The 70,829-nt window shown below is 42.1% G+C and overlaps 6 protein-coding genes across 11 annotated transcripts in view; 3 read left to right on the top strand and 3 right to left on the bottom strand.

Moving 5' to 3' along the window:
- Positions 1-3,148: 3,148 nt before the first annotated feature.
- On the top strand, positions 3,149-8,261 carry LOC118358534 (prostaglandin E2 receptor EP4 subtype-like). Its single transcript, XM_035736474.2, has 2 exons — positions 3,149-4,233; positions 5,371-8,261. Exons 1-2 carry the CDS (start codon positions 3,454-3,456, stop codon positions 5,944-5,946), a joined length of 1,356 nt encoding a protein of 451 aa, XP_035592367.1. The 5' UTR covers positions 3,149-3,453; the 3' UTR covers positions 5,947-8,261.
- Positions 8,262-18,168: 9,907 nt separating this feature from the next.
- On the bottom strand, positions 18,169-23,638 carry LOC118358533 (60S ribosomal protein L37-like). The gene is made up of 4 exons (XM_035736473.2): positions 23,525-23,638; positions 22,879-23,014; positions 22,443-22,527; positions 18,169-18,272 (listed from the first exon to the last, which is right to left on the bottom strand). Exons 1-4 carry the CDS (start codon positions 23,525-23,527, stop codon positions 18,206-18,208), a joined length of 291 nt encoding a protein of 96 aa, XP_035592366.1. The 5' UTR covers positions 23,528-23,638; the 3' UTR covers positions 18,169-18,205.
- A 361-nt stretch (positions 23,639-23,999) lies between these two features.
- LOC118358532 (lipoxygenase homology domain-containing protein 1-like) lies at positions 24,000-28,111 on the top strand. 4 transcript variants are annotated; one of them, XR_008079112.1, is made up of 4 exons: positions 24,000-26,197; positions 26,478-26,540; positions 26,757-26,918; positions 27,873-28,111. XR_008079112.1 is itself a non-coding variant. In XM_052479123.1 (4 exons), the coding sequence occupies exons 2-4, from the start codon at positions 26,068-26,070 to the stop codon at positions 28,076-28,078; spliced, it is 498 nt and encodes a 165-aa protein (XP_052335083.1). In that variant the 5' UTR covers positions 24,000-24,818; positions 25,503-26,067; the 3' UTR covers positions 28,079-28,111. The 4 variants fall into 4 exon arrangements, 2 of the variants coding, with proteins under 2 accessions (XP_052335083.1, XP_035592364.1); XM_052479123.1 differs by lacking the exon at positions 26,478-26,540 and having other exon boundaries at positions 24,000-24,818; positions 25,503-26,197; XR_004820476.2 differs by lacking the exon at positions 26,478-26,540 and having other exon boundaries at positions 24,000-26,207.
- Positions 28,112-28,658: 547 nt separating this feature from the next.
- LOC118358531 (E3 ubiquitin-protein ligase RNF165-like) lies at positions 28,659-42,494 on the bottom strand. Its single transcript, XM_035736466.2, is given in 9 exon segments — positions 28,659-33,379; positions 33,514-33,617; positions 34,202-34,297; positions 34,637-34,741; positions 35,012-35,141; positions 36,706-36,816; positions 37,062-37,149; positions 37,152-37,382; positions 42,227-42,494. Coding segments are annotated over 9 exon segments (1,044 nt in total). The 5' UTR covers positions 42,288-42,494; the 3' UTR covers positions 28,659-33,261.
- Positions 42,495-42,630: 136 nt separating this feature from the next.
- Positions 42,631-53,793, top strand: LOC118358530 (ATP synthase subunit alpha, mitochondrial-like). Its single transcript, XM_035736465.2, has 11 exons — positions 42,631-42,799; positions 43,483-43,561; positions 43,933-44,102; positions 44,221-44,394; positions 44,664-44,830; positions 52,057-52,357; positions 52,495-52,719; positions 52,808-52,915; positions 53,060-53,204; positions 53,299-53,449; positions 53,571-53,793. Exons 1-11 carry the CDS (start codon positions 42,740-42,742, stop codon positions 53,647-53,649), a joined length of 1,659 nt encoding a protein of 552 aa, XP_035592358.1. The 5' UTR covers positions 42,631-42,739; the 3' UTR covers positions 53,650-53,793.
- Positions 53,794-65,008: 11,215 nt separating this feature from the next.
- The window catches only part of LOC118358529 (phospholipid phosphatase 1-like), a 6,617-nt gene continuing 796 nt past the window's right edge, over positions 65,009-70,829 (bottom strand). For all 3 annotated transcript variants that reach the window (XM_035736462.2, XM_035736464.2, XM_035736461.2), the window contains 5 exons: positions 67,182-67,333; positions 66,734-67,017; positions 66,508-66,565; positions 66,212-66,388; positions 65,009-65,987 (listed from right to left, as the gene is read on the bottom strand). In XM_035736462.2, coding sequence (XP_035592355.1) covers positions 65,865-65,987; positions 66,212-66,388; positions 66,508-66,565; positions 66,734-67,017; positions 67,182-67,333 — 794 coding nt within the window. In that variant the 3' untranslated portion in view covers positions 65,009-65,864. The remainder of the gene's footprint in view (positions 65,988-66,211; positions 66,389-66,507; positions 66,566-66,733; positions 67,018-67,181; positions 67,334-70,829) is intronic.

Raw genomic sequence — 70,829 nt, 5'->3', positions numbered from 1 at the left:
AAAAGTCAACTAGCAAGTCAGTGTCCACCAGTCAATTAGATGTCATTCTGACACCAAACTGATACCAATTGACACCAAACCCACTTTTTCCAACTCATTTAGAAGCCAACTATCACATATGTCAGAGCAGGCCCATAATTCACAGCGCCATTAGTTTAAAACATAATAAAAACGTAAAACACATAGTTACGTTCTAGCTGCGGGTCCAGGTCAGACATTATGTGAAGGCCTATGTGAGGCGACCCCGAATCCCGAGTTTCGGCTCGATAGGTCCTTCGGTGCCCGAGTAAAACCCTAATTGGTGCTGAAAATCCACTTTTTTCCATGCCTTGCTATGGGGTCCTTGAATGAGCTATCGGACCGAAACGTTGGGGTCCGTCTCTATGGCCCGAGCCGGTTTCAATGCACCTAGTCTTGTGTCTCTGAGACTTTTCTAAATGTCGCCATTTTCGTAATGGTCAAAATGAATTGAAGTCATTGCAAATGTACGAGGCTATTTCTCGGTCCGAGAACCTTCTAGAGCCACCTAACTCACCACGCACTATCGACCCGAGGTCTAGAACAGGTTTCTAAAGTTTCGGAACTCTAGGTCTGACGGTTCTTTTTAGCTCGAACAAAGCTAACTATTGGAGGCACTGTCTGTCTCTACAACCCCCAATACGTCCCTCCTTCCAAGTTGTGTGTCTGTGTGATTTAGTTTTCCTTTGAAATTTTATGGGAAAAATGACTGATTTACAGTTCATGGGGGTTGCCTAATCACACATATGAAGTTTTGGACAGATCTGACTTTTTAACCCCTCGAAACAGCCCCTGAGACACCAATTAAGGCACTTCCGGTTGTCACAGGAAGCTATAAGTCAACACATATCCTCACTGGGCTATGCTTTTACAGAATCCTGAGTTTTAAGTCCTTACGTTAAGAATTGACTGATTTACACAGGGTTGAATGCACTATGTCTATCAAACTGCAGGCAGGTAATGGAAAAACACTTTTAGGGTGATTTTAACCACTTCCGGTTGGTCCAGGAAGCCTAGAATCAACACAGGTAGACCTCATACTGGCCTGATGGACTGTTATCAAAGACAGGTTCATACGGCATTCATAACCCATATAGACTTCAGGTTGAATTTAGGGGTGCAGGCAATGTATTCCTATGGGGAGAGAAGTCAATGCAAACTATTTGAAGTAAACACCTTCTTTTAACTATTAAGGGTTAATGCCACACGGTCAACGTTAGGCTTGCACGGATCGGAAGGACCTTAGGAACGTACCTGAGGTCGAATTGTGCTTCTCACCCTAACGGTTCTCTCACTGTCACCCAAAAGCAAATGACGTTGTGGGGCAGGCTTCATTTTGGGCCTAATTTTCTAATGGTCGCTGCGCTTAGACCGAGCGAGCTACGGTCAAGCGGGATATCTCGTTGAACTCGGCACGGCCTAGAGATTATTATGTTTATGCCATTGCCTGCTCTCTGTGTCTTTGAGAACCGCACTTTTCACTCCATCCTTGCTGTGTGTGCGTGTGAGAGATTTTCTTTGACATCTGTTGGGAGAAATGACTGATTTACAGTTCACGAGGGTTACCTAGTCACACATATGAAGTTTTGAAAAGATCTGACCTTTTTAACCCATGGAAACTGCCACTGTGACACCATTAAAGGCACTTCCGGTTGGCACAGGAAGCTATAAATAAACTCATATCATGATTGGGGTATGCCTTTACAGAATCCCGAGTTTTAAGTCTTTACGTTAAGAACTGAGTTATTTACGGAGGGTTTAGTGAGTGTGTGTTATTTCAGAAAATCATAGAAAATCACAGAAATCTCGCAGAGCTCCGCAGCACACTTTAAAAAGATTCGTAAGAACAACCTGCAACTGGATCTGTAACCGTTGAAAAAAAAAACACCTATCCGTGAACATCACCAAGGTGTCGTTGTACGATTTCTCTTAAATGACGATAGATAAATGGCTGGTTCTTTTTTATTGACACCGGAGGCTCCTTGACTTTGACGTGAAGTGGAAAAATAATTTCTCTATTTTCATTTTGGACCTTTAATCCCAGATAAATGGCCATAACTCAAAAACCGTTGAGGCCTAGACGCCATCTTGTTCGGGGCCAACTGCCCATTATGCCGCCCCTACGCTCACCGAGTTTCGGCTTCTAAATATTTTCAGTTTTCGAGATAAGGCCCCGTCGTGAATCGTGATGTTTTGTAGCAATAGCCATATGATTGCTTATGCCCTCTTGTGGGAATTTCCGGGACATGGGAAAAATGACATAAATCTTATTATTTTTGTAAAACGGAAACCGAATGTCCGACAACGTTCATTTGATGACTTCCTGGTAGGTCCGGCCCTGCCGCTCGGCCCGACGCCGTCCGCGAATTTTACAAACGATTTCGGACGTCTAGTAAGGGACCGTACATTTGCAATATGGACTTTCTCACTAACCATACAGGTACTGCCGAATTCTTCCCTTAAGGTATGGAAGGATTCTCACCTTGAGTCTGGCGCCTTAGAAAACTCAGCAGGGTCAGTCCATCCTGCTGAGCCTCTGACCGATTCTGTTTTCGGAAGCCGTTGGTAGGCCTATTATGTTGAAACCACACAATAATATAAATTATACCTAGATACCTACTGTAATGTTTTTTTCCCCCTACTGTGTTATTGAATTGTTAATTGTTTACTCCATGTTTAACTCTGTGTTGTCTGCTCACACTGCTGTGCTTTATCTTGGCCAGGTCGCAGTTGCAAATGAGAACTTGTTCTCAACTAGCCTACCTGGTTAAATAAAGGTGAAATAAATAAAATAAATAAAAAACGGGCCTTCCCTCCACTGACTTTAGCTTACATAGCGTGTTATTTCTGTTTCTGCTGCAATAATGTTACTGATGTGCTGTACTGAAATATTATATTTTTAAAATGATATAAATCTCAGATATGCAGAGAGCATCCAGGAAGTTCTGTGGGCATAGCCTAATCATGGAAAGTGAGGAACTATAAACCTTTGTGCGTTTCAGCAACAAACTACATCTAAGAGGTATTGACAGCTGGAGACTTGGAGCAGGGGGCGGGGCAGTGCTCATGCAGAGGGCAATTTAAAAAGCACACAGACTCAATCATATCACTGAACTGTAGATTACACAGGCAGACGAGTGAGCATGAATTTTAAACATGGATCAGTCATTTGTAAACGTCAATGGACAGGGGATAAGACAATGACGTCGACGGCTAACAGATACTTGGACAAAATCAACTGAACTCCGAAACAACAATTTTAAAGGCGTTCTAACTTATGTTGTGAATATGTTGATTCAGCTCACATTCAGGATGAAGATTTCAATCATGTTTGATACGCTTCATTTTTGTAGATACCATGCCTAATGCATCTACTGTATTTCTTATTGGGAAATATTAACGACAGCCTATAATGTAACTAAATATTTGTTTAAAATGAGTAACAACACTGTGACCGGGAGGATCATGATCCCGACTATACCGTCCATCATGTTTATTTTCGGTGTGGTGGGAAATGTCATTGCCATCGTGGTACTCTGCAAATCCAGGAAAGAACAGAAGGAGACCACGTTCTACACGCTGGTATGCGGTCTGGCGGTTACAGACCTTTTGGGGACACTCCTAGCCAGTCCCGTCACCATCGCAACCTATGTGAAAGGCTCGTGGCCAGGCGGGGAACCACTGTGCCAGTATTTTGGATTCATCATGCTTTTCTTCTCTCTAGCGGGGCTCAGCATTATATGCGCTATGTCCGTGGAGAGATACTTGGCGATAAACCACGCGTATTTCTACAACGACTATGTGGATCAGAGACTGGCGGGCATGACGCTTCTGGCTATTTACATCTCCAACGTGCTTTTCTGCGCTCTACCTAGCATGGGTCTGGGACAAGTCAAAAAGCAGTACCCACAAACCTGGTGCTTCATAGAGTGGCGGAGCAACGTGAGGACCGATGCCGCCTTTTCATATATGTATGCGGGGTTCAGTTCGATTCTAATTCTAGCCACAGTTATCTGTAACGTTCTGGTATGCGGTGCTCTGATTCGAATGCACCGGCGGTTTGTCCGGAAGATGTCATTGTGGACAGACCCCGGACGAAACACAGACCCGAGAAGGAGACGCAGCTTCGGGCATCTGGCCGGCGCAGAGATCCAGATGGTGATTGTACTCATTTGTACCTCAGCGGTGGTGCTTATATGCTCAATTCCACTTGTTGTAAGTTTCTCTTCTCACTTTGTGAACCATTGTATTTATTTTTCCTATTCGCAGAAAGGCCATTTTAAAACTTTGTGCGCACGATTTAAATGTACGAACGAGTTGATATTTTACGCACATTGTGAATGTAAGTTAGAGTCCGTTGTTTTCTCATAGTTTATGTACATAGTAGTGTAATACGTGTTCTGAGTGTACAAAACAATAGGAACACCTGATCTTTCCATGACATAGACTGGGCCAGTATCCCTATTGACTTCAATGCTTCCCACAGTTGTGTCAAGTTGGCTGAATGTCCTTTGGTTTGTGGACCATTCTTGATACACGGGAAACTGTTGAGCATGAAAAAACCAGCAGCAGTGCAGTTCTTTACACAGACCAGTGCACCTGGCACCTACTACCATACCCGTTCAAAGGCATTTAAATCTTGTGTCTTGCCCCTTCACCCTCTGAATGACACACATACACAATCCATGTCTCAATTAGGAAAAATCCTTGAAGTCAACATCTCCTCCTCTTCATCTACAAATTGTATAACTGCCTTAATTTAGCTGAGCCCCAAGAAGGCAGCAGCTACTGGGGATCCATAATACATACAAATACAAATCTACACTGATTGAAGTGACATTAATAAGGCATCATGAATCCTTTCACCTGGATTCATCTGGTCAGTCTGTCATGGAAAGATCTGGTGTTCCTAATGTTTTGTACACTCATTTTATTCTGCTTTGTGTACTAGCACTGACTTAGCTGATAAATTATTTGTTGAGGGAAAATGTACTTTATATGTGATGTGTTGTTGTCTCACCTAGCTATCTGACGATGAATGCACTAATTGTACGTCACTTTGGTTGAGTGTCTTCTAAATTACTAAAAAGTAAAATATCACACACGGTCACACACACACACATGCACGCCACACAAATAAGCATCATTAGTTATGTGTGGTGTGTGTGTTAGTTGTTTATGTTTTTACTGAGTGCCACACCTGGTGTTCCCCTTGGGCAGAATTCAATCAGATTAAATTACATTTCTCTTGCAGATGTAGGTGTCAAAAAGCTGTATAAAAAACACAAGCATCCATGTCAATTAAATTCAGCAGGGCAAAACAAAATCCCATTTATTCCCTCTCCTTTGCAGGTGCAAGTGTTTCTGAACCAGATTTATAAGACTCCGGTGGAGCTGAGACTGGAGAAGAACCCAGATCTACGGGCGATCCGCTTCGCCTCATTCAACCCCATCCTGGACCCCTGGATCTACATCCTCCTCCGCAAGGCCGTGCTCCTCAAGCTCATTGAGCAGATCAAGTGTCTGTTCTGTAAGATAGGAGCACAGAGACAGCAGAGACAGGGAGCACAGAACTGCCACTGCATTGATGAACACCAGCTCCACTCCATCATCTCTTCACAAGAGTTCCCGTCATTGGTGTCCCGTGAGCTGAAAGAGGTGTCCAGCACCTCTCAGGTCGTCCTCTACCTTCCTGATGGAAGCTGTCATCACACAGGAGAGCAGGTTGGGCTCCGCAATTCCTCTGTCCAAGACCCCCAAAGTTCTTATTTGTCAGAACAGAGAAGTACAGAGGATGGGAGGAGAGAGGTGACAAACCTAACCAGGGACCCCTCTGGTGTGGGAGGACAGACCACTCAGTCATGTGTGAAAGAACAGGCTCTTCATGTGTTGCTAAGTAATGAGACGGTACAGGAGAAATGCATATAGATCTTGTGTATTTGGAATCCCATGAACGGTTACTTCAACAGCTTCTCTAAGACTCCTCATATTATTGTGAAGTTTCTGTGAGTCAGAGGGATGTCCACACATACATTGACGACACTGCCTTCAGACTGCCCCAGATGGCTTTTCAGACAGCTTCTGCTCTCCTAAGGGACTTATTCGGTTAGCGGAAGTGTTAGTGCCAACAGAAATAGATTGGCTCCCAGGATGACTCATTTGACATCCTCTAAAGACGAGGAATGGCACATTTAAACAATGTTGAAAAGCTTTTGGTAAGCCTGACAGGAGGAAGGACAAACAAGAGAGAGACAACTGTGAGAGAGAGAGGATGTCTGCTCCACTTTGATGTCAAGCTACCTCGACCAGAAACATCAATGTTTGTTTGTTTTTCCTGTCTTCTCGCACAGGTCAGAGAGCAAGGCAGTAAGAGCAGAGCAGCTTCTCCATGGCCTAAAGGGGCATTGGCTGTACACTGTAGCTAAACAGTTTAACACTAGCTTCTTTCAATCATTGTACAAACTGAGGGTTAGTATTTAGAGTATTTAAGCTACAATGATTGAGATGTACAGAATAGTTATTATGATTCTTTGGAAAGGAATGTAGTATAGGGCCTGTCATTACGTGCCAAACTGCCATGATAACACCAAGGAAAAGTCAGTTCTCACAAAACGATATGTCTGTAGAAGGTTTGCTGTTCAGAGATGCACTTCACTTGACTGTTTTGCATCACATAATATCTTTAGAGAGTTAATGTATAGTGCAGTATTCTGTGTAATAACATTATCCATGAGTTGTCCTTCAGGTGAGTGAAATGAGTTGTGCCAACATGCAGGGTAGTTTGCCAAACTCTGTATATGAATTTCTATACTCTGGTACCAGTTTTTGAACGTTTATCAGATTATCAGTAATTCACCTAAGTATTGTCATTGTCATTATTTAGTGACTTACGCAATCAGCCTGGTCTCATATACTAGTATACATAAACCAGGGACACCAGATTAGTATGACATGTTATGTTTGGTATGATTACATAAGACAGAAGGGTACTTAAGGAAAAATGAAAGGAGGGCGGTTAGTCGGCGTATAAAGCAAACGTCTAGCGCGAACGTCTAGCGCGAAAACGTCTAGCGCGAACATCTAGCGCGAACGTCTAGCGCGAACGTCTAGCGCGAACGTCTAGCGCGAACGTCTAGCGCGAACGTCTAGCGTGAACATCTAGCGCGAAAACGTCTAGCGCGAACATCTAGCGCGAACGTCTAGCGCGAACGTCTAGCGTGAACATCTAGCGCGAAAACGTCTAGCGCGAACATCTAGCGCGAACGTCTAGCGCGAACATCTAGCGCGAACATCTAGCGCGAACGTCTAGCAACCCAAAGGTTGCGCGTGCGAATCTCATCACGGACAACTTTAGCATTTTAGATAATTAGCAACTTTGCACCTACTTAGTATGTTAGCTAACCTTTCCCCTAACCCTAACTTTAACCTAACTCATAAGCTTAACCCCTAGCCGAGCTAACATTAGCCAGCTACCTGAGATCAGGTTGATGTAATTTCTTCTCTATGAGAAGTTTCAAGTAATTCAATCCCGCCATGAAATGTTACAATATGAAAGGTCCTTGTCAATTTTTTTATATTATGTTCTGCCATATCTGTAAACCCCCTAAAATGACAGATGTTTTTCATTTTAAATCCAATATGCTTTTATTTTATCCACCCTCTAAAATATTAATTTAAGCAATACATTCTAAAAATGAATTTAATTGATTAACAGTAATTGAGACCCATCTATTGTCTTCAAGGATTTGTGCATGACTCCATTTCCCTTGGACCACCTATGAGACTGAACGTGTGGATGTGCAAAACATCACGCACAAGAGTCAGTGTCATGCAGTGTGTGTGTGTGTGTATCATTAAACTACATGTCATCTAAGAACAAGCGGAAATCATTTATGTAAGCAGGAAGGTTCTCAGACTCAGATTCCTGACAGAGTTTAGAGGTCATATTGTGACCCTGTTAGCACACAGATGCTACTGAAAGGTACAGGCCACTGCTTTCCCAGTTTACGCAAGTATAATTGGCTAAACAAACTCTAACGAACTTGGGTCCAAGGCTGTTAACGATGAATTCAAGTTCAAACACGCAAAAAGAATCCCAGATCTACTAGTTAGTAACTGCACACACACACACACACACACACACACACACACACACACACACACACACACACACACACACACACACACACACACACACACACACACACACACACACACACACACACACACACACACACAAAATATTGTGACGAGCAGAAGGCAGACTTCCCATAACTTGAATGAGGCAGCATCTTTCATAAAACAACAAGCGTCTATGGCTCCTATTCAACATGATTCAAGGTCCAGTGTAATCAACATTGAGTTTTTCCTTATATCATTTATCACCTGATAAAATTAACACTGTAAAAAGCTGTGATTTTTAAAATCAGTGTTATTTACTGATAGTGTCACTTTCATCGTAAGGATGAGACCAAGGTGCAGCGTGGTAGACCTACATTATTACTTTTAATGAATGAACACCGAACAAAAACAACAAAACGAACAAACGAAACATGAAGCTACACAACTCGTTCTGACAGGCAACTTAACATAGACAAGATCCCACACCAGAAAGTGAGAAAAAGGTCTGCCTAAATATGATCCCCAATCAGAGATAACGATAAACAGCTGTCTCTGATTGGGAACCATATCAGGCCAACATAGACATACAAAACCCCTAGACATACAAAAAACCTAGAGTACCCATCCTAGTAACACCCTGACCTAACCAAAATATATAGAAAACAGAGATATCTAAGGTCAGCGCGTGACAGATAGTTGCTGGTTGAAAATGCAATCTACACAGGACCTTCTAATCAGCAGGTTTGCATGGGCGGGAGTTTCGAATTTCCATGGTGACATTACTATGCGGCAAATTCGTTAATTGACCAATAAGAAAGATAGTTCCAAACCTCTCTGCCAATAATAGCTAGTCTTCAGTTTTCCTCTCCCTACTCTGCATTGCTGGTTAAGGGCTTGTAAGTACGGTAAGCATTTCACGGTAAGGGTACCTGTTGTATTCAGGTTTATGTGACAAATAACATTTGATTTGACTCAGACCACTTCCAGACGGTCCCAGCAAAATTCTTGCTTGAGAAATATTTTTTTGCTAAAAATATATTTTTGTCCCTAATGGAAATCTATTACAATAAGGTACTTAATTACTACCCATGAAGGATTTGATATTGTTATAGAAATGACTGCATTGGGCCTTTAAGCTGGAACTAGCAATGCTTTGACAAATATGCTGAGAATGGAATATCAACACAGAGTGTGTGAGAGCAACCAACCTCAACATGAGTAACCACAACAGCCACATGATGTGTGGTGGAGAGAGCAGATAAACTGTGAAAGGCTGTCATTTATCAAAACACGCTGTTGCATGGAGTACTTCCAAAGAGACAATAGGGCTTGTTCACTGCAGTAATTGTCTTGTATATTGACCCAGGTCTGATTGCAATCTTACGTGACACATACTTTTACCAAATGTGTTTATGCCTCTTCCACAAACTACACTTTCATAAGATAGAGCCAGTGGATGCTCATGGACACTCTTAATGAACAAAAATGGGCATAGAGTTCGCGAGCAAGTTCATAAGCAATCAGGTTTCAGGGTCTGGGTTGAGCTAGTGGCCACACTTCCGTCCAGTCTAAATTTACGTCCATTCTCCTGTAACATGGCCATATAATGTCAGTAACTACACATACGTTGCCGTTCTGTGCTGTGCATCACATTACAGTAACAAGGAAACATAAAGCTGCTTTAAGTCAACAGGACGCACGCCAACATCAATTCTCTGTCCTGTGTCTCCTGGGGGCTATGACACTGACTGCTCAGCATCAGGGCACATCTGCTGTCAGCTACAGATGAACAGGACAGTAGACCACTACGTCATGCTTATTATAGCATTATACATGACAGAGACCAGAAACTATGGAATGGTAGAGATGATAAACCTGCAGTAATGTGCATAAGCTGTCTTTCTCAGGTAGTGGGAGAAAAGACACATCTAATGTAAAGAGGAAGACCAGGCAATGGTTGAAACCCTGTAAAAACAACACTTTTTTCTCAGGGTACAGGTGGTAATGGTTTATAACAGTGTCATTCATTTTAGGCATGTAAAATCTGTAATTAATTAGTATTTCACCAATTGAGGCACTCATTCAGTGCTGTAGCCGAAGCCATACAGTGTTAGCAGACCAGGGAGGGAGAAGATGATCTAAAAAGCTTCAGGAATTAGTCAACCGTCTGACTCTGTTAAGCCCTACACAAACATAGTTTGGACTCAGAATACAGGCTTAATTCATGGGGTTCAGAACAGTATTAAACACAGTTCGTTCCCATGAAACCAGTTATTAATTACATGTTACATGTTGATCCTCATTGTTGTGTAACATTAACCAAAGCAAATAGGAAAGTCTTAGGCGCTCAAGATGACCTGCATAGAATCAGAAAGTAAAGCCCATCAGATATGATTCAAACAAAACCATGTGCTAAAGATCTCGCTTCAGCAAAGATGTGAACGCATTTACCTCCATACAAGAAAAACATATTCAGCAATAGAGATGCACCCAAGGGAACAGAGGGCACGTGCAGAAGTGCCCATCGAGTCGAATACACACATTGAGGCCAACAGTAAGAATAAACTAATTTGACTTGGCACTTACTCTTCAATGTCATTTGGTTTGAAATGGTCTTCCATTATTGTGTTCAGATTAAGTGTCATTAAACACCTTCACTTGCGTCATTGTTACCCCAAGAAACCAAGAGGCCAAAAATGTACATCTGTTGTTTAGGTTCCAAGAAAACGGACAGGGTAAAAACCTTTTGATGAAAGCCATGAATTTGGTGTCATTCTTGTTATCGAGGTCAATGGAGTTGAAAGGGGGAACAGATTCAGTTCATGTACAGTGGGGTAAAAAAAAGTACTTAGTCAGCCACCAATTGTGCAAGTTATCCCACTTAAAAAGATGAGAGAGGCCTGTAATTTTCACCATAGGTACACTTCAACTATGACAGACAAAATTAGAAAAAAAATCCAGAAAACCACATTGTAGGATTTTTTATGAATTTATTTGCAAATGATGGTGGAAAATAAGTATTTGGTCAATCACAAAAGTTTATCTCAATACTTTTTCGCCCCACTGTAAATCCATGATAACGGACCTTTAACTGCTTAGGCTTCAGACCTCTTCAGCGGACACATAATAAAGCAATGGATAATATTATATTACAGTCAGTAGATGGATAAACCTTTATTATTACTGACATCCACTTCCCTGTCCCAAAATTAGGGAAGTACTGTCAGTGGTCATATTTACAGAGTATACATTATTTGTTTGTTTGCATGTAGTTCAAGACAAAATGTCAAAGAAAATATATTGCATACATACTTATGCACCACAGCGAGCAAAGACGAGTAAGTTAGGCTATATTAGACCTGTAGAAAAGTACAGCAATACAGTCATGTGACTAACATACTGGAAACACACAAGCATTTCCCAGCTAAAAGCTAGTGTACCAGCCAACTCCGGTCTCCACAAAGTGATTTTTGGAGACGATTTCAGACCTTCACAAGAGACCAATTTGAGTATGTTTTCGTTCATTTTTCATCATGATTATTTTCAGACGTTACCTAGCAACCAGAGTGCAAAATTCCCCCATTTTCCCCACATGATTAATCACCCATTACAAACGTTATCAATGTATTTAACCACTGAGCCTTTCCAGATACTCTGAGATTCTTCTTTACTCTGGTCAAATGTCATATGAACTCTTGGAAGTGCTTGGCAAGTTGTCTGGACCATATTGTATGTTTATATAGTGCCCATGTTGTATCTTAGCATGGTGTCCTGTCTCTCTATATGAGAGTGCCCAGTGTCCCATCATACCAAACTCTGGCCATGCCCAGGGCCAGCCAGCACTGACTGCAGTCCGATTCCCAACTGTGTGTCTGTTTTAATTGCGGGTTCTCAGAAGACTGATGTGAAACAGTATTTGTTGGGGAATAATATTTAACATGGCTTCCCTCCCTTCAGGTGTGTGATTGAATGAGTGATATAAATGTCTGACAGCCAATGGGAAGTGTGGGAACCTTATAGTAAGCAGTGAACATGGGGAACTGGATCTAGTAAAATGGTCACCCTGGAAGACATAGCAAAACAACAACTGGTCATAAGTTCATCAGCTTTCAGACACCCTGACATGTTTTACGAGTTAACATGAACTCAGTGACTTACCAATAAGCAAAAGAGAACATTTCTGACTTTTTATATATATATATATATATATATATATATATATATATATATATATATATATATATATATGGGAACAGGGACTTATTGTACAATCAAACTATTGTGTGTGTGTGTGTGTTAATGTACTCTTTGCAAGCTATTTCAGAACTTGGTACAGTAAAGCTTCAAACACTAATGTAATGTATTATTGTGAAATAATGAATTTAATCATTTGATCAAATGTCATAATTTGGATAAAGTACTGCCATATCGGTCTATGGTTGAAGTCAGCTGTCATGCCTTACCCCTCCAACCTTCTTTCTCAGACTCGTTTCCACTGTTTGATTCAAATTGTAAGTGGCATTGATCAACACCAATGGTAAGTGCTTTACCAGAGGTTGGAAACAGATGACAACTACACTTACTCACACGCTGTATCCGATGTCACCTCTAAGTGTGTTAGCGGGGACCTGGGCCTAGCAAATATGTCAAGATCTAAGGGACTGCAGATGTGGGTTGAAGTCCTCCAATGAGGGCCATGCCAAAAAGGTTTCTGGAGAGGGAGAGCCTTTAAAAGGACTCATATTAGCGTCCTCTCTCTCTCCTTCTCTTCCAGGATTGTGGTCACAATGAGTTTTGCAGGAACTGAGATCTCCTCCACTGTTGCGGTTGCCTCTGATTACATCCACCCTCCTCCATGAGGGAAACCTGACCCTTCCGTCAAACAGTGAAGTCATGCTGCTATGATAAGGATATATATTTCATTATACTTAGAATAGCTGAATTATGACTTCTTTGTAAGAAGAATAGAATAAGCAATGTGCTTGGCTGTTTTTCATTGTATTATCACTATATTAATCATGTAATACAGAGATACTTTCTCAGCAATGTACTTTGAGATGTCAGTTTAACATCTGTTACAGTTCACCTCTGTTCACCTGGAACCCTAAACAGATTTCCTGTTGAGTATTCACTGGTTGAGGATCAGGTTTTGGAATCTAACAAATTGCTGTCTCATCCAAGGACATGCTGAAACTTGTGCTACACACACTATAAAATACAAGGTTCGATCCTCCGGCTTAGGTGTGCTAATCGGGAATTCACCGTGACTGAGATGTGAAATACAAATTAATAAACCTACCAATAAGTTCCCCTGAATATGATGAGCAAACAAGGCAATGGGACCAGACATTCCAGTTTACTCACTTTGAGCTGATGTGAACATAAAAAAGAACATTGCTGCCTAATAACAAACCTGGGTTTGATAATCAATAATGACGTAACCAACATTAGGTTCAGTCAATATACATTTGAAGGTTTGATCATTCTGTACTTTGCACTAATAACAACCCCAGACCTTCTGTGCCAGTGGTTTCTTTATTCAACAATTTCAAAGGACAAACATCTAGGGCCCACATCCTTTGTAGCAATATTCACTTGTTTCCTTTCAGTGAAATTCCAAACTGCAACGACCCTGTCACACAATAACAAAGAGTCAAGCTGTTATGCATCCGAGTGGTTAGCTTATCTTTTCCCTTTTCTGTCACACACGTCAGAGGTAAACCATCTTCTGAACATTTCAAATATAACTCAATGCACTGTGAGGAGTTTCTACCGGAATTAAGATGGCCATGAAAGCTAGGTCTAAGTGTTTGGGTTGAACTCTTAGTTTTAAATCATTTGGTTGTGTAAACACTCCCAGAACACTTGAATCAGAGTGGAAACTAAAGGAGTAGCCTAAATAAAACAAATGTGTTAGGTTCTAAATGAACCGAGTAGAAACTCACAGACGATTAGTAAAGCTCAAACCAAGTTCATTCACCCAAATGGTCAGACAGCTGAACAGACAAAGACATGTTCCCACCAGAACAAGTATATACATCCCAATTTAGGTTAAGTCTCCTCCTTCCTTCCAAACATTACATCTGTATTGCTAGGCAGGAAGTGATGTGGGTATTAAACTGTTCCTTCTCCCTTAATGTGACCGGACCTTTCAAGTTTAGAAGTCAGAACATATCAGGCTGTTCGATATGGATCCATTGGTAGGCTGTATTACCTCCTCTACAAAAGGGACCTCTGAAATTCCAGCTACCTTTTGTACTTAGTTGATGCTGACATACTTTTAGGTTCTAAATGAACCTAATAAAACTCACAGACACTTAGTAAAGCTCAAACCAAGTTTATTCCCCCATTAGGTCATACAGCTGCATAAGACCAAGACATGGTTCCACCAGTGGTAGTATATATATACCTCAACTTGGGGTGGAATCTCCCTCTCCTTCCTCCCTTAACGTGACCTGACCTCGGCCCCCTTCCTCACTAAACCACATCTCTCCACCACTATCAGTGCCTGCCAGCATGTGATCGTGTTTCCTTCACTCAGTACATTCCAAACTTAATTTTCGCCACCATACACATTCCTCCTACAGACTTTAACTTGTGGTGTAGGCCCTAGACCATAGCACTCTATTTCAATAGGATACCTGATAATTAACACTATTACAAGTTTGAGTCAGAACCCAGAATCCATCAACAGACTACATTGGAGTAAAATCCCTCATGTTTTATGCACTTCGTATCAAGTTGTCTTTTAAAAAGTGTTGTCTTCTTGCTACACTGTCAGTAAGAAAAACAAAACGCAGTTAAAGTTCCTCCTAAGTGCTGACAGACACATGCCATCATGATGCTTATCAGACTCGCTCCTCACCCGTGACCTCTAGTTTGAAAATGTTCCAGAATAATTAAACAATTTACCCCAACCTGAGAAACCACATCATCAACTGTCATAGCTGTCACTATATCAAGGGCTTTTACCCAAACGCTCTGGCAGACATGACTGACACGTTCTTCTCCTTTCCTGCTGTGATAATCTTCATTTCCGCCTCTACATCCTGTATGGACTAACCACCGTGTTTATTTTGAATGTCTTTTTAGAGTCTTCATTGTAAAGACGAACAGCTACTTTGTTATGATGAAGCTCCTTCTGGATTCTGATAGAAAAAAGCATACAGCCATGGAAATCCAATTCAGTTGGAGATCTACTACGCCATGGGCTAATGGGAAACTGGATAAGATGGGAGAACTTTCACTGTAAAGCAAAACACCACTCCCACCTTATACGGGGTCAGCTACTATTATCAGGGACCTGGGACCTAGATTCCAATTCAACATTTTCTGTCAAGCGTCTCCAAAAGTCACATGGACATGTTCAAATGAAATAACACTCCACTACCACCTACAGTTGAAGTCGGAAGTTTACATACACTTAGGTTGGAGTCACTAAAACGTATTTTTCAACCACGCCACAAATTTCTTGTTAAACTAGTTTCAGCGGTTAGGACATCTACTTTGTGCATGACAAGTAATTTTTTCAACAATTCTTTTTTACAGACAGATTATTTCACTGTATCACATTCCAGTGGGTCAGAAGTTAACATGCACCAAGTTGACTGTGCCTTTAAACAACTTGGAAAATTCCAGAAAATTATGTCATGGCTTTAGAAGCTTCTGATTCACTCAAATGACGTCAATTAGCCTATTGGAGGTGTACCTGTGGATGTATTTCAAGGCCTACCTTCAAACTCAGTGCCTCTGCTTGACATCATGGAAAAATCAAAAGAAATCAGCCAAGACCTCAGAAAAAAAATTGGAGACCCTCCACAAGTCTCGTTCATACTTGGGAGCAATTTCCAAATCTGTACAAATAGTATGCAAGTATTAACACCATGGGACCACGCAGGCGTCATACCACTCAGGAAGGAGACGCGTTCTGTCTCCTAGAGATGACCGTACTATGGTGCGAAAAGTGCAAATCAATCACAGAACAACAGCAAAGGACCTTGTGAAGATGCTGGAGGAAACAGGTACAAAAGTATCTATATCCACAGTAAAATGAGTCCTATATCGACATAACCTGAAAGGCCACTCAGCAAGGAAGAAGCCACTGCTCCAAAACTGCCATTAAAAAGCCAGACTACGGTTTGCAACTGGACACGGGGACAAAGATGGTACTTTTTGGAGAAATGTCCTCTGGTCTGATGAAACAAAAATAGAACTGTTTGGCCAGAATGACCATCATTATGTTTGGAGGAAAAAGGGGGAGGCTTGCAAGCCAAAGAACACCATCCCAACCATGAAGCACATGGGTGGCAGCATCATGTTGTGGGGGTGCTTTGCTGCAGGAGGGACTGGTTCACTTCACAAAATAGACAGCATCACGAGAAAGGAAAGTTTGGTGGATATATTGAAGCAACATCTCAAGACAGTCAGGACGTTAAAGCTTGGTCGCAAATGGGTCTTCCAACTGGACAATGACCCCAAGCATACTTCCAAAGTTGTGGCAAAATGGCTTCTGGACAACAAAGTCAAGGTATTGGAGTGGCCATCAAAGTTCTGACATCAATCCTATAGAAAATCTGTGGGTAGAGCTGAAAAAGCATGTGCGTGCGAGGAGGCCTACAAACCAGCTCTGTCTGGAGGAATGGACCAAATTTCATCCAACTTATTGTGAGAAGCTTGTGTAAGGCTACCCGAAAAATTTGACCCAAGATGAACAATTTAAAGGCAATGCTACCAAATACTAATTGAGTGTATGTAAAGTATATATATATATTAAAGTTATGACCCACTGGGAATGTGATGAAAGAAATGCTGAAATAAATCACTACTAATATTCTGACATTTCACATTCTTAAAATAAAGTGGTGATCCTAACTGACCTAAGACAGGGATTTTTTCATAGGATTAAATGTCAGGAATTGTGAAAAACGGAGTTTAAATGTATTTGGCTAAGGTGTATGTAAACTTCGACGTCAACTCTACCTTTACACTAAAACACTGTTGACATGTAGGTATGAAAAGAGCCATTAAGGTTGGCTTCATTTATGATAAATGAAAGCCAAATAAATGTCTTGTTACATGGACTTCTTAAGTTCTTCTCGTGATCATGTTCAGTGAAAGGAAGAGGCCATAAACATTGCTTTGAGACACTGAGTGGCCATGCAGGAAAGCCTAATGGACATCTGCTCTGGCAAACTGAGTGTCACCTGTGAGCTATAGAGCAAGGAAGGGCAACTCTAGCCCTCAGGGTCAAAGAGGTTTCACTTTTATCCCCCATCCCTAGCAAAACACCGCTGATTAAACTAACTGCATCCTAAACTGAAGATCATGATTAGTAGAAAATTGGTGTCAGGTGTGTTAGCTGGGGCAAAAGTGTGACACCAATCAGGCCCGAGAGGACAGGAGATGCCCATCCTTGCTTTCAAGGATGTATAGGTTTGGGCCTATTGAAAACAGACAGCATGTTTGGTTAACCACAAGGATCACCGCCTGGATAGCAGCTGTAGTGAAACCCTTTGAATTTACTGACAAAGTGATTTGTAATAAATGTATTGAATCAGATTACTGGTTACCATAGCAGTTAGTCTCTCTCCATGGAGTCACTGAGACCAAGACATTTTCACATCTTATCTAGTAGTATGAGTTGTGGGAAATATATTTCTTGGTAGAACTGCTAAATACCTGTTTTTTTTCCCATCCTTCGTGTCTCCTTTGTCAAATCACAATACTGTGACTCCCTAAACATTTTTCTGCCTTTGACTGTTATACTTCAAAGGCAGACAAATGTTTAGCATAACAGTGGATTATTTCAGATGTTTGTTTTGTTGATCTTCCAGAAACAAAAACCATGGAGAAATGTGTCCCTCTGCTGGTTGCAGGAAAACCCTTCCATCAAACAATTTCTAGTGATAGAACTGAAAGTCCCATGACTTACTGGTTGCTGCTAGGGTTATTGTAAGAGATAACATTTCAATGTTGTTTATCTTCATTGTATAACTTAGAACTGACCAAAGAGGACGAGAGGCGATGAAGTTGTCATTTTATGATGACTTTATTTCAGACTCAGATTCTAAGAGCTGGAGGCAGCCACTGCTGCTCTCTTGGGCTTGGGGACAGTTCCCTCACGGAATCCATTCCTGGAAAAGACCAGAGAAAACACATTGAGGAAGCATGACAATGAACTGTAAACTATACTGAACTAAATATAGAAAACACAACATCTGCTATCTGAGCAGCTAACCGATCGCTGCAGCTGTACATAGTCCATCGGTAAATAGCCCACCCAATTTACCTACCTCATCCCCATACTGTTTATATTTATTTACTTTTCTGCTATTTTGCAGACCAGTATCTCTACCTGCACATGACCATCTGATCATTTATCACTCCAGTGTTAATCTGCAAAATTGTAATTATCCGCCTACCTCCTTTTGCACAAAATGTATATAGACATTCTTTCTACTGTGTTATTGACTTGTTTACTCCATGTGTAACTCTGTGTTGTCTGTTCACAATGCTGTGCTTTATCTTGGCCAGGTCGCAGTTGTAAATGAGAACTTGTTCTCAACTAGCCTACCTGGTTAAATAAAAAGGTGAAATAAAAATTAAATAAATATGAAGTGTTGGTCCCATGTTTCATGAGCTGAAATAAAAAGACACCAGAAATTTCCCATATGCACAAAGGCATACTTTTCGCTCAAATTTGTTTACGTCCCTGTTAGTGAGCATTTCTCCTTTGCTATCAAGAAGTTGATTAAACATCATGATCATTACACAGCTGCATCTTTACTTTTTATTTAACGAGGCAAGTCAGTTAAGAAATGATTGTTTACAATGACGGCCTACCAAGAGGAAAAAGGCCACCTGCAGGGACAGGGGCTGGGATTAAAAATGAAAAATACATAAAATTAAAATAAGACAAAACACACATCACAAAAAGAGACATTACATAAAGACAGACCTAAGAAAACATAGCATGGCAGCAACACAATATGACAACATGGTAGCAACCTTGTGGTGGGGACAATAAACAACCACACAAAAAGGTGCAGTTTTGTCACAACACAATGCCACAGATGTCTCAAGTTGATAGCATGCAATTGGCATGCTGACTGAAGGAATGTTCACCAGAGCTGTTGCCAGAGAATTGAATGTTTTTCTCTACCATAAGCTGCCTCCAATGTTGTTTTGGAGAAACTGATGAAACCGAGTTTGCATAACCGAAGAATTTCTGCAAACTGTCGAAAAATGGCTCAGGTTAACTCATCTGCGTGTTCGCTCTCCTCACCTTCGATGGCCACTGGCATGCTGGAGAAGTGTGCGCTTCACAGATTAATCCTGATTTCAACTGTACCGAGCAGATGGCAGAACAAAGAGCCCCATGGTGGCCATGGGGCTATGGTATGGGCAGGCATAAGCTATGGAAAACGAACACAACGGTATTTTAAATCGATGACAAGTTGAATGCACAGAGATACCGTGATGAGATCCTGAGGCCCATTGTCGTGCCATTCCTCGTCGCCATCACGTCATGTTTCAGGATGATAATGCATGGCTCCATGCCGGCAAGGATCTATACACAATTCCTGGAAGCTGAAAATTTCCCAGTTCTTCCATGGCCTATACGCAGACATGTCCCCCATTGAGCTCGTTTGGGATGCTCGCACTGCATGTCGCACTGCATGAGGCAAATGGTCACACCAGATACCGACAGGTTCTGATCCACGGCTCAACCTTTTTTTATTTTAAGGTATTTATGACCAACAGATGCATATCTGTATCCCCAGTCATGTGAAATCCATAAATTAGGCCCTCATTTATTTATTTCAATTGACTGCTTTCTTTATATGAACTGTAACTCAGAAAAATCTTTTAAATTACTGCGTTTATATTTTTGTTCAGTGTACATACACATACAGTGCCCCTTACTAGGTCTCAAATGTTTTTACAGGTAGGTAACCCCATCCATTACGAACATGTGCCACATGCTAATATTCCTTTCTCCCAAGTGGCGCAGCTGTCTAAGGTATCACAACTGGCCGTGATCGGGAGTCCCATACGGCGGCGCACAATTGGCCCAGCGTCAAACGGATTAGGGGAGGGTTTGGCCGGGGTAGGCAGTCATTGTAAATAATAATTTATTCTTAACAGACATGCCAAGTTAAATAAAAAAAATATGATATTTGATACCTTTAAAAGGCATTTCACTGTATTTTGAATGTGACAAAACTTGAACTAAATCTAACATCAAGTCTTTGGTCTGAGTAATGTGATGAGTCTGGTATTTCACTAGCAACATACATAGCAACATCTACTCGTGCCAGGTACAGTGCATTTGGGAAAGTAGACCCCTTGACTATTTCCACATTTTGTAACAGTCTTATTCTAAAATGGATTCAATTGTTTTTTTCCCCCATCAATCTACACACAATACAATATAATGACAAAACAAAAACTATTTACTCAGTACTTTGTTGAAGCACCTTTGGCAGCAATTATAGCCCCGAGTATTCTTGGGTATGATGCTTCAAGCTTGGCACACCTGTATTTGGAGTGTTTCTCCCATTCTCTGCTGATGGGGAGCATCGCTGTACAGCTATTTTCAGGTCTCTCCAGAGATGTTAGATCGGGTTCAAGTCCGGGCTCTGGCTGGGCCACGCAAGGATATTCAGAGACTTGTCATGAAGCCACTCCTGCGTTGTCTTGGCTGTGTGCTTAGGATCGTTGTTCTGTTGGAAGGTGAACCTTCACCCCATTCTGAGGTCCCAAGCGCTCTGGAGCAGCTTTTCATCAAGGATCTCTCTGTACTTTGCTCCCTGACCAAGACCCTTCTACCTGGATTGCTCAATTTGGCCTGGCAGCCAGCTCTACGAAGGGTCTTGGTGGTTCCAAACTTCTTCCATTTAAGAATGATGGAAGACACTGTTCTTGGAGACCTTAAATCCTAAAAACATTTTTTTGGTAACCTTCCCTAGATCTGTGCCTCGACACAATCCTGTCTCGGAGCCCTACGGTCAATTCCTTCAACCTCATGGCTTGGTTTTTGCTCTGACATGCACTGTCAACTGAGGGACCTTATATAGATAGACAAGTTTGTGCCTTTATAAATCATCATCAATTGAATTTTCCACAGGTGGGTGCCAATCAAGTTGTAGAAACATATCAAGGATGATCAATTGAAACAGGAAGCACCTGAGCTCAATGTCGAGTCTCATAGCAAAGGGTCTCAAATACTTAGTGAAAAAAACAGATTCCTTATTTACCTGTCATTGTGGGGTATCATGTGTAAAAAAAAAAAGTTGACTAAGCAAGTCAGTTAAAGAACAAGTTCTTATTTTACAATGCCTGCCTACCCCAGCCAAACCCTCCCCTAACCCGGATGATGCTGGGCCAATTGTGCACCGCCCTATGGGACACCCAATCATGACCGGATGTGATACAGCCTGGATTCTAACCTTGGTCTGTAGTGACACCTCTTGCACGGAGACGCAGTGCCTTAGACCACTGCATCCATGTGTGTGTGTTAAGCATTCTAGTACAGGTAAATAGTTAAATGACCACTAAAATGTAAAATATCTGTTAACGATATCTTTTTATTTGGCAAGGAAAATATTCATTATCGGTATCGGCCAAAAAGTCATACCGGTGCATCCCTAGCTGTAACAAAATGTAGAAAATGTCAAGGGGTCTGAATACTTTCTAAATGCACTGCATTAAATAAGCATTCCAATTTGGCATTCACAATATCAAAGGTAAAATGATTAGTCAGCAAGCACTTCAGTCACTCACAGCAATGGGCACTTGTCAAATCATAGCAGTGACACACCATTTATAATGCAGAAAAACACATTTCATGAGTAGTTTAACAGTCACCAACTCCAAATAAAACCAACATCACCTTCCTTCCTGGTGTATTGTAAGATGATCATATCTCAACAAACAAAACTAAGAGGGTTCAACCCAGCACTGAAAAGCATCTGTGCAGAGCAACCTAATCCACCTTGGCAAAACTAGCTAGCGATATCATATTGGTTACATTGGGCCAATTAAGGACAGACAAGATTTGTCTCAACTGATTCCGCTGGTCAGATTAAGGGGGCAAATTAGGTGCTTCTCTGCAGTTAAAAATGATACCAATTTCACATTCAACAGACAAAAAAAAGCAAGCTTTGGAAAAATGGAGGTACATACTCCTGCCTAAAGAACAGCTCATCTTTGTATTCCGAGGAAACATTTTCTTCTGTTTGCACCTGATGTATTATGCAAATCAGCCCTGAAATTCATTGCAGAGAGGATGTTGGACTCACCTGAATCTGCGGTAGACAACCCTCAGGTGTCTGATACGGCCAGACCCGGTGGTGTTGCGTCTCTTGGCCTTGGCACTCCAGTTATCTGCAAGTGTAAGGATGAGCGTGTTATAGAATCAATGAATAGCAAAACCGCTGTACAGACACATACATCAGCGTGACAACATGGTCAGCTTGACCAAACCCCCACAAAACAAAAGTCTGCAAGTGCAAAAAGTCACTATTGCAGGTGAGGACATCTGGAATTTTTCAGCTTGTTTGACATATGCATCACTGGAAACTTTTGACAGGTTAAGCTCTGGTAAGTTGACCTGCAGCATCCATCCATCCATCTAACTAGTGTCACTGATGGTCCCTATTGGTAACATGAATGGACTGCACTGACTGATCAAATTTTACTAAACTATCTGCCAAGACAACAGCACGAGCCACTCACACTTTCTCTTGCGCTTTTCGGGGTAGCCACACTTTCCGCAAGAGGACTTTTGAAGGTGGTATGCCTTGGAGCCGCACCGACGACACAGGGCATGCGTCTTGTTGCGACGTTTACCAAATGATGACGTTCCCTTCGTCTGTGACACAGGTGAAAACACATTTATGGTGACCAATTAGAATTGACAGTTCATTCAAAACAATACATTACATAAGATGGCTGTATTCGTTAACTACATGCTAACGTCAACAGGCTAATGTTGAATGATGCTAGCTGGTTCCACCTGAGAAAACTAGCTACTTTCCTTGTTTTGTAGGATGACATGGACATACTAATGAATGCTATTCTCAAAATTGTTTCATTTATGGGGACAAATAATAGCAGTCAATTTGAGATGCTGATTGGAAATTATTTGGAAGATACCCATCTACTTTTGAGCGTCTGCGACATACAGTAGCTAACGTTAAGTGTTTGTTACGTTCGTTTATTAATCGGGTTTGTAGCGATTATGAAACTAACACCATGAAATACTGAGGTCTGCCATATTTCAATGCTTTCATCTTCACAACAAACATGTAGTTGATCAAATGAGAACGTGAATTAAAGAGGATGATTTCAGATTTTCATGTTACACTGCATCCGCGCTTACCATCTTCTTGCCGAAGTAGACACGATAGAGGACGGAAAAGGGTATTGAGTTGCAGTAAATTCAGTCCGTACTTATTCCGGTGCAGCAAACTGGTATGCTGTAGCGACACAAGAGCAGAGAATATTTGTTCCTTTCACTAGCAATTGAAGTCACTAAATTAATACTGTATGTTTAAATGCAAGTAGCATATTCTGGTATACAAGTTGTATTGTATTATAAACTAGTTACCAACATAATTAGAGCAGTAAAAATATATGTTTGGTCATACCCGTGGTATAGGTCTGTGTGGTTGGAGCCCCGAATGCTGATTGGCTGAAAGCTGTGGTATCAAACCGTATACCACGGGTTTGACAAAACAGATGTTTATGGCTCTAATTACATTGGACACCTCAGGGGTTTGTTGTACAGTTGAAGTCCACACATTTTCTATTGGATTCAGGTCAGGGCTTTGTGATGACCACTCCAATACCTTGACTTTGTTGTCTTGAAGCCCTTTTTCCACAACTCTGGAAGTATGCTTGGGGTCATTGTCCATTTGGAAGACCCATTTCTGACCAAGCTTTAACTTCCTGACCGATGTCTTGAGATGTTGCTTCAATATATCCACATCATTTTCCTTGCTAATGATGTCATCTGTTTTGTGAAGTGCACCAGTCCCTCCTGCAGCAAAGCACCCCCCCCCCCCCCACAAAATGATGCTGCCACCCCTGTGCTTCACAGTTGGGATGGTGTTCTTTGGCTTGCAAGCCTCCCCCTTTTTCCTCCAAACATAACGATGGTCATTATGGCCAAACAGTTCTATATATGTTTCATCAGACCAGAGGACATTACTCCAAAAAGTATGATCTTTGTCCCCATGTGCAGTTGCAAACCGTAGTCTGGCTTTTTAAATGGTGGTTTTGGATCAGTGGCTTCTTCCTTGCTGAGTGGCCTTTTAGGTTATGTCGATATAGGACTTGTTTTACTGTGGATATAGATACTTTTGTGCCGGTTTCCTCCAGCATCTTCACAAGGTCCTTTGCCGTTGTTCTGGGATTGATTTGCACTTTTCACACCAAAGTACGGTCATCTCTAGGAGACAGAACTCATCTCCTTCCTGAGCGGTATGATGGCTACGTGGTCCCAAGGTGCTTATACTTGCATACTATTGTTTATACAGATGAACGTGGTACCTTCAGGCCTTTGGAAATTGCTAAACCAGACTTGTGGAGGGTCTCCAATTTTTTTTCTGAGGTCTTGGCTGATTTCTTTTGATTTTCCCATGATGTCAAGCAAAGAGGCACTGAGTTTGAAGGTAGGCCTTGAAATACATCCACAGGTACACCTCCAATTGACTCAAATTATGTCAATTAGCCTATCAGAAGCTTCTCAAGCCATGACATAATTTTCTGGAATTTTCCAAGCTGTTTAAAGACACAGCCAACTTAGTGCATGTAAACTTCTGACCCACTGGAATTGTGATACAGTGAATTATAAGTGAAATAATCTGTCTGTAAACAATTGTTGGAAAAATTACTTGTGTCATGCACAAAGTAGATGTCCTAACCGTCTTACCAAAACTACAGTTTTTCAACAAGAAATTTGTGGAGTGGTTGAAAAACTAGTTTTAACGACTCCAACCTATGTGTTTGTAAACTTCCAACTTCAACTGTATATGGCCAATATACCACGGCTAAGGGCTGTATCCAGGAACTCCGCGTTGCGCCGTGCAGAAGAACAGCCCTTAGCCGTGGAATATTGGCCATATTCCACACCCGTCGTGCCTTATTGCTTAAATATACCATGGCTTTTAGCCAATCAGCATTCATGCCAGCTGCCAACTTAGCCTCGAGGGATAGGAACAGCAACTGTTAGTGGCCTGTCGAGGCCACTGCCACAACTCTGTCCAGAAAAAGGAGGAGACATTTACAGTATAATTTTCTTCTCCCTTGCTTGTGCCTAGCGTTTGTTAACTTCTGTCTTTATGCATCTGTTTCAGGACTTTCATCATGACTACATGGAAGTTGATGGAAAGATTTAGGAGGTCATGTTTTTTAATGGTCATCCGGGAGTCATGTCACAAGGGAGTCAAAATAAATTAATTATATACCTGTTGATTATATTAATTATATACCTTATTATAACTTAAATGTCATCAGAACCCAAAATATAAACTTGTTTTAGTCCATTGTTTGTAAACAAAGTAATTGTAAACAAACACTGTATTGTCTCAAAACATTAAAACGATAATGTTTATATCATGGATGGTTAGTCCCTGCATCCTTAGCTCTGTCAATTTGAGAGTGGTTACTGGACATTTCTCCAGCCTCATCCCTCAATGTGTTTACCAAAGCAATGGCAGAGCGACAGAATTTTCTGGCATGTTCTCGATTTTCACATGGGCTTTCTCTTCTGGTCAGGTGACAACCCAGTGGTAATAATTGTTTATGAGGTTAGTGGCTGTTTCAGGTGGGTAAATATAGCAGGAGAAGGCTGCCCCAGCCGCCCTGCAGTCTGCTCTACCCAGGAGTTTATGCAGCTCTGGCCCCATCCTGCCGGCGAAGATGATTCACTGCGTTGTCAGAACGGGTGACACGTGCGAAGGAGTGGCCGACAGAAAAGTGTTTCTCACCATCTACGGAGACCTGGGAGAGACGGGAATGCAAACTCAGCAAGTCAGAGCAACAGCAAAAGGTTTGAAAGAGTATGTGTGTTATTATTTGGTCACACTTTACATTAAGTTGCAAAGATACCATGTAGTTTACCGTGTCGTTTCATGGAATACTAAAACCAAAGACAGCACAGTATTGCTAAAACCGTGTCATTTCAAAAGGTTAACTAATTAATGCAAAGTGTGTCTGTTTCTGAATTCCCTTAAGCCTCTCTCAGTCCATCATAGTGATTAAGAGCAGTCAGGTTGATTTTACTTCACTACATGTGTCCCTTTTCTATTTGTCTCGCCCTGGTGAATAAGTTCTCCATCGAGGTGGTGGATCTCGGCCAGGTGTTTAAGATCCGTATCCGCCACGACAACTCGGTTAGTGCTATCCGGAATCCTTGGGACGTCCCTACCCTATACCCTAACCATAACCCCTACCCTTACCCTAACCTTAACCCTTACTTCAATGGGGTGATGTCAGAGTTGGGACGTCCCAAGTATCCCGTTTAGACTTTTGCCAGAGAGGAAGTAGAGCTTTTGTGGTAGTCTACCTCTCACTCTCTCTTTTTCTCTCCCACGGCTGGGTGATAATAGCGCCACCCCAGAGAGCTGCTGGTTGGTGGATGAGCTGTCGGTTGTCGTGCCGACAGAAGGCATCAAGTACATCTTCCAGTGTAAGTGCTGGTTGGCCAAGGACAGAGGCAATGGTCTCATCACAGACTGTTCAACATACTAGACACCAACATCACCCGGAAGGTGAGTTTGTTAGAGCAATAACACACTAAATACCACTATATTACTGAGAGGAGCTTTCAGTTTGTCTATGTACTTGTGCTTGTGATGCTCCTTCAAATCAAATCAAATCAAAGTTTATTTGTCACGTGCGCCGAATACAACAGGTGTAGGTAGAGCTTACAGTGAAATGCTTACTTACAGGCTCTAACCAATAGTGCAAAAAAATGTGTTAGGTGAACAATAGGTAAGTAAAGAAATAAAACAACAGTAAAAAGACAGGCTATATACAGTAGCGAGGCTATAAACCAGGCAAGTCAGTTAAGAACAAATTCTTATTTACAATGACAGCCTACCCCAGTCAAATCCGAACGACATTGGGCCAATTGAGCGCCTCCCTATGGGACTCCCAATCACGGCCGGATGAGAGACCACGGAACCAGGGACTGTAGTGACACCTCTTGCACTGAGATGCAGTGCCTTAGACTGCTGCGTCACTCGGGAGCCCGAGTGTCTGTGTTTACCTATGAGAACTGGGTGTCGAAAACCAAAGGGCCCAAAAGGACTAAGATCTGTGAGCTGGCATATAGCGGTGCTATATGAGATAATAATAATTTGGTGGTATGTTTGTCCTATTGGTGGAGAAGTGGAGAGAACCACCGACATCATCCTGTCTTTAATCTCCCCTATCCACCTTTGTTCCAGGCACGACAACAAGAGTAAGGAGCAGGTTTTCATATGCTATGCCATTTAGTTTCATCACTAACGGTAATGATGGTGGTGTAACAGTGGCTAAATAGACTGAGACAGGACACAGGAGGGTCTTTCTCACTTTTCATTGATTGATTTATTCACAACTGCAGTTCTGTACACAGGATTTCCAGCAAGGGAAAACAAAACTAAGTCTTGAAGTAGCTGATTGGTGATGATTGGTATAGAGGCAAGAACATAATCCATTCTAACCTGTGTTTTTCTCAGGTCCTGCCCCAGGTTGGCACCTGGAGTACATCAATGTGATAGATGAGACCATGGGCCAGAATTTCCGTTTCCCATGTGACCCCTGGCTGGCCAAGCATGTCGACGACGGGCCGATCATGAGAGAGCTGGCCTGCGCCAACAACTACATCCTGGTCTTCAGTGACAAGACCAATGAGTTAACCTCTGACCCTGATGTAGGCTGGTGATGACATGACCCAAAGATGTTATATGAATGAAGATGTCCCACTGGGCTCAGTTGTCAGTTCAATGCCTCGTTTTGATTTACATTTGTTTGTCAACTAACGTGAATTCAACATAAAATCCCTCCCAAAATTCACCATGTCATTGGATTTAGGTTAAAAGTTGGACAAAAAAAGACAAAATGCCCTAACATGGATGACTTTCTGCTAATCCAATTAGTTTTACAAGTTGATTCAATGTTGGGGTGAAGTGATGTGGAAACAATGTTGAATCAACCAGTTTATTCCCATTGGGGTACCACTCAGACCGTTTGCTATTGAACAACAATTGTCTGGGGTGAAAAAAAAGAAAAAGAAATTAGGTAAAACTGATTTAAGTTGCCCTGCATTAAAGTCCCCGGCCACTAGGAGCGCCGCCTCTGGATGAGCGTTTTCCTGTTTGCTTATGGCAGAATACAGCTCATTGAGTGCGGTATTACTACCAGCCTCGTCTATCGTGGTATGTAGACAGCTATGAAAAATACAGATGAAAACTCTCTAGGTAAATACATTTTTTGAACAATGTAATCATCCTTTAAAACAGGTATTTTCAGCATTTTAGGGAGTTTATTTGAAAAACACATAGAAAAAGATCATATACAATCAGACAATAAATAAAACAGGAGACAGAACAGTTTGGGTTAAGCTATGCAAGTTTTTGCATCCTCATTAGTAATAAATACAGTACAAAATCCATCAAAAGTGAACCTAAAGATTTTCCACAACATTCACCGATCCATGTTATTCTTCATTATAATGTAGCTATTGCTTTTCATATTATTGGTAAATACTTCTAGTGTCTATAAAATACTCCAGCTCATAACACATTGCGCAGTTACAGCAAAACAACAGTGTGTTGTACAAAGATGGCCACTTCCCTTTAATCACTGGCAGGTTAGTTTAAACAACAGTTTATCAGCAGCAAAGAAACATATCTGTAATATTCAAGAAGGTACAGCCTCATATTAAACACGTCTACAGCTACGCCCATGTACACATATGAAAACCTGAGGAGGACATGCATTAGAAAGCTTGTGCTTTAGGATTCTACTTTTCATTCCCCTTCACCAGCTTGAGTTATTATACTATACACTTTTCCTCTGCAGTAACAACCCAGTATACAGTCTGCAGAGGACAAAGGTAAGGCCAGGTTGTCACTATTTACCACATCCAAAGTCATAAAAACTCTGTCTACTTCTACAATTTCTCATCTCCTGGTGATGGTCGACTGACCGAAAGCTCAGCTAAAATTAAAATACATTTGCATCTGACTGGAACTGTGCAGAGACTTTTTCCTGTTTCTACAATTGATCTTTTAAAATGTGATTCTAAACTTTACCCAGTCCACACTACTAACCTTATGCCAAACCTTAAATGAATACCAAAAATAGTTTTCATACATTTTTATTATAAAGCCAATTTTTACTTTGTGGCTGTGGTAACTAGAGACAACCATAAGGCCAGGAGTTTTTTCCAGACCATGTGACCTGACCAGGAAGTAGACATGGGGTAAAGACAGTGACAGCAGGAAAAATTAAAATAAGACCAGTCAGCTTCATTCCAATGAGATATATGTAAGATGAATACATTGTTATTATTAAGAAAATGCACACAGAAAACAGGTGGTTGGCTTATTATACCCAGGTGTAAAACTACTACCTAGAGTATCACACCAGAAAAACATAAGATCAATAGCTCAAGTTTATCATGTTAGCCACCTTCCTAACCTAACCACACAAACACAGCATTTGCCAGCAATACAAAGTACCTAATAATGCAGTTATTAATTCATATGGGAAGAGTTAACATAGCTGGACAGAGGATGCTATGGACGTATGCTCTGAATGGAGACACCCAATATCCAGATATAATATGGTGACATATACAACCGAGGTCAAACAAACTGTGAAACTGGTAATGATCCAGGATAAATATGAAAAATAAAAGTATCATATTTCCTCTATGCCAGTGAGGAGTTTAGCCATGCTAGGAGTGCAATGACCGAGGTTTACATGCTGAAACACTTGCACCTGGTCAGTCTGTTCACTAGATTAAAGCAGAGTGTGGGAATCTTCTAAATGGAATGGAATGGAATGAAGATCAACAGCACCACCACGTTGGCTATAGACAGAGCCCATTACACCTTGTCACCCTTCCAAATGACAATTCGTCTTCTGAAAAACACAACTTGCATGAAAAGCATCCCCACCAACCTATGCATAATGAGGTATCCCCCCCAACATCTTGTGTTATTTCCACTCCAAATTATTGTGAAATACTTAAGGCATTTCAACTCAGAGCCTCCTATGTGAAGTAGCAACCCTCCTTGTCTGTCTGTAGTTTTTTGGATGGAAGGGTTTGGACAAAGGGAAATAAAAAACACAACACACAGTCAAGTCAACCACCAAGAGAACACAAGGAAGCATGAAGATACATGTAACCGAACACAAGCTAAGCTAGAACAAGGAGACCCCACACCACCAAATCTATTTCAGACAACGCCATAGTGCATTAACAAAACAAGCTAGATTATTGCAACAATAAATGTTTTCTGCAGTATTGCAGCCATTTCTTCAAAATGGTAAGACATGGACAAGGACTTGGTCCAATGTCCAAATTAGTATGAGTGCTCAACAAATTGATAGAAAGAAAACTGAAATGAAGAAAGGACTAATAACAAATCAAATAAATATAAATACTAAGAATAATTGTTTGGTATTTTTAAATAAATGGCTTTTTCTCCCTTTAACCCTCTTTCAAGTGAACTACACCAACATGATTCATGCACGATATAGGGAAAACAGCTTCCATCACTGAACAGTTTACAGTTGCTCTAACAATACCATACGACTACCATCATGGGGGACCATCTTACACATTCCACAACACAGAACAAAGGCTTATGAGTTGGATCTCTCCCTGGGACACCAGCTGTATTCTTGTATCGAAAAACGGGAACAACTGAGATTGAAAGGAAGGGAACCGAAACACAATGGAGGTTGTTTCCTATGTACTGTACAAATCACATGGGTTTGTTCTGTAGGCAATAAGGTCCTGGTATACACTATCATTCAAAAGTTTGGGGTCACTTAAAAATGTCCTTGTTATTGAAAGATTTTTAAAAAATGGTCTATTAAAATATCATAAAATTGATCAGAAATACAGTGTAGACATTGTTAATGTTGTAAATTACTATTGTAGCTGGAAATGGCAGATTTTTTTATGGAATATCTATGTACAGTCGTACAGGGGCCCATTATCAACAACCATCACTCCTGTGTTCCAATGGCATGTTGTGTTAGCTAATCCAAGTTTATCATTTTAAAAGGCTAATTGATCATTAGAAAAAACTTTTGCAATTATGTTAGCACAGGGGGAAACTGTTGTTCTGATTAAAGAAGCAATAAAACTGGCCTTCTTTAGACTAGTTGAGTATATGGAGCATCAGCATTTGTGGGTTCGATTACAAACTTGGATTAGCTAACACAATGTGCCATTGGAACAGGGGAGTGATGGTTGCTGATAATGGGCCTCTGTAGATATCCCATTTTAAAAAATATCCAGTTTCCAGCTACAATAGTCATTTACAACATTAACTATGTCTACACTGTATTTCTGATCAATTTTATGCTATTTTAATGGACATTTTTTTTTTGCTTTTCTTTCAAAAACAAGGACATTTCTAAGTGGTAGTGTATATTAGAAAATAACTACATTGTATTCACTCTAAAGACAATACACAGACACTGCATCCTCCAGCCAATGCCAGCCTTAAAAATCGTGCTATGGATAAGGCTGTGAGTAGAAGTTGCCCATAGGCACAGTTCTATAATCAGCGTTCCTCTCCACCAACTCTAATCTTAATTATTAGGAGGGGAGATGCAACACTGACCTAAGATCAGCATCTAAGGGAAACTTCATCCTGCTCCATGGATGAGGGAGAGAGTCATACAGTGTATGGTTCACATGCAGAGATACTGCAGACTTTTCCGTTTTTCTCCCGGTATGAATGTTGTTCTGGAGGCCGCTCTGCAGAGTGGTCACTAGCTGGCACAGCCACAAAGTCATAGAATCTGATTTTAAACCTAACCACACTGCTAATCCTAACCTAAAATTGTTTTTATGAATTTCTACAATGTAGCCAATTCTGACTTTGCAGCTGTTCCGTCTAGCGGAGTTCTGCCTCCAGGACAAGACTCATGACAATAAACGTCATCCTGCGCAGACTTCCTACTGCTCCACAATCACAAGACAGCCCAAGCCTGCCATACAGCATGCATATCTGTGGCCTCAGTTCTAGAGTATAGAGGCCCCAATACAGCACAATACAAACCACTGAAGCCATGCCTGGTTAGCATCTCTAGCATCCACTGTGATAGCAGAGATCTACTGTACTGGAAATCCACCTATTGATTGGCCTTTGTACATAGCTAGCACTTCCTCATTGCCTAAAGGCTGCTTGTATGCCTATTACCCTCTTTTAAAGAAGACTATTTCCCCATTTTGTATTTTTTCCCACCTTATTTCTTAAAGTGGGATTTTTGCTTGCTACACCACACTGTCACCCTGTTAAATACTGGTGATCAATAACAAGACTACTACACTCCATTACACCATATGTATTAGGCCACAGAAGCTCATTTCAAGAAACAGCCCACTGCTGATTTCATATCTTGTCATGTTTCGCACAGATGTGCTGTAGCTAGAGCTCAGCATTTTGGGTTTCATCAAGAGGGAGTGAGACCAGTACACATATACAAACCCAACAACACAACACACACACTCGCTAGGTGGTTTAATGGAGGATCACATCTCTGAGTGTATGGAGAAGCTAATGCTACGGTGCAAAACCCTGATGGAGACTCATCAAGGCCCTGTAAATCTGTCCATACATTCTGGCACCCTTCTGCCTCTCTTCTTCATCCATCCATCCATCCATCCATCCATCCATCCATCGGCCTCTTTTGGTTCTCTATTGTTTGGATCAGTGTGCTTTGTTAATCCCTCTCACCTCCCCTCCCGCTCATTGTCTTCCTCAGCTGGCTCAGAAGGCAGGCTCATATGTGATGCAGATGGGAGGGGGACGTTTGGCAAAGTTCCCCCTAGGGATGAGGTGGGGTTTTACAAGATGGAGGCAGGGAAAGGAGGCATCAGCTGTCTGGTGCCAGCTGGGTCTCAATGTCCACCCTGCATATGGGGCATTTCCTACTGGTGGCCAGCCACTGGTCCACACACGCCTGGTGGAAGAGGTGCATGCAGGGTAATCTCCTGGTGGTGGAGGAAGAGGATGAAGAGTGTTAATATGAATTACCATAGATACAGAGATCTGCAAACTGTAGTCTGTTTTGGCACCAAAATTACCATGACAATAACATTTTCATTAGCATTGTGACTAGACCAACCTGACATCCTCTCCATCCTCCAGCATTGATAGACAGATGGTACACTTCTCATCTGTATCCAGTTCCTCATCCACCAGCCCAAGCTTCAGGTCCTGAGGTATCCTCTGGAAAATAAAATATAGATTTTATTTTATTTTTTACAAAAAGCAATATGCATATTTTCAAATGTAACTTAATTTAATTCGCTAAGTTTTGATAGTTCACATGAAAAGAGAAAGATGCTTGAAGTCCACATATTGTAGTTCAGATACATGACTAGGTATGCAATGACAAACCCAGTTTACCATCTCCCTTATATCTACTGCAAATACTGCTGACACAATCAAAAAGTGTGCTTCAGGTTCCAGTCTCAATGATTCACTAAAATGTCATGCATGCCTATGATTCCTTCAGTATATTCAAATAATTCTCACAAGACTCACACAGCTTTATAATAATTTGTCCTTTCACCTGCAAGAGGAGTCATCTGTGGTCTTAAATTGGGTACACTCCAAACCATCTGACTGTTGTGTAAATAACAAGTCCATTTGGACTGCAAGGGGACAGGATTCCTTGGAGAGATTTTTGGCTAACAATGACCTAAAATGAGACAGCAGTGTTCGTCCGTGTCATTCTGTTCTATTGTGCTTTATTCGATATTCTGCCTCGGAACATCCGTTACAGACACAACCTGAGGGCATATTCTTACCTTCTTGTATTTGTGAGGGTAGGTAAACCTTTCAATAGTGGTCTGGACAGCCCCTCGGTTCACACTGCCCAACCTGTCCTCCAGCTGCAGTAGCTCCTACAGGCAACACATGTGGGAAGACTGTTAAACATCTGGAACAAGCATTTGTCTCTACCTCAAGACACTTCATTTATACTGGCTCTTATTTCAGTCCTATAAAAACAACAAAAGAACAAAGCAAAATAAAACAATAGCTTTTCGATTCAGAAGCATCTGGAAAACAGAACTCGTGGAAAAGAAAGGAGCAGTCCCACATGAGGCTGTCTACAGCATTGGAGGCAGGGACAGAGGCGTGAGGACAGCCGTGTGATTACCAGAGTGTGTGTGTGTGTGTGTGTCGGGGTGAGAGTGTGACAGGGTTGACTGGAGTTAGCCGTGTGACTGGGATAACAGTACCTCATAGCTCTCTCTCACAGCTGATGCGTGGCGGGAGGGGTTGAGACCCTGCAGGGCCAGCAGGTGTAACTGAGGATACGGGTAGTTTCTGATCTCATGGACAACCTAGAGAGAACATACAGAGAGATAGTAAGGGAGTAATCTGGATACCATCTCCTCAATTCTGAGAAAACATCTTTGAATTTCATACAGATGCCAGCCATCCCTAAACCAACTCTCTACAATGATCTATGGTGTAAAGACCAAATCAAACACTACGGGTGGTACAACAAATATGGATGCCATGATTGCACAGATCATTGAACATCGCTTTAATTGTAAATGTACATTCTGTTCATTTAAATATTATGGCAAAAAGAGTTGTGATGATCTCACCACTTGGGTGGAGGCATTGTTCCTGGGGAAGTGATGCATCCTGGGAGATGTCAGATAGTGATGGTAGTGCTGGGGCAGTGGGCGGACGTGGTACTGAGGAGGAGGGAGCCCCGCGTCCACACTCAAATCCCTGACCAACCACACAACAGAGGAGGAGACATAAGAGAGAAACCAGTTAAACACAGACCCAACAAAAATCATTAACATTGATTGTCCTTGGATTCCCTACAGAGGGTAGTGCGTATGGCCCAGTACATCACTGGGGCCAAGCTTCCTGCCATCCAGGACCACTATACTAGGTGGTGTCAGTGGAAGGCCCTAAAAATTATCAAAGACTCCAGCCACCCTAGTCATAGACTCTTCTCTCTGCTACCGCACGGCAAGCGGTACCGGAGAGCTAAGTCTAGGTCCAAAAGGCTTCTTGAAAATAAAAGAGAGACGCACACTCTAGGAGCTCAGATGCAAAAATGTAATTACCAATGTTTCGACAGCCAAGCTGTCTTCATCAGGGTATGATAACAAACACTGCGGGATGACTCATTTATATAGTGTCAAAAACACAGGTGTCTGTAATCATGGCCAAGAGTGGCCTAATATCATTGGTTAATTATCAAATATTAAAATAGCATACAAAGAACAGCATACAAACAATAAATGGATAGCATACGATCATAGATTCCTTTTAGACTACATAAGCTTACAAACAACTACAATGGCAAAGTCACAATAATCACAAGAATGGCTTTAGATCAAAGTCTACGTTGAGACCGAACGGAGCAAGGGTCTCTAAATTAAAGATCCAGGTAGCCTCTCGTTTTAACAATAAATTATCAAGGTCACCCCCTGACATGTTCGATGCCAATATAACGCAGAGACGAAATCGAGTGGCCTGCCTCCAAGAGGCTTCTTAACAGCTTCTACCTCCAAGCCATAAGACTCCTGAACAGCTAATCAAAGGGCTACCCAGACTATTTGCATTGTCCCACCCCTCCCCCTCTTTTACGCTGCTGCTACTCTCTGTTTATTATCTACCTATAGTCACTTTAACTCTACCAACATGTACATATTACCTCAATTTACGTCAATTGACCCACACATTGACTCTGTACTGGTAGCCCCTATATATAGCCTTGCTACTGTAATTTTACTGCTGCTCTTTATTTTTTACTCAACAGTTATTTTTTTTTAACTGTATTGTTGGTTAAGGGCTTGTAAAGTCAGCATTTCACTGTAAGGTCTACACCTGTTGTATTCGGCGCATGTGACAAATAATCCATCATGCCTGTGGGAACAGGTGACTCAAATTAGAAAATTAAGATTATCCACAATCCAGGAGTAATGCTTGAGATTTAAATGGATACCTCAGTATTTTGTCAACTTCCCCAGAGTCAGATGCACTCGTGGATGCCATTTTTACTGGACTGTGTCCAGTATGAAGGAAGTTAGAGCTAGTTTTGCTAGCCAATGCTAACTAGAGTTAACACAATGACTGGAAGTCTATTGGCATCTGCTAGAATGCTACCTCTAACTTCCTTCGTACTGGACATAATTGGTATACAAATGGTATCCACAAGTTCATCTGACTCTTGAGAAGTAGATAAAGGGCATATTTGCCAAAATCCCAAAGTATCCCTTTAACAATGAAGCCACATTATTAAGCCATATTATTGTATGAGTGCAAGCTGGCGTCTTACCAGTCTGTGCCTTCAGCCAGGTAGCGAGGCTGCTGGGCCGCAGGCTGTGGGGGGATGTGGAGGGCGGGAGCAAACTCGTAACCCGGCCGCAGTCTGTGGGGCTGGTGTCTGCTGACAGGACAACCAAAAAAGGTTTCTGTGCACATCATATTCCATGCCATATGTTGTGTGGATCTACAGATCCAATGGAAATTTCGACTCAACTTTAAAGCACTTTTGAGGTGTGAAAACACATGCCAAACTACCCCTCAAATGTACTGTAGTTGTTAATACAAACCTTGACATTTCTATAGCTTATGGAGGTACCCAAGTTACTATGGGAGTGCCGTGCTTAGCCAGAAACCAGGTCCCCATACCTGGAAGGTGGCATGATGCGCCGGTGCTGGGTCTCTAGGATCTGCTGCTGGAGGAGGTACTGCTGGTGTAAGGCCTGAGGTAGGAAAGGGGGGCAGAAATGTCCTGGAACTGGTGTGTGGGGGGTAGGGGGTTGAGGGGCAGGTGGAGCTGGGGAGAATGCTGATGGCCAGGGGGAGCCAGGTGGGGGTTGATGCCTGACTGGGGCTGACCTGGGTGTGGCATTGGGAAGTCAATGGGCAGCTGGGCCTGGGGGCCTAGCTGGAAGTGCCGGCAAGAGGTAGCATGGCTATGCTGCTGCTGCTGCCGGTTAAAGTGGGATCCTGTGGAAACAATGAGAGGGAGTCAGCCACCTGAGAGAGAAACGGTAGGTTAGAATTTATTGTGTATGTGACATGGAGTGTGTGTTTGTGTGATGTAATTGTGTTTCTGTAGGAGGATCTTTACAAAAGCCCTAACTCTTACCTATGGTGAAACTTACATCAGGGGATAGGGAGATATGGTGAAGTAACACATTCAAACCTGCATGGAAAATGTTAATACTTCCAAACACGGTCTATTATGGCATCATGTGACATTTGACCTTCTGGTTGGATTCTCACCTCTGGGCATCTGACTCTTCGGCAATGTGCGTGCCCAGGACTGTGCATTTAAATTGTGTAACAGAGTGCTTTTCAAATTAATCTAGTTCTAAAATCTAGGGGTACCGGTAACATATCTGAATGACCTTGAATCCCTTTGATAGAAGTGCTGCTAGAAGTGTTCTGTAAAATATCAGAATGACCTCAAATCCCTTTGATAGAAGTGCTGCCAGAAATATTCTCCAACTTCAAGATCTACAGTGTGACATTCACATGAATGACATCATTGATCCACAGTGGGACAAAAGGCAGAACATCTATTCCTAAGATGTTTATTTTTTTATGACACAAACTGTTCATCCTTTATAAATCACTGAGGATTTTAACAATGTGATAGCATTGCTGTGAGTGTGTCCTTTTTCTGATAACTGTTTCACTTGCTGAACTGTGGGTAACATTATATAGCACAACATCATTTACATTTAAGTCATTTAGCAGACGCTCTTATCCAGAGCGACTTACAAATTGGTGCAACAATGATGTGTCTGTTTATACATCACTACCCAGAAATATTTATGAGCACGAGTCAAGGCCAAAGCCACATAAAGCCTACAACATGTCTATCTCCTTCAAGAAATAAATTAAAATACTGCCTAGGCCTGTATCTTACTCTCACTGACACACACTGTTACCCAAACTTTTCCCCATGCGTAGATTTGTTGGTGCAGAGGAAATAGTTTGACAGTACTTTTCCCCTCTTCTAACCACAGCTATTTGGCAGCTGAAGAAAACAGGCTGCTGTTGAATCAGAGACTAGTACAGTGCACTACAGTTTCAGTACACCGTCTCCATACTATATAGGACTGACAATTCTAATGGAAATAACATTGATAATTGATAGTAATGGGAATGGTTTGCCATTAGCATGAAGGTGGCCTAGGCTGCATTGTGACATTGATGGCAATATGACAAAATATGTTTGAAAGGGGAGAACACAATTTATAGGATGATATTTCGTAGTCAGTGACATGTTTTCCATTGCGGTAAATGCATTTTGGACTCGGGCAGCATGAGAAGTCCTGGAAAAAGAACATCAAACAAATGTAAACTGAATGTATCCACTGAGCTATACGCAGCCTAGCACAAACAGTGTGGGACGGATCTATCTATAGGCCTTTGTGAAAGTCACCTTCACCTTTTCTAACACGAAGAACATGCGAAAGTGTTGGTGGTAGAGTGGCTAACACATTCAGATGAAAACAGGTGAAAGCCCTACAATTGAGAAAAAGGCAAAGTCTACATTGCATTTGGGTCATTAAGTTGGAGTAGACTTGAAGGTGCAGTGCTACAAAATGCCTTGTGAAATAGTCAAGGCTCTGTGATCTTTCAGAAACATCTGAATGGAGTGGGTTATTGTGTCTCACATTCAGCTCCTAACCAGTCACTAATCACAATGGTTAAATCATTTGATCCAAGTTAACTGTGGCACACTGCACTTTCAATTGTCTCAGTGGTACAATCACCATGAATGACAGGGGACAGACTCATTCAGGCCTTGTGATGATAAAAGCATTGAAATTGTCTATCTTTGTCACAGCAGGAGAGGTGGGTGGGGTGGAAGGGGGAAGGTAGGGACGAGGGGAGGGCTAAAGACAATAAATGGAAATCAGCAAGAAGCACACTGAAGGTTAGGAAAAATACTATATTCTTTATTGAAAAATATTAGTTTGTGGAATTTGTGTTTTTGTAATAATGATAATATAAACACCATGCAACAAAAATAAACAACATTGACTGAAGGCAAGGCCCACCATGCTCCATATAGGGTTAATAAGAACAGAAGCAGCATCTAATGAGCAGATGTGGTTGGCTACAGCACGGTAGGGTACATCTTTACTACAGAAAGATTACATTGGAATTTACTATTCAATGTAAAAAAAAAACTAAATCATATGAATCATAATGTGACCATGCATTGAAAGTACCATTACCAGAACAAAAAGGTAGAGAGACCACAACCAAACAATACAATACGTTATTACTCTACTAGAAGATTCACTGTAGCAGTGCAGGAGATAAGCATCCCTGTGAAATGGATAGCATTTTGTACTTTTGTTAGTGGGGAGGCTCATTGGGAAGTGAACAACCAGTGAGAGCATCTACACTTATAGCATTACGATTTGGTTTTGGCTTTAGTGAGCAAAAGGCCTGATAATTCAGTGTTTCAAAGATATTCATTTTCAAGAGGAACAAAAGGGTTACACAAATGGAGGCGGTTATGACAGGTTGTTGGGAACAGGTGAAGTGTACCAGTATTTATAAAATGTTGATGTGTTGTCTATTTTGAAATCACTCAGATGACCACGAGGCAATTATAATTGTGTGTGATCATATTCAATGAAATATGACAATGCATAAGCTTTACATGTAATTGTACATGTAAAAAGAATGCCAATTGGAGCAAAATATACTATTACTTAGCTACCTTTGTACAATGCATTTTCCATGGGGGAAAAAAAGAAAGAAAATTTGCCAAATTCTGGTGTTCAATAAAGCAATGCAGAAATAGAATCCATGCAAAATGTATCCACTTTACAGGGATTTACAATAGGCTGTTGTCATAATCAAGACTGAATGGGAGGTACACAATGACATACATTTGATTCTCTTTAAGAGCTAAAAATGTGTTAAATCTACAACAACTTGACAAAGACAAAAAGTTATTATATAGGTGTTAGCTATTTGTTTTAGTTTTTCCACATATACTCTATGGTTGAATGATACATTTTTGTTGTTGTTATATATACACCAATGTCGTCTTCTGATGGAAAGAGGAAATGAAGAAGGGAGTCAATACAGCTAAATGCAGAGAACAGGCAGAGGCCAGGCCACGCCACACCACACAGCAGCAGATGATCATTAGCTACACAATGGGAGGGACGACAAAGATCTGATAAATGCAGAATGTAGAGCCAGCCTCGAAACTATGAAACAGGAAATAAGAACAGAAATAAAAGCACAATGTGAAATAATTGATGTCACTGCATGAACTTAATATGCTACACTGTAGCCTAGACGGTTTATGCAACTTCATAAACTGGGTGGTTCACGCCCTGAATGCTGATTGGCTGACAGCCGTGGTATATCAGACCATATACAATGTATATGACAAAATATTTATTGATACTGCTCTAATTACTTTGGTAACCAGTTTATAATAGCAATAAGGTACCTCGGGGGTTTGTGGTAAATGGCCAATATCCGGGCACTCCGCATTGCGTCACGGTTATGAACAGCAACTTAGCCGTGGTATATTGGCCATATACCACACACCCTCGTGCCTTATTGCTTAAGTATGTTTTGATACTGAATCAATGGGGAATTACTGTCTAAAATCAACTGGTGGATCAGTCAGTTCTCATAGACGAGACATAACATAGTAAAGGTAAACAAGGTAAATCCGGGACACTTACATTAGTATTATATATTACCTTTAGTTAAATAAGACATACGTTTACTTAAATAAAAACGAAAGTTTGTTGGTTGGTTGGTCAGGTGGGCGTATACCGTGAGCTCGAATCTCATCACAGACAACTAGAATTTTAGCTACTCTGCAACTACTTAGCATGTTAGCATGTAACCTAACTCCTGGCCGAGCTAACGTTAGCTATAATTCATAACATAGATGTTTGCATAAAATACATAACATACTAAATATGTATCGGATTTACTGCAAATACAGAATACGAAACGGTCAGACCAGATTGGAAAAACAACCTACATAGCTAGCTAAATTAGCTAACGTTACGTGTTTAAAGATCTTCCTGACATTTTAAAATATGACAATTTAGCCTGTTTGTTAGCTAGTAGTTGCGATATAGCAAACATTCTTTAGCTAGCTCGCTAATTGAATTAGTCATAAAATCCTCTTGACAAGCAGTAAAGATGATCTTCAAATGACATCCTGGGATTAAATACATTCTCCCTACAAACAGACCGACCGAGCTTGCACTTTGTAACCAGCTAACTAACCTTCAAACAAGTTTGAACGTGTTTCACGCATTCCTTTCTGACATTTCACCACTGCCATTCATTTCAATGGCTGTGCTTATATGTATTGAAATAGAGCTGACTTACGACAATATCATGTCCAAAAATAGCTTAACGTTTAAAAATGTAGCTAGCGTTAGCTAAATAGCATCGGTCAACGCGCGTCCATATAACAATTAGATAGCTAACGTTAGTTAGCTGTCAATAGCTACCTGAAAAGGCTATATTTTGTTTATATACGATCAGACCCATACTACCAAAATGTGTAATATGGTCGTGCAATTGTTAATAAAAATGTAACGAATGAGAACATAATAGCCTTGTATAGCAAACATACTGTTTTGTCCTAGTTAGCTATCATTCGCTTTATATAGAACGGAACAGCTGTTTGGTAGCCAAGTAGCTAGGACAACAGCACAGTCGCTTGTTGGAATGGATCCTAAAAGAGATTTTCGACCAGGTTAGCGAGAAGCTTTAGCGATATTGAGATTATCAGGGCACACGTAATTGTTAAAGATAAATATATATATAAATACCTCTATTTCTTACTGAGCCAAATACAGGAAGAACCAGATATCCGACATGCACTAAAACCATTCTTGGATCCTTGTCTTGCCGCTGGGTTGATGAGAGATATAGCCCATGCAGATGGTCCGTTCCAACCTACATTCAAGCAGTTCTAGCACTGAGTTGACAGGCAACTGCTTCGTTGACAAAGCGTCGATGGATCGGTATTTTCACGTTTAGGAAATATTCAGTACCACACATGGCCTCTAGGTTGTGACGAATCCCCCCCAAACAATGTCAGGCCCTTTATGATCGCTGGTAGGCGCTATTTTACCACTCATACATAGCAGCTGAAACGTGAACTCCACTACAGTAGATGGCAGTAACGATTTGAAATGACAGGCTGTCATCACAGATGACATAAAATGAAGAAGAACGAAGCCAGCCACCCCCCAGGTCATTCGCATACATAGGACACCCTCTAAGTAAAACTAACTGGTCTTTGCAGGTGGTGCAGGACAAGTCACATTCTCCCGTTAGAGATGTTATCCGTGCGAGTTGCAGCGGCTCTGGCCAGAAGCCTGCCCAGACGGGCTGGATTTGTGAGTATTGATTTGGTTGTTGAATGTTAGACCATTTGCGTTGCACGAATTAAAATGTCAATGCAGTGGATGTATGAAGGGTAGGCCTTTACAGGCCTCCACCTTCACACGCTTGTCTAGAACGTCATGACCCAGCAAGGCATCTCATGCCACTCGACCTGCTGTCTTGATATTTATTTTATAACGTTACATTGCTGTTTGTATAACTCATTCATTGCACATTTCATTTAGTTTTTTCCCTTTCAATGAATGCACTTATGCGCACTTCAACTACACTACGGTCCCGTAAAATGGCTGTGCTAGCTATGTGACGTTAGTTTAGCATGCTATCCGTTCGTTAGCTAATTTCTGTGAAGGTCAGGGTCTTTTACATACAGAATGTTCCGCCTTGCACAGAACAAGTTCATATAATTATAATTAGTTAACAACAGTGTAGTTTCTTGTTTTCAAAAATGTTTTTGTAGTGGTGGTTTAACTGGCATTGCCAGCAGTCAAAAGAGAGGACATCTTGCGGACAACCTAGCTAACTAACAACGTTTGGGCTATTGCGGCATATGTTTTGATTTCAGTTCATAGTAACACAGCTAGCGATTCCAATATACATAGTGCGATTTATTTCCCATTGCATCAGTACAATAGCACTTGTCTTGAACAATAACTGACCATGCTTGCATTCATTCTAGGTGTCCAAGAATGTTGCCGCCGCCAGTGTAGGAGTGACTCACCTTCATACACACAGACCATGTCTTGCTGCAAAGACTGGTGCGTAAAGCGAATGATTGACTCAACGAATGACCTTTAGTTAATGACACTTACTATTTAGGTCAGAAATCCTGTTTTGCCACAAGTACCTATTTAAATGAGCAGGGGCCATTAGGATGTACACTTGAAGGTGCAGTGCGCCACAATACCTTGTAAAATAGTCTAGGCTCTGTGATCTTTTGGAAAAATCAGTTTGGGATGGGTTAATTTTTTTGTCACATTCAGCTCCTTACCAGTCACTATCAATTGTTGCTATTTCTCCCTATACAAACATAAAAGGGATTCCTCTATGGCTATATTATACAAAAATGAGGAGTTATGTTGACTGTCAAGTTGAGTCCATATTTTGATGAGTGGGTTCTTTCTCCCAGGCACGGCTGAGGTGTCCTCAATCTTGGAGGAGAAGATCCTGGGGGCTGACACAAGTGCTGATCTGGAGGAGACTGGCCGTGTGCTCTCCATCGGTGATGGTATTGCCAGAGTGTACGGTCTCAGGAATGTTCAGGCTGAGGAGATGGTGGAGTTCTCCTCTGGGCTCAAGGTGCTGATCTAGACAGTTTATGAATTTAACGGAACCATGTTTCATTGAGAGAGCTTCTGTTCAATCTAACCATTGTCGTCTTCATAATTTTACCATTGTCTTTTATCCTCTTTTCTAGGGTATGTCTCTGAACTTGGAGCCTGACAATGTTGGCGTTGTGGTGTTCGGTAATGACAAGCTGATCAAAGAGGGTGACATCGTGAAGAGGACTGGTGCCATTGTGGATGTGCCAGTTGGTGAAGAGTTGCTGGGTCGCGTGGTGGATGCATTGGGCAATGCCATCGATGGAAAGGTGAGGGCAGATAAAAAATAAATAAAAAATAGTGTAGTTAATTTCTAGTTATTATTAGAATAGGACTTTTGTACATTGAGAATTAATGTGAAATAGAAATGTATTTTATACTAAAACACCTTGAAGACCACATAAGAAACAGGATCTTCTATCTGATCCTTTCGGATCTAGACCGAGTCCTTGGGTTGTGATTAGAGGTTTAGAGGTTAACTACAGCCTGGGCATATTGGGTCTGATCAGAATGGCATTAACCCTACTCTGTCCCTCAGGGTCCTCTTGGGTCTAGCATCCGTAGGCGTGTGGGTCTGAAGGCCCCTGGTATCATCCCCCGTATCTCTGTGAAGGAACCGATGCAGACTGGCATCAAGGCCGTGGACAGCCTGGTGCCCATTGGGCGTGGCCAGCGTGAGCTGATCATCGGTGACCGGCAGACTGGGTAAACACAGATGGCCAGATGCCATCTTAGAAAATACCTCTATTCCTTTAGTAGGGCTAACTGGGGATTGAGCATAGAGGTCGTCTGATTCATCTGCATGGCCGATAAATTAGGGACGATTTTAAGTTTTCATAACAATCGGCAATCTTCATTTTTGGATGCCGATTACATTGCACTCCACGAGGAGACTGCGTGGCAGGCTTGGCCACCTGTTACGAGTGCAGCAAGGAGCCAAGGTAAGTTGCTAGCTAGCATTAAACTTAGCTTATAAAAAAAACAATCTTAACATAATAACTAGTTAAATACACATGGTTGATATTACTAGTTTAATTATCTTGTCCTGCGTTGCATATAATCAATGTGGTGCCTGTTCATTTATCATTGAATCACAATCTACTTCGCCAAATGGGTGATTTAACAAGCGCATGCGTGTACAATGTACTGTTTTTGCACCAATGTATCAAACTATAAACATCAATGCCTTTCTTAAAATCAATACACAAGTATATATATTTTTTTAAACCTGCACATTTAGTTAAATGAAATTCATGTTAGCAGGAAATTGTCACTTCTCTTGCGTTCATTGCATGCAGAGTCAAGGTCTATGCAGCCGTTTGGGCTGCCTGACAAACTGTGAAGACATTTTTCCTAACAAAGAACCAAATTTTCCATCATTTCACATAATTATGACATAACAGTGAAGGTTTTGCAATGTAACAGCAATATTTAGTCTTATGGATGCCACCTGTTTAATAAAATACTGAACGGTTCTGTATTTCACTGAAAGAATAAACATTTTGTTTTCGAAATTATAATTTCCGGATTTGACCATATTAATGACCTATGGCTTGTATTTGTAAGTTTATTATAATTAAGTGTTTGATTTGAAAGAGCAGTCTGACTTCTCTTGAGCAGGCTTCACAGTTGGGACTGGGTAGCTGGGAAAAGTTCTGACATGCACATCTCTGACGATGCCCTTCTTGTCAATGTTGACACTGATGACTCTGGCTAGTTTGTAGTGACCCCTCCAGGCATTTTGGTCAGCCAGCCAGCTAACATCTCTAACAGCCACATTCCTATGTGTTGTGTGCCATTTACTACTCACGAATAGATTGGGCCCAGCTAACTGACTCCACTTCCTCCAGGACCGGTGAACTTCTGTTTGGATAGCTCTATCTTTTGTATGGGTAGCTTTCAAAATCAAAGCATCCAAGATCGCCTCTGGGTCCAATCCGTCCAAGCAGAAGGGAATTTGGGCTGATGTATTCTATGCAGTCCTCCCGGCTTTGAGTTCTTGCATCTATGGGCCTCTCATTGGCAAGGTTAGCAGCTGTGTAGAGAAATGTTTGAAACTCACTCCATGTGAAGAGTCCTTCTCCTCCCAGGTTGTGCAAAGCCTGCTTCACAGTACGAACAGCTGCTTCTGCAGCTCCATTCCTGTGAGGGGAGTCTGCTGGGTGGATTTTCCAGCTCCATCCTGTCCCATGCTTGGAAGCTTCATTTTCAAGCTCAGATTTACTTAGTTGATCCAAGAAGAGGTAGAGTTCTTTGAGGGCACGTCTGGCACCCACAAAGTTATTTCCAGGATCTGACCACAATTTCTTTGGGTGCCCTCTAAGTGCCGTGAATCCTTGGTAAGCCAGTAGGAAGCCTTCAGTCGACTGGTCACTGACAACATCTGTGTGTATAGCTCTGGATACCATGCAACATAAGATAATACCCCACACCTTGAGCTTGGTTTTCTTTTTCACCTCGTCCTTGACTTCATACAGTCCAAATAAGTCCACTGTTGTGTACTCAAATGGTCTTGCTGGTGTTATCCGCTTGGATGGAAGCTTGTTTGGCTCTGGACCTCCAGTTTGTTGAAAGAGTGTCCTCCCACTTCGGTTTATCTGAGGCTGAATTCTTGGTCACCATTTTTCCATCTTGTTGTGGCTCTCCAAACCCAGGCAATGACTCGGATCAGCCTGGTCAGACTGCTGAATTTCCTGATGTCAATCAGTTTCGTTACCGCAGAGCCGGCTGGTGATCTTCGGATCCGAGTCTTGGGTTCATCTGGGTTATTTTGCTGTGCATCACTCTGGTTTCTCTTGACCTGCGCTCTGGTCAGTGCTGCCGAGGAAGCTTTCCTTCGAAGTTTGTTTATGCCTTCCTTGGCATACGCAGCGATTTCTTTGGCCGACTTATGTGGCCACTCTTTCACAGGTTGCCTCAGGAATGCTGGTCAATCCTGCCACATGGAATCTTCCTGGAGGTCTTCTGGGGCTGCCCCTCTTGTTATGATGTCAGCACTTTTCAGGCCTCCTGGGATCCACCACCAGTCTTCTACGGATGTGGATTTCTGGATCTCTCCAACTCTATTCGCAAAGAAAGTTTCATATCCATAGCTGTCTCTCTGGATTGCTCCCAACACATTGACTGTCCAGTAGATGGAGCCAACGTTCAATTTCTATTCGACTCTGCTTTTCAACGTACTTTCGAAGTCGTGCTGCATAGTCAGCACAGCAGATTTCAGATTTGACTGGTTCTCCCTTTTGGTCCAATGGTGTGAGCTTTGTTTTGGATTCAACCAGTCTGACTTTGATGTCTTGCTAGGTCTCCCATCTTAAGTACACTACGACTCCATAGCTCTTGTCACTTCCATCAGAGAAAGTTATTCCCCAAGATTTTCCAATCCAGTTGACTGGTGTGAGGCTTCTGTGAAAGGTGATTTGGCCAAGATGTGTGTATTCCTCAAAGAATTGGATGGCTTCTTCCCTCAAATTTTCTGACAAAAGGTTTGTCCCAAGTGTCTCAGGTCAGAGTTCTGCCTCCAGCTTCCAGAAACGCCTTTCTGACAAGAATGGCACCCTTTTGTTTGGCAGGTGTGACGAGGCCTATTGGGTCATACAGGCTAGCTACCTGGCTCAGCAGTTCTTTTTTTCGTCAGTGGGTTTGGAGTTTTCCCTCACCTCTTCATCAAGGAGATTTTGGCCGACTCATTTTCTTTTTCCTCTTTGAGAAATTGATTGAAGTCATGAGGTACAAGGTATCCAACTCCAAGGGCTTTATTGTCTCCTTCCCTCATTTGGTTTGGGAGAATGAGTGCTGTGCTTGACTGCACTCCTTGTTCTCCTGGTGCGATCTCCTGCCTCCCACTTTGATATAACCGGACCCAGGGCTTGAGGAAGAAGCCGCCTGCCTTCAGGATCTCTTCAACCCTTTTGGTGTTCTGGTCCAGCTTTTGCAAGTCATTATGGGAAGTCAGGATGTCATCGACATAGGTATCCTCTTCAAGGATCCTACGTTCCTCCTCCAGGTGAGCAAACATGGGCAGTTTGGCTGTCTCTCTCATAGCCAATTGCGCAATGCACCCTGCTGGTCAATCGCCAATGTTGTCTCTGGGGATCGCATACTCTTCAATCTCTTCCTCCTCAGTGTCTCTCCAGAGAAATCTGTGGAGGTACATCTCCAGGTCTTCCAACCACACAATTGTACATTTTCTTAATGTTGCCGAGGGTAGCATGGACTTCTCTCCTGAACCTGAGTAGTACTGCTCGGATGGGATTGAGGAAATCAGGCCCTTTCAGCAGAAGGTCATTCATGCTGACCCCTCTAAACTTCTGGCTGCTGTTCCATACCAGTCGCACAGGTGTTGTGAGAGAGTGCTGGTTTGGCGCCACCAAGTGGCTGACATACCATACTGGCCCCTTCCAGCTGGCAATGAGCTCTGAGTTTCTTCACTGCTCTTGTCTCCACCATTTCATGGACTTGAGCTGTGTATGCTATTCTCCATTCTGGCTCTTTTGAGTTGCTTTTCTGTTCTCAAGAAGGTGGCTTCCACCCCACTCCTGTTGCCAGGAAGGAAACTTGGATCTTGAATCCAGGGGTATTTTGTGTCCCAGTGGGGTTCATCACTGTGAGCATCTGCTTTGATGTAGGTTTCCTTGTGATCTCCAGCTCTTTCCTCACTCAGTCATTTCCTTGCCTCCTCTGTCCTCCCTTAATACAGGTAACAAGTGGAGGACAGATGAGCCTCTTAAAGAAGTCACAGGTCTGTGAGAGCCAGAAATCTTGCTTGTTTGTAGGTGACCAAATACTTATTTTCCACTATAATTTGCAAATAAATTCATTAAAAATCCTACAATGCGATTTTCTGGATTTTTCTCATTTTGTCCGTCATAGTTGAAGTGTACATATGATAAATTACATGCCTCTCAATCTTTAAGTGGGAGAACTTGCACAATTGGTGGCTGACTAAATACTTTTTTGCCCCACTGTAGGTCTGTAGCAGTTTGGGTCAAGAATGTCCCCCCCTTTGAAGAGGGGGATGACCGCAGCTGCTTTCCAATCTTTGGGAATCTCAGACAACACGAAATGGAGGTTGAACAGGCTAGTAAATAGGGGGTGCAACATTTTCGGCTGAATTTTTAGAAAGTGTCCAGATTGTTTAGCCCAGCTAATTTTGTAGGGGTCCAGATTTTGTAGCCCTTTCAGAACATCAGCTGACTGGATTAGGGAGAAGGAGAAATGGGGAAGGCTTGGGCGAGTTGCTGTGGGGGGGTGCAGTGCTGTTGACCGGGGTAGGGGTAGCCAGGTGGAAGGCATGGCCAGCTGTAGAAAAATGCTTATTGAACTTCTCAATTATAGTGGATTTTTCGGTAGTGACAGTGTTTCTTATCCTCAGTGCAGTGGGCAGCTGGGCGGTGTTCTTATTCTCCAAGGACTTTAGTGTCCCAGAACTTTTTTGAGTTAGTGTTGCAGGAAGCAAATTTTTGCTTGCTTTGGCTTTTCTAACTTCCTGTGTGTGTTGGTTTCTAGCTTCCCTGAAAAGTTGCATATCATGGGGGGTGTGTGTGTGTGTGTGTGCAGGCTTTTGTTATAGGCTACTGCCTATAACACTTGAGACACTCTGGCTGTGTCCAGCCTATGCTATGTCAGCTTTAAATCAATGATATGGCCTCACTCATGAACACATAACTGACACACATTTGTTTTGGATCTCTCTTCAAGTGCTGCTAATGCAGAACGCCATAGGATGTTTTTGTGTTGGTTAAGGGCAGTCAGGTCTGGAGAGAATCAGGGGCTATACCTGTTCCTGGTTCTACATTTCTTGAATGGGGCATGCTTATTTAAGATGGTGAGAGAGGCATTTAAAAATAATAACCAGACATCCTCTACTGACGGGATGAGGTTAATGTCCTTCCAGGATACCCCGGCCAGGTTGATTTAGAAAGGCCTACAAATGGTATAGAGAGAAATGGTCCTATAATAACTACAACCTAAAACTTCTTAACTGGGAATATTGAAGACTCATGTTAAAAGGAACCACCAGCTTTCATATGTTCTCATGTTCTCAGCAAGGAACTTAAACTTTTACTTTCTTCCCCAACACTGTTTGTGCATTATTTAAACCAAATTGAACATGCTTCATTATTTGAGACTAAATAGATCTTTTATTTATTTATTATATTAAGTCTTCATTCAGTTGTGATTGTCATTATTACAAATATATAAAAATCGTCTGGTTAATTGTTACTGGCTAATTTTGGTCCTCCAATAATCGGTATCGGTGTTGAAAAATGACAATCAGTCGACCTCTAATTGAGAATATGGAAGATTAATGTATAATAAATAAACAGTTGTGTTAATATTCTACCATGCTAATTTAATTAGCTTTATCCAGGAGGGTAGAAGACTATTTCAACTAGAGGTCAAACGATTATGATTTTAACAGCGATACCGATTATTGGAGGACCCAAAAAAGCCGATAGCGATTATTTGGCAGATTTTTAGTGTGTAATAATGACAATTACAACCATACTCAATGACACTTATTTTATAATAATATATATAAATACAATATATTTAGTCTCAAATAAATAATGAAACGGGTTTAAATGTAAAATCACACTGTTGGAGAAGAAAGTAAAAGTGCAATATGTGCCATGTAAAAAAGCTAACGTTGGGTAAGTTCCTTGCTCAGAATATGAAAGCTGGTGGTTCAATATTCCCAGATAAGTTTTAGGTTATAGTTATTATAGGAATTATGACGTGTCAACTATTTCTCTATACCATTTGTATTTCATATACCTTTGACTACTGGATGTTCTAATAGGCACTTTTAGTATTGCCAGCCTAATCTCAGGATTTTATACGCTTAAAGTCAATTCAAGTCAAAAACAGCGCTGTGAAGCAAGCATTGCTAAGAGCTGCTGGTAAACGCAGGAAAGTAAACGCTTACGAGCCTGCTGCTGCCTACCACTGCTTAAACGGACTGCTCTGTCAAATCATAGACCCAATTATAATAAACATAGAAATGCGAGCCGTTGGTCATTAATATGGTCAAATTCGGGAACTCATTTCGAAAACAAAATGTTTATTCTTTCAGTGAAATACGGAACCGTTCCGTATTTAATCGAACGGGCGGCAACCCTAAGTCTAAATATAGTTACGTTGCACAACCGTCAATGTTATTCATAATTATGGCAAATTCTTTCGCAATGAGCCAGGCTGCCCAAACTGTTGCATATACCTTGACTCTGCTTGCAATGAAAGAAAGAGAAGTGACATAATTTCCCAAGTTAATATAGCCTACTAACATGAATTTCTTAAATAAATATGCAGATTTGAAAAATATACTTCTGTGTATTGATTTTATGGAAAGCATTGATGTTTGTGGTCAGGTACCTTCGTGCAACGATTGTGCTTTTTTTGCGAATGTGCTTTTGTTAAATCTTCCCTCGTTTGGCGAAGTAGGCTGTGATTCGATGATAAATTATCAGGCACCGCATTGATTATATGCCATGCAGGATAAGCTAGTTAACTACACATTGTTGACTATATTACTAGGTTAACTAGTGATTGTGAAGATTTTTTTTCCTTCTAAGTTTAATGCTAGCTAGCAGCTTCCCTTGACTCCGTGTTGCACTCGAGTAACGGGTGGTCAGCCTGCCACGCAGTTTCCTTGTGGAATGCAATATAATCGGCCATAATCGGCATCCAAAAACAGGTTATGTGAACTTGAAATGGGCCCTAATTAATCCGTTGACTTCTAATTTCAACCAATTGCTACTGCCTTTCATTCTACTTAGAAACCATGCCTTCATAATTGCAGTAATTATTAGCTATGATATGAGTGTTTCCATTCTACTGCTGCATCTCTTCAGATTTGATTCCCCAGACGCTCCAGAGCACAAGTATACCAGCAAAGTAATCTAATACAAATTCCTTTTCCAATAAAACAGCAAAACCGCTATTGCCATTGACACCATAATCAACCAGCGACGTTTCAACGAAGGCAAAGATGAGAAGAAGAAGCTGTACTGTATCTACGTTGCCATCGGCCAGAAGAGATCCACTGTGGCGCAGCTGGTGAAGAGGTTGACTGATGCTGATGCTATGAAGTACACCATTGTGGTTTCTGCTACAGCCTCTGATGCTGCTCCCCTGCAGTACTTGGCCCCCTACTCAGGCTGCTCCATGGGAGAGTTCTTCAGGGACAACGGCAAGCATGGCCTCATCATCTATGATGATTTATCCAAGCAGGTGAGAAGGGGAAGATGGGGCTGAGTGGAGTCTTGAGTGTGATGCTACTTCATGGAGGGAAAAAATAATGAGCTGGGCTCGCACAGTGACTTCATCCATGTTGAACAGCTGTATTTTCTCCCCTCCCTACTCTCCAGGCTGTAGCCTACCGTCAGATGTCCCTGCTGCTGCGTCGTCCCCCCGGTCGTGAGGCCTACCCTGGTGATGTGTTCTACCTGCACTCCCGTCTGCTTGAGAGGGCCGCCAAGATGCACGACAACTTTGGCGGCGGCTCCCTGACCGCTCTGCCTGTCATTGAGACCCAGGCCGGAGACGTGTCTGCTTACATCCCCACCAACGTCATCTCAATCACTGATGGACAGGTGGGTGTGATGTGGATGGATGTAATTTCCAGTCAATATGTCAAAGATTAATGTAATCCCTAAACAAGATGTGCTCTCTCCCTGGCAGATCTTCTTGGAGACTGAGTTGTTCTACAAAGGTATCCGCCCAGCCATCAACGTGGGTCTGTCTGTGTCCAGAGTTGGATCAGCTGCCCAGACCAAGGCCATGAAGCAGGTACGAACTGTGGTTCTGAAGGAGACTGTCTTTGGATAAATGCGGATCAACTTCGTTGCAGTTCATCAGTTGGCCCACAGTATATATTTTTTTCACTTGAATCGGTCTCCTAAATCCATGATGTAATTGGTCCTTTCTGTGTAGGTGGCTGGTACCATGAAGCTGGAGCTGGCCCAGTACCGTGAGGTCGCTGCTTTCGCCCAGTTCGGCTCCGACCTGGACGCTGCCACCCAGCAGCTGCTCAACAGGGGCGTCCGTCTCACCGAGCTGCTTAAGCAGGGACAGTACTGTGAGTGTCGCCACCAGTATGCTAAAAGTTTGATATTTTTGTTGTCCGCAAGGCCCACAATTTTTATTTAAATTTATTTCTTTCCCTCCCATAGGCCCAATGGCCATTGAGGAGCAGGTGACTGTCATCTACGCCGGTGTCAGAGGTCACTTGGACAAGATGGACCCTTCCAAGATCACCAGGTTTGAGAAGGCCTTCCTTGGGCACGTCCTCAGCCAACACCAGGACCTGCTCACCACAATCAGGTAACACATGCAACTACCACAATGATCTGAGTTATAAGTCAACAGTGGTTAGTGTTAAAATGGTAACATGTGTTGATATACACTTCATCTGAACTGATGGGACACCCTTGTTTCTTTCCAGGACTGATGGCATGATCTCACCTACAGCTGATGCCAAACTGAAGGAGATTGTGTTGACTTTCCTCTCCAGCTTTGAATAATGTGTGAAACTGCTCCTGGTCCTTCAGTGTGCTTTGCTACCTGTCTTGGCCCCCGTTGTCCTAATATTATATGTGAGCTACTGAAGGCCAGAACCTCCATGTACAGATTTCTCCAAAGAATAAATAAAATTTTACAACCCTGGAGAGCTGTGGTAAAATGTGACTTTATGGTAGGGTGTGCAGGTCCAGCAGATTTCCTACTTGGAAGGGTATAAATGATAATGTGAGAGATAAAGGAGAATCCCTGCATTCTGTTCTGTTGCAGTGATGTTTCACCCACTGGGGGTTTTAATATACTGTATTTAGGGTAGTTTTAGTATCTTAACTTCGTTCATGAATTTCACTTTCATCTTGTCAGAATTAAAACCGGGTGGTCTCAAAATATATTGATTTAACAGGACATGAATTGTCATTCTTGCACCTCAAGAAAAATGCAGCACATTCAGTCAAACATGGCGCATTTCAAAATTGATTTAAATAAATATGGCTTTGTACCCTGGTGTGGTCATTTTATTATTCACCCAATGTTAGCAGGTCTGGACCAACATTGGGTTTTTATAACAATACAGCATAACAATTTATGTAAAATTACTTAATGTTGACTTATCAATTACAGCAAAATGGACAATCCCTTACATGGTTAATATTAGCCATTCACATCTGCTAGATCACATATCAATAGCACTTGTTTTTGTAAACTAATCTATAAGTAAGACATGGGTGGAATAAATCATGTTTATCTTAACCTAATTTCATCTTATATTTGTTCTTCATGTGTTTATTGCTTTGAACTGAACAAATTGGAAGGACACATTTTACATAGTATTTTATGGAACTATTAAATAGCCCTATTGAAAATGCATTAAGGCTGGTCTACACACGAGGGACAGAATTGAAAATGCATTAAGGCTGGTCTACACACCAGGGACAGAATTGAAAATGCATTAAGGCTGGTCTACACACCAGGGACAGAATTGAAAATGCATTAAGGCTGGTCTACACACCAGGGACAGAATTGAAAATGCATTAAGGCTGGTCTACACACCAGGGACAGAATTGAAAATGCATTAAGGCTGGTCTACACACCAGGGACAGAATTGAAAATGCATTAAGGCAGAATTGAAAATGAAAATGCATTAAGGCTGGTCTACACACCAGGGACAGAATTGAAAATGCATTAAGGCTGGTCAGGGACAGAATTGAAAATGCATTAAGGCTGGTCTACACACCAGGGACAGAATTGAACATGCATTAAGGCTGGTCTACACACCAGGGACAGAATTGAAAATGCATTAAGGCTGGTCTACACACCAGGGACAGAATTGAAAATGCATTAAGGCTGGTCTACACACCAGGGACAGAATTGAACATGCATTAAGGCTGGTCTACACACCAGGGACAGAATTGAACAAATCCTATTTCTTTCACTTGATGCATGTGTCCTGTGTCTTTCTGTCTTTGGGTCCACACACACTGCAGCGCTTCTCGTTGCTACCGGCTCCAATCTGAAAACACTTAGATGTTAGTAACATTCCTGAACTCACGTAGTTACAGCAGGCCAAGGTAGGAGAGTCAGACACAAGCACATACTTCCGGTATTGGAGTTGTTACTTCTGTGGGTTGGGCGGATGGGGCACCAGCATCCTCACGATGGCTGCAGAAGCTGGGGACCTTGGGATATGTTGCTTCCTCTGGATTTGAGGTCTTACCAATGCCTTGCCCAGCCCCTTGAAAAAGAGCCCCCTCGAGCTTCCCTCTGTTCCAATCTGGGTTCAATGCCATCCAGATGACAAACGTGTCGTATGCCAAGATGTTGAATATCACAAGTGGCCAGCATAGGGTTCTGCTTTTGCAGCTGTAGCCAGTCACCAGCTTGTCTAAATTGTCCACCCCTCCTTTTGTGGAATTGTAATCCATTATGATTTCTGTTTTTTGATGCTCCTGGCCACAGATTCTCCCATCCCTATGCAGCGTACTCATGAGTACCACATTTTAGCCTTTCTTTGGCACGTAGGACACTAGGGACGTGTCAGGCATGAACACCAACATAGAGGAATCGATAGGCCTGTTCCGTGTATTCATCAGCTGAGATGAGAGTTCTGGTTTGCTTTTTTGTACTGTTCCTACCATCGTCAGCTTCCTCTTGAGCTTCTGTCCCAGCTTATGTGAAGTGAAAAGGTTATTGCAGGTGATGTGACCACGGAGTCCCTGTGTCACGTCCAGAATAACCCGTATCCCTTGGTTCTTCTCAGGGGCTCCTCCATCTGGCTTCCCCGTATACACTTGCAAGTTCCACGCATATGATGAACTAGCATCACAGGCAGCCCAGTTCTTGATTTCATATTTTGTGGGTTTAGACAGTATGTACTGCCTGAAGGGGCAGCAACCCATAAATGGCATAAGCTGCTCATCAACAGTAATGTTGGGTGCAGGGCTGCTGATGGACTGGTCCTGGGTCTGTCTGAGGGTCAATCTCATCCTCTTCTTCCAACTCACTGTCAGACTCTTTTTGGAAAATTCTTCACCTCCAAAGTGGAAGATGCTTCTTCCACACTAGCTTCTCTCTCTGCAAGAGTAGATATTATTTTTGCCATACTGACTGATTGTGGTGAGGAGCCACACATGCAAAGCTATTTATTAGTTGTGTCCCTCCCCCAATTTGCACCTGGCTGGGGAAGGTTGTGGGAAAATAGTGAATTTTTTACAATGTATCCAAATAATGTATTGAAATAATGTATTGTAGTAACATTGTGCAGGTTCCTGCAAGACATTGTGTAGTTTCACACACTACAAAGGGTAAGGAGTGCGAGAAAAGTGGGATACAGGCAGACAGGCAGGGAGACAGACAGGTTCTTGGTCTTATGTTGAAACAACAGGCCCAGGGAGGAGGAAGACAGAGTGAAGGCATGTAGCAAACCTTTTTGTTTAATTTTGACTTGTTTTCACCTACAGACACACTTTTCCACACTTTTATTACCCTCGGGTCCAGTGGACCCGAATACCACATATGTAATATAAATGTGTAGGGAGGTGCACAGTGTACACTCAATGAAAATGTGTTATTTTACATGTTATTCACAGAAAATGAGCCAAGGCCAATGAGTCTCATTCATTGTATCATTTTTCTTTTAGTAAACATTGAAAGTGGGTCCCACAGACCCGAACACCACACGAGGGTTAAATACCACTGCTGCAATGTCTATTGGGTAGTTCCTGTCAGGGCTCATGTGTAAACATTTCTGTAAAGCAGGAATGGTGGGTGTTACTTGTTTGATACAATGGAAGTAAAGGTATCCACATTTATTGTAAAACTCTTGCTATCACGTTTCCCAGATCGAGTACAGCTCTTTGAACATTAGTCTGGACCAATACGGCTCTGCTTTCGTTTTGATTCATTCAACATGGCAAGTCCTAGTTGTGAGATCTATATTACTCTTATTTGACCTTGCATTCCAAATGTTTTGAATAAGATTAAGTTTTACTCTTGAACATGGAATCTGTCAAATCCTTTGCTAACGTCATGCATTTGCCTCTCTGTAACCACCTACTGCAATGCTACTTTTATCCACCAGAGGGTAGTAGTTAACCTGGCTAACATTCCACTCCTTGCCATTGAAAAAAGCAGCTAGTGGGGATCCCCTCATTTAAATGACAGGAGTGGAATGTTAGCTAAAAAGGTTAGCCAGACTAAGTGGTAATTTTGTATTTGTATTTATTAGGGATCCCCACTAGCTGCTTTTTTCAATCTGATTCTAATGCATAAATCAGTATCCTGATGTGGAATAGAGTTCCATGTAATCATGGCTCTATGTAGTACTGTGCTCCTCCCATGGTCTGTTCTGGACTTGGGGATTGTGAAGAGACCTCTGGTGGCTTGTCTTGTGGGGTATGCATGGGTGTCCAAGCTGTGTGCTAGTAGTTTAAACAGACACCTCGGTGCATTCAGCTTGTCAACACTTCTTACAAAAGAAAGTAGTAATGAAGTCAAACTCTCCTCTACTTTGAGCCATGAGAGATTGACATGCACATTATTAATGCTAGCTCTCTGTGTACATTTAAGGGCCAGCCGTGCTGCCCTGTTCTGAGACAATTGTAATTTTCCTAAGTGTCTCTTTTGGGCACCTGACCACACGACTGAACAGTAGTCCAGGTGCAACAAAACTAGGGCCTGTAGGACCTGCCTTGTTGATAGTGCTGTTAAGAAGGTAGAAACTAGGGCCTGTAGGACCTGCCCTGTTGACAGTGCTGTTAAGAAGGTAGAAACTAGGGCCTGTAGGACCTGCCTTGTTGATGGTGCTGTTAAGAAGGTAGAAACTAGGGCCCGTAGGACCTGCCTTGTTGACAGTGCTGTTAAGAAGGTAGAAACTAGGGCTTGTAGGACCTGCCTTGTTGACAGTGCTGTTAAGAAGGTAGAAACTAGGGCCTGTAGGACCTGCCTTGTTGATGGTGCTGTTAAGAAGGTAGAAACTAGGGCCTGTAGGACCTGCCTTGTTGATGGTGCTGTTAAGAAGGTAGAAACTAGGGCCTGTAGGACCTGCCTTGTTGACGGTGCTGTTAAGAAGGTAGAAACTAGGGCCTGTAGGACCTGCCTTGTTGATAGTGCTGTTTGAAACTAGGGCTTGTAGGACCTGCCTTGTTGATAGTGCTGTTAAGAAGGTAGAAACTAGGGCTTGTAGGACCTGCCTTGTTGATAGTGCTGTTAAGAAGGTAGAAACTAGGGCCTGTAGGACCTGCCTTGTTGATAGTGCTGTTAAGAAGGTAGTAGAGGACCTGCCTTGTTGACAGTGCTGTTAAGAAGGTAGAAACCTGTAGGACCTGCCTTGTTGATAGTGCTGTTAGGTAGAAAAGGGCTTGTAGGACCTGCCTTGTTGAAGTGCTGTTAAGAAGGTAGAAACTAGGGCTTGTAGGACCTGCCTTGTTGATAGTGCTGTTAAGAAGGTAGAAACTAGGGCCTGTGGGACCTGCCTTGTTGATAGTGCTGTTAAGAAGGTAGAAACTAGGGCCTGTAGGACCTGCCTTGTTGATAGTGCTGTTAAGAAGGTAGAAACTAGGGCCTGTAGGACCTGCCTTGTTGATAGTTGAAACTTAGGACCTGCCATGTTGACAGTGCTGTTAAGAAGGTAGAAACTAGGGCCTGTAGGACCTGCCTTGTTGATAGTGCTGTTAAGAAGGTAGAAACTAGGGCTGTAGGACCTGCCTTGTTGATAGTGCTGTTAAGAAGGTAGAAACTAGGGCTTGTAGTACCTGCCTTGTTGATAGTGCTGTTAAGAAGGGACCTAGGACCTGCCATGTTGACAGTGCTGTTAAGAAGGTAGAAACTAGGGCCTGTAGGACCTGCCTTGTTGATAGTGCTGTTAGGTAGAAAAGGTGTAGGACCTGCCTTGTTGATAGTGCTGTTAAGAAGGTAGAAACTAGGGCTTGTAGTACCTGCCTTGTTGATAGTGCTGTTAAGAAGGTAGAAACTAGGGCCTGTAGGACCTGCCTTGTTGACAGTGCTGTTAAGAAGGTAGAAACTAGGGCTTGTAGGACCTGCCTTGTTGATAGTGCTGTTAAGAAGGTAGAAACTAGGGCCTGTAGGACCTGCCTTGTAGTGCTGTTAAGAAGGTGAGGGCCTGTAGGACCTGCCTTGTTGATAGTGCTGTTAAGAAGGTAGAAACTAGGGCTTGTAGGACCTGCCTTGTTGATAGTGCTGTTAAGAAGGTAGAAACTAGGGCCTGTAGGACCTGCCTTGTTGATAGTGCTGTTAAGAAGGTAGAAACTAGGGCTTGTAGGACCTGCCTTGTTGATAGTGCTGTTAAGAAGGTAGAAACTAGGGCCTGTAGGACCTGCCTTGTTGATAGTGCTGTTAAGAAGGTAGAAACTAGGGCCTGTAGGACCTGCCTTGTTGATAGTGCTGTTAAGAAGGTAGAAACTAGGGCCTGTAGGACCTGCCTTGTTGATAGTGCTGTTAAGAAGGTAGAAACTAGGGCCTGTAGGACCTGCCTTGTTGACAGTGCTGTTAAGAAGGTAGAAACTAGGGCCTGTAGGACCTGCCTTGTTGATAGTGCTGTTAAGAAGGTAGAAACTAGGGCTTGTTGATAGTGCTGTTAAGAAGGGAAACTAGGGCTTGTAGGACCTGCCTTGTTGATAGTGCTGTTAAGAAGGTAGAAACTAGGGCCTGTAGGACCTGCCTTGTTGACAGTGCTGTTAAGAAGGTAGAAACTAGGGCTTGTAGGACCTGCCTTGTTGATAGTGCTGTTAAGAAGGTAGAAACTAGGGCTTGTAGGACCTGCCTTGTTGATAGTGCTGTTAAGAAGGTAGAAACTAGGGCCTGTAGGACCTGCCTTGTTGACAGTGCTGTTAAGAAGGTAGAAACTAGGGCTTGTAGGACCTGCCTTGTTGATAGTGCTGTTAAGAAGGTAGAAACTAGGGCTTGTAGGACCTGCCTTGTTGATAGTGCTGTTAAGAAGGTAGAAACTAGGGCTTGTAGGACCTGCCTTGTTGATAGTGCTGTTAAGAAGGTAGAAACTAGGGCCTGTAGGACCTGCCTTGTTGACAGTGCTGTTAAGAAGGTAGAAACTAGGGCTTGTAGGACCTGCCTTGTTGACAGTGCTGTTAAGAAGGTAGAAACTAGGGCCTGTAGGACCTGCCTTGTTGACAGTGCTGTTAAGAAGGTAGAAAATAGGGCCTGTAGGACCTTCCCTGTTGAAGTGCTGTTAAGAAGGTAGAAACTAGGGCCTGTAGGACCTGCCTTGTTGATAGTGCTGTTAAGAAGGTAGAAACTAGGGCTTGTAGGACCTGCCTTGTTGATAGTGCTGTTAAGAAGGTAGAAACTAGGGCTTGTAGTACCTGCCTTGTTGATAGTGCTGTTAAGAAGGTAGAAACTAGGGCTTGTAGGACCTGCCATGTTGACAGTGCTGTTAAGAAGGTAGAAACTAGGGCCTGTAGGACCTGCCTTGTTGATAGTGCTGTTAAGAAGGTAGAAACTAGGGCTTGTAGGACCTGCCTTGTTGATAGTGCTGTTAAGAAGGTAGAAACTAGGGCTTGTAGGACCTGCCTTGTTGATAGTGCTGTTAAGAAGGTAGAAACTAGGGCCTGTAGGACCTGCCTTGTTGACAGTGCTGTTAAGAAGGTAGAAACTAGGGCTTGTAGGACCTGCCTTGTTGATAGTGCTGTTAAGAAGGTAGAAACTAGGGCCTGTAGGACCTGCCTTGTTGATAGTGCTGTTAAGAAGGTAGAAACTAGGGCCTGTAGGACCTGCCTTGTTGACAGTGCTGTTAAGAAGGTAGAAACTAGGGCTTGTAGGACCTGCCTTGTTGATAGTGCTGTTAAGAAGGTAGAAACTAGGGCTTGTAGGACCTGCCTTGTTGATAGTGCTGTTAAGAAGGTAGAAACTAGGGCTTGTAGGACCTGCCTTGTTGATAGTGCTGTTAAGAAGGTAGAAACTAGGGCCTGTGGGACCTGCCTTGTTGATAGTGCTGTTAAGAAGGTAGAAACTAGGGCCTGTAGGACCTGCCTTGTTGATAGTGCTGTTAAGAAGGTAGAAACTAGGGCCTGTAGGACCTGCCTTGTTGATAGTGCTGTTAAGAAGGTAGAAACTAGGGCCTGTAGGACCTGCCTTGTTGACAGTGCTGTTAAGAAGGTAGAAACTAGGGCCTGTAGGACCTGCCTTGTTGATAGTGCTGTTAAGAAGGTAGAAACTAGGGCTTGTAGGACCTGCCTTGTTGATAGTGCTGTTAAGAAGGTAGAAACTAGGGCTTGTAGGACCTGCCTTGTTGATAGTGCTGTTAAGAAGGTAGAAACTAGGGCCTGTAGGACCTGCCTTGTTGACAGTGCTGTTAAGAAGGTAGAAACTAGGGCTTGTAGGACCTGCCTTGTTGACAGTGCTGTTAAGAAGGTAGAAACTAGGGCTTGTAGGACCTGCCTTGTTGATAGTGCTGTTAAGAAGGTAGAAACTAGGGCCTGTAGGACCTGCCTTGTTGACAGTGCTGTTAAGAAGGTAGAAACTAGGGCTTGTAGGACCTGCCTTGTTGATAGTGCTGTTAAGAAGGTAGAAACGAGGGCCTTTAGGACCTGCCTTGTTGATAGTGCTGTTAGACAGTGCTGTTAAGAAGGTAGAAAATAGGGCTTGTAGGACCTGCCTTGTTGACAGTGCTGTTAAGAAGGTAGAAACTAGGGCCTGTAGGACCTGCCTTGTTGATAGTGCTGTTAAGAAGGTAGAAAATAGGGCCTGTAGGACCTTCCCTGTTGATAGTGCTGTTAAGAAGGTAGAAACTAGGGCCTGTAGGACCTGCCTTGTTGATAGTGCTGTTAAGAAGGTAGAAACTAGGGCTTGTAGGACCTGCCTTGTTGACAGTGCTGTTAAGAAGGTAGAAACTAGGGCCTGTAGGACCTGCCTTGTTGATGGTGCTGTTAAGAAGGTAGAAACTAGGGCTTGTAGGACCTGCCTTGTTGACAGTGCTGTTAAGAAGGTAGAAACTAGGGCTTGTAGGACCTGCCTTGTTGATAGTGCTGTTAAGAAGGTAGAAACTAGGGCTTGTAGGACCTGCCTTGTTGATAGTGCTGTTAAGAAGGTAGAAACTAGGGCCTGTAGGACCTGCCTTGTTGACAGTGCTGTTAAGAAGGTAGAAACTAGGGCTTGTAGGACCTGCCTTGTTGACAGTGCTGTTAAGAAGGTAGAAACTAGGGCCTGTAGGACCTGCCTTGTTGACAGTGCTGTTAAGAAGGTAGAAACTAGGGCTTGTAGGACCTGCCTTGTTGACAGTGCTGTTAAGAAGGTAGAAACTAGGGCTTGTAGGACCTGCCTTGTTGACAGTGCTGTTAAGAAGGTAGAAACTAGGGCTTGTAGGACCTGCCTTGTTGACAGTGCTGTTAAGAAGGTAGAAACTAGGGCCTGTAGGACCTGCCTTGTTGACAGTGCTGTTAAGAAGGTAGAAACTAGGGCCTGTAGGACCTGCCTTGTTGACAGTGCTGTTAAGAAGGTAGAAACTAGGGCCTGTAGGACATGCCTTGTTGACAGTGCTGTTAAGAAGGTAGAAACTAGGGCCTGTAGGACCTGCCTTGTTGACAGTGCTGTTAAGAAGGTAGAAACTAGGGCCTGTAGGACCTGCCTTGTTGATAGTGCTGTTAAGAAGGTAGAAACTAGGACCTGCCTTGTTGATAGTGCTGTTAAGAAGGCAGAGCAGAGCTTTATTATGAACATACTTCTCCCCATCTTAGCTACTGTTGTATCAACATGTAGTTGGTCTTCTGGTTGACTTCACTTCAGGAGTGCAGGCAATATCATCTATATAACAAACATGAGAAATGTCTGGTATTTAATTTTTTACTTTTGCACTCAAACTGTTCTAAACATTAAGTTGTGCATTTTAGAGAATGTACCTAGTTGATTCATTTGAACACTTCAGTTGTAGAATGCATCACCCAAAGCATCACTCATTGCTTGGCAAGAGGGAGAGAGCAACATGTGACAGTTTGAATGGGTCTTCTGTCAAAGAGGACTATTGTCTGGGTCAAAATAGTCTCGTTCCCAGCCGTGTGTACCACTATTATCCGGGTCAGAACAACGTGTGACAAAGGAAAAACCAAAAGAGGCATCCCAGTGTCAGACATTGTTGCATTTCGTACTAAGGTGATGCTGGGTATATATTTAAACAAATCTAATCACAATTTACCATGAGTGAGTCCAACATAAAATGCAAAAAGACAGTGGAAATGTATGTTTTTTTGCGTTTAGTACCCTGCATCTGGAATTTCAATTAGTCCAGACAGACTGGAGCCTTATGTTTATGGTATTAAAAACAGCATATTTATACCACTTTGCACGTTTCACACATACTTTATTAACCATGTAATTAATATGTTATACCATGTAATACATGGAACACTTCAAACTTAACTGGTTCATCTTCTAGAGAGATGTAGCAGTGTTGTATTTTATCCTAGATCTTTCTCAGACATGCACCGAGGCATGAGCTGTTTTGACCTTCTATTAAATCAACTAAACTATACCAGCTTTTATAGTCAGTTTCCAAATGCAAAAGTCACATGAACATACATTTATTTGTCATGTGATCATTTCACATGAACATCACACGATGAACATGACGTTTCCTTCTTTTCAATATCTTCGATTTTGTATGCAGTATATTTCCCTTTGTAGTCTCATGACAACATTGAATCAGAAAAATGTAATAATATAATTTCAATATTATTAAAATCATCTCTTTGTAAATTGTCCTTCTCTGGATAGGTCCCCCATTAATCTTTAGTATTAAGCTCTACTTTGGTGAGAGGCTGTCCTTTAGAACATCAAATATTGATTCACAGAGGAATAGAACATGTCTGGTAGGCTGGAAGGAACCAAATGGCTCCTCCTGTCACACACAATAGAAGTGATCCCTTTTCAGACCAAAATCACAATGGAGAAAATTGGGCCTCCATTAGGGCCCAGAGTGTTTCCTGGTCAGATCACAGGGCCAGGAAAAGTAATGGGACTTGAAAGTCATGTACAGGGTAGAGGAGCCCAAAAGCAGAACCTTATAACGCTCTGTAATTAGACATGGCATGAAGACATTGTTCAAATAGATCCCTAAGTCGCTCTGGATAAGAGCGTCTGCTAAATGACTTAAATGTAAATGTAAATCCCTAGCAGGTGATCATGCTGTTATCCAAACCATGCTATAATGTCCTTCTCTGAGTACTCAACTGGTAATAATCGCAGAGAGCAGGCCATACTGAAAGCCTATAGCTTATACAGACAGTAAAAATGGTAGTACCTCACTGCTTGCGCGGTAATTTAGGTAAAACACATTTTTACCAGACAGCAACTAAGCACCGACAGCAGATGTTAGTTAAAGGACTAAGGTGAATTATGGTGCAAGTTACATAAGAATTGTTTTGATTTGAATGTGATTTCGTTCTCATTTGCATGCCCATAGTTTATATGTGTGGCTGACAGGTGAGGACACACCCACATTGGGAAATGGGATGAACAACAGAGACAGAACACAAATATTTCCAGACTTGCGGTGAGTAGCCTACGCCTCTAGTCTATATTGTGGCTTTTGAGCAGTCATTGGGAATATGTTCCTTGTGTTCAGAACTCACCCTGCCTTCCCTCCTGAGCCTCTGCGGCCCAGAGGCCCCACTTAACTCTCATTTCAAAAAGAGACCCTTTATGTCAATGGGACATCCTGGTTAATTAAAGGTTGAAGAAATAACAAAAAGCAGCCTACCCAGGCTATTTGACAGGTATGGGTTTGGCCTTTCTGTATGGGTAGTTTCTGTCTCTGATGATCTCAAAAACAATGCACATATTTCTACAGTTTACAAAGTGTGTCTCAGACACAGCACTTTTCCTCGTACCAAAGAAGCCAAATGGAATGCCATCTTTCTTTATCTCAGATCACAGATACAGGTTTTACAACAGTACTTCAAAAAAGATACAACAAACTGTAAAAAAAAAAAAAAAAAAAAAAAAGTGAATTTGTGTAGTTGCCATCATGATTTCTACTATTGGACACATTTGTTAGGAGTTTGCAGGGAGCTTTGAGCAAGTAGCAGCAACAATCTGGCTAAGGCAGTATTAAACAATATATACAGTACATAGTACATAATTTCAGATTTCAATAAGTCTCCTGGCTTTCATTTAAGCTTTGGGACAGTAAGGGTTCACAGATGTAAGATTTGTTATTGGCCTGGCTGCACAACAGTGGAGCCTGATGAGGGGAGTATGGCTCATTATAATGGCTGGAATGGAGTGTAATAGATGGAATGGTATCAAACACATGAAAACCATTCCAGCCATTATAATGAGCCTTTCTCCCCTCAGCAGCCTCCACTGCTGCACACATGGACACTCTGCTCACTGTAACAACTGGGATTCCATTCATTTCAAACAAAAGCTTCAAACCAATGCAAACACAACAGCTCCAACAAACTCAGACCTCACAGCCTAATGCAAAGACCAGAAACCCAATCTACAGATCATTAGCTCTACACACCCAACCAAAGGAGACAGCCTAGGCAATATCATTGGCACTGAGAGGGCTAGCAGCTGTCTTCAGGGCTCTGGCAAAGTGACCACCACAACAGCCAATGCCAATGAACTGCAATGCATTGAAATAAATAACCATAGTCCTCCGTAGCGGATGGCAGGTAGTTGTAGCTAGCTTAGCATGCTACTAGTCCTCCTTGCGTTGTCTGCTACAGTAAGTCATGTTGTGGCCAAAGCTTCAGTTTGTGCTTCCATAGTGGTTCTCATTATCTGGGTTGTCCTGGAGACTGGTTTCGGACGTCTCCTCTTGTATCTCTACTGGATCAACAGGCCTCTTGAAGAAGTCGGACGCATAGAACACCTGTGTTGGTAGAGCAGAGAACATGCTTTGTTTATACAATGGAGACAAAAACTGAGAAAACGACCATGATACAACCATGAATGTGTGTGATGTTGTCTCTAAGGGAATGAGAATAAAAGGTTTGTTTGCTAATTCCTTTATGTGTTTATCCTAATTATGCTAGTGCCCTTGGTGGTAGCATGTTCATTGCTGTATTAAACCATACCCTACAGCTAGCTACCCACCGTGAGTATTGCGACTATCGCCCCCTGCAGGAGGCCAGTAAGTACGTCACTCCAGTGGTGTTTGTAGTCAGAGATGCGCGACAGTCCCACGTAGACGGACATTGCAATCAGGAAGAACTGTATGGTGGGTCTGAGGAGCCTGGCCCACTCTGTCTGCAGTCTGGCCTGGACATACAGCTACAAGAGGAAAAGAAGGACACCATCAACATCATGAAAGGGAGCTATTGCTCAGGGCCGAAATAACTGTTGTAGCCACCCTGTATGTACTGTATGTAACAATTATCTACTATACTTACTGCAAGGAACAGCATACAGTACATAGAAAAAGATGAGTGACCAGAAAAGAAGGAAAGTCTGTAAAAACAAAAAGACAAAAGAGATTAGGGGAAGCTACAGCATGGCAAACACCTTTTGAGCTTGCATTTCCCAGTTAAAAGTTTTTCCATTTTGATTTTGTAGCAATGCCTTCTCTTGGGATGTATCCCAGGTTTTGAGATATAACCCTCGGAGCTCTTACTGTACCTGGCCTCGTCTACCATATCCTTGTCCCCGGTACAGGTGAAGTTCTCGATATAGCCTCCGGCCCTGCAGTTGATATGGTCCCACACAGGCTTACACACAGCCAGGAAGTGCGGCCGCAGTCGACCAATCGAGTACTTGGCAATATCCGTCAGTGATTGGCTAGCAGCAGCCCCGAACAGGAAGCTGGCCACTGCTTTATAAATTCGCGCCACATAGTTAGTCCTCAAGGACGATTTGTTTTTGACACGAGTCATATACACGCCAAGGCACTCACCACTGACTACCTGTAACAGCAAGAAAGTCATCTTTAACTGACGTCAATTGAATATGTTAACATATTGTCTCATATAATTGCAGTTTTACCACAAACCTTTAAAACACACATACCTGATATGTTGATGACATTTTGAGGAGAATATATGAGAACAGGGCAGAGGTAATGACTTACCACAATCAGTGTGAAAGGGATCATGACTCCCCCCAGTAACTGATAGGATATGGTGTCCTCTTTCAGGGGGTATCTGATGGACTCATCATTACAGAAGAAACCCCTTTTGAAGGGATTGTGCTGAGGGGTGAGGATCGCAAAGGGAAGCCCAACTGGAGAGAGAAAGATAATCAGCAATAGTCTCCTTGTTCAAACTATCTTTTGTAATTCTGTACAACAAGCTTTTGACCAAATGTTTTTATCAAAAGTCACAGGAGAAATGAACTTGCTAGGCAAAACCTGATACAAAACAATAACCAAATAAGACGTGCTTGTTCATGTTTTCACTTGATTTGGTTAGTCCATTTCTCTCCCTCCCGCTCACCTTACTAAATAGCCCAGCCATGGCAAAGTTAACAAATGAAGGTAAAAGTCAATATAATGGAGGAGGTAGAGTCTCCTAAATAACTAAGAGTCCAGGATGTGAGTGGACAGCACATCAACTAATTGATTTGACAGAGTTGTCATGGAGATGCTGGCATGGATGCCTAAATGCTTCTAATGATGTCAGTTAGACTGTGTGCATGAGTGAGTCTAACTGACCTCTAACTGACCTGAGTGAGTCTAACTGACCCCCCAACCTAACAGTTGGGATCACTTTCTCACACTGCTCTGCTCTCATCTGATTTCTATCTCGCTCCTCTTATTCACTGTCCACAACATTAGGCCTTTACCAAGAGAAATATGGAAATCTAGGCCTAACTATCCAATGTGACACCAATGGGATATTACACATTGGTAATCAATGTCAGAAGCCTGGCATTCTCAACAACACTAACAGAAAGATATAGAAGAGTCAGTGGGGGTGCTGCTGTGGCCCAGGAGTGGGGAATGCAGACAATGAAAGCAAATGCTGAAAAATAAGTTCAAAAGAGTAGCAGTAGAATTCCATGTCCTGATATCTCTTTCTGTTTCTCAAGGGAAGCCCTCTCTCTTGTATCATTCATTTGCACACTGCAGAAGGCGACATAGACTAGTACGGCCCACTGTTTCCACCGCACAGCGCATTTCATCAGCTTCTATGTTTAACAGAGTTCAAAGTAGGTTTGCTGTTTATTAAAATATCCTTCTATTCCCACTTCCAAACTTCACAGATACATAATTTGCTGTTTGTATCACGCAGGTTACACAACCAGCAATTGTTCTAAGCATTAGAGTGTACGTGAATAGGAGTGCTTCAATTAGCTATCTGTTCCACCCTCTGGCCAACTCCGTTGGCAGATTACAGCCAAAATGAGATAACTAGCAGTCACAGGTCTTTGATTAGAGCTTGTCCTGTAATGTTGGGGAGTATGGACACCATATGCCATCCTTTGTAAAACATTCTGACTGCATCTAATTGATCACAAAGGGTGAAAAAGAATCCAGAACAACTCCAGTATAGAACATTGCTCAAAGGGATTTTAAAAGTGCTACACTAGCCACTAACCAAGTCACTCGTAGGCACGACGTACCATCCTTTTAGCTTCATTTTAAGGACCATGATGTGAAATATAGAGATTTGGCAAAAGGGTAAACACCAAAACACAGGTTTTCAGAGGTTTGAGTTGTTTTGTGTTTTCGCTATTTGTTTCTGTGTAACTAAAAATGTTGCTGGATTTTGTGTAACGAATGACAGCATGACACTACTATATTATGAGAGAAACAAGTTTGTTTATGTCATTGAGCAGAGATGGCCAACTATCTTAAAACCTAAAAATAAGCAATGTTCTCCTTCCTGCTTCCATATTTTAAAAAGCAAGGTTCCCTGGCACTTTTGTGCTGTCTAACAACTACTTAGTTACATGTCTTGACAAGACTTGTCAGAGTTATCGTACTCAGTGTTGACCACAATGAGTTCAGAGACTACAAAAACAATGGTCTTGTAGAAAACCATTACATGCGACCAAGACCCTTACCCAGAGTATCAAGACCCAGATCCAAACAGAGTTTAGATCAATACCAGTTGCGGACTTACCATTAGGCGGAAGAAGCAATGGCCTCAGGCCACACATCAGGGGCTTCGTGAGCTGGACATAATAAAACATTTAAAAAAACTTTTTTTTCCTGCTTGAAGCCCAGCCCACCCCTTGAAGCCCACCCCCTTGAAGCCCACCCCCTTGAAGCCCACCCCCTTGATTTAATTGTCATTTTTTTGTCAATGAACTACACAAAATACTCTGTCATGTCAAAATGGAAGAAAAAAACATGAAAAATAAAACACTAATATATCTTGATTACGTAAGTACACCTTGACTGTACAATATTTGCACATTGTTATTTTTAAAATTCTTCAAGCTCTGTCAAGTTGGTTGTTGATCATTGCTAGACAGACATTCTCAAGTCATGCCATAATGTCAAGCTAAGTCAAAGCTGTAACTATGCCACTCAGGAACATTCAATGTCACATTCAATAAGCAACTTCATTGTATATTTGGCCTTGTGTTTTAGGTTATTGTCCTGCTGAAAGGTGAATTTCTCTCCCAGTGTCTGTTGGAAAGCAGCCCGAACCAGGTTTTCCTCTAGGATTTTGCCTGTGCTTAGCTGTATTCCGTTTCTTTTCATCATAAAAAAAAACTCCCTTGTCCATGCCGATGACAAGCATACCCATAACGTGATGCAGGCACCACCATGATTGAAAATATGAAGAGTGGTACTCAACGATGTGTTGTGTTGGATTTGCCCCAAACATAGCACTTTTTATTCAGAACATAAAGTCAATTTCTTTGACACATTTTTAGCAGTTTTATTTTAGTGCCTTATTGCAAACAGGATCTGAATACTTTCTGAAGCCACTGTAGGTCATTAGGGGGTCTGAATACTTTCTGAAGCCACTGTAGGTCATTAGGGGGTCTGAATACGTTCTGAAGCCACTGTAGGTCATTAAGGGGTCTGAATACTTTCTGAAGCCACTGTAGGTCATTAAGGGGTCTGAATACTTTCTGAAGCCACTGTAGGTCATTAAGGGTCTGAATACATTCTGAAGCCACCGTAGGTCATTAAGGGGCCTGAATACTTTCTGAAGCCACCGTAGGTCATTAAGGGGTCTGAATACTTTCTGAAGCCACCGTAGGTCATTAAGGGGTCTGAATACTTTCTGAAGCCACTGTAGGTCATTAAGGGGTCTGAATACTTTCTAAAGCCACCGTAGGTCATTAATGGGCCTGAATACTTTCTGAAGCCACCGTAGGTCATTAAGGGTCTGAATACATTCTGAAGCCACCGTAGGTCATTAAGGGTCTGAATACATTCTGAAGACATTGTGGGTCATTTTTTCTGTTAAAATGTCATCTTCTTCCTTTTCTTTTCTCATTGCTGCAGCTTCATTTCAATGAAAGTCACGTTTGCAATCATATCATGTGATGCACACAAACTGTCATAAGAAATATATACTGATTTAAAGGGGGTGTGGAAGATTTCAAAACCCCTCCGTGGTAGGATACACATGAGTATCCTCGATGAAAGGTAGGCCTGAGGCCTCCAAATCACTAAGTCCACCCCTGAAGACTCCATCTTTGCAGTCGAGGGTCACAGAAATGTACCCTAATTTGAGAATCACTCATATACATATACACAAAGTTATTTCCTGGTCAAGACATGGGAAAGAAAAACTCCTGGTTATTATATTAC

This window comes from Oncorhynchus keta, chromosome 25, assembly GCF_023373465.1.
Source record: "Oncorhynchus keta strain PuntledgeMale-10-30-2019 chromosome 25, Oket_V2, whole genome shotgun sequence".
NCBI lineage: Eukaryota > Metazoa > Chordata > Actinopteri > Salmoniformes > Salmonidae > Oncorhynchus > Oncorhynchus keta.
This window is presented reverse-complemented; position numbering and strand designations above follow the sequence as displayed.

Coding starts and splice junctions, on each gene's coding strand:
- LOC118358534 (XM_035736474.2), top strand. CDS start 3,454: ATGAGTAACAACACTGTGACCGGGAGGATCATGATCCCGACTATACCG. Junction 4,234..5,370: donor TATGCTCAATTCCACTTGTT/GTAAGTTTCTCT, acceptor TCTCCTTTGCAG/GTGCAAGTGTTTCTGAACCA.
- LOC118358533 (XM_035736473.2), bottom strand. Junction 22,528..22,878: donor CGAAAAGCGCAAGAGAAAGT/GTGAGTGGCTCG, acceptor TTACACTTGCAG/ATAACTGGAGTGCCAAGGCC. Junction 18,273..22,442: donor GTTGTCTACCGCAGATTCAG/GTGAGTCCAACA, acceptor GGTCTTTTCCAG/GAATGGATTCCGTGAGGGAA.
- LOC118358532 (XM_052479123.1), top strand. CDS start 26,068: ATGATTCACTGCGTTGTCAGAACGGGTGACACGTGCGAAGGAGTGGCC. Junction 26,198..26,756: donor AGTCAGAGCAACAGCAAAAG/GTTTGAAAGAGT, acceptor GGGTGATAATAG/CGCCACCCCAGAGAGCTGCT. Junction 26,919..27,872: donor ACACCAACATCACCCGGAAG/GTGAGTTTGTTA, acceptor TGTTTTTCTCAG/GTCCTGCCCCAGGTTGGCAC.
- LOC118358530 (XM_035736465.2), top strand. CDS start 42,740: ATGTTATCCGTGCGAGTTGCAGCGGCTCTGGCCAGAAGCCTGCCCAGA. Junction 43,562..43,932: donor ATGTCTTGCTGCAAAGACTG/GTGCGTAAAGCG, acceptor TCTTTCTCCCAG/GCACGGCTGAGGTGTCCTCA. Junction 53,205..53,298: donor GCTTAAGCAGGGACAGTACT/GTGAGTGTCGCC, acceptor TCCCTCCCATAG/GCCCAATGGCCATTGAGGAG.